We start from the raw sequence: 51,753 nt of genomic DNA, 5'->3' as shown, positions 1-51,753 counted from the left end.
TCCTCTGTTTGAAGGCCTCTGTTTGTTTGTTTATTTATTTATTTATTTATTATATTTATATACTGAAACTCTCTGGGCGGTTTACAAAAGTTAAAAACAATGAACATTAAAAAAAAGTATACAAAAAACATTGAACATTAAAAAGTTTACAAAATTTAAAACCAAAAACATAAAAACAACAGTATAAAAACAACGGCATCCATTTAAAAACAACAGTTCTGGGGTCCGTTAAAAAACTAACAAACTTAGCGTTGTTAAATGCTGTTAAATGCCTGGGAGAAGAGAAAAGTCTTGACCTGGCGCCGAAAAGATAACAGAGCCTCATTGGGGAGATCATTCCATAATTGGGGGGCCACCACTGAAAAGGCCCTCTACCTTGTTGCCATCCTGAGAGCAATCGTGTTCTGATGGTGGGCTATGCAAATAAATAAATAGAGATGGTGAAGAATTTCCTTCTTGGAGATAAAGTAATGGCTCTGCCTCTGTTTGCAGCCAGCGTGGCGGGGCACACCAAGCAGGGTATGTCTCTTTATTAGCATTTTGGTGCTTTTGAAACATTTTAATTCACCGTTAAAAGGACTCTTCTTAAACGGTATTAATACATGTGTGGATTGAGGAGGGTCTTGTTGGCAGCAAGGCTCCGGACAACTCGGGCTGATGGAGCGCCTCTCCCGGCATGACCCTACCCAAATATACTACATTCATCATCTAAGGCCCTCCTCAGAGTGCCTCCTCCTAGCAGAGGTTAAGTTAAGATACTGCTGTGATTGACCTGCTTTTTAAGCACATGCATTCTCTTGTAGCAGCATTTTGGCCCCGCCGGGCGCTCCTTGGCGTGGGGCTTGCCGCCGCTGTTAACCCCTCCCCCCTCCCTCCTCGACCCCTTTGGACTCCCAGGGGGCACTGGGCATGAGTTTGTGGAACCAAGGGAGCGGTTACCTGCAAAAGTTTGGGAACCACTGATTTAAATGTAACAAACAGGTAAACAGAGAAGATGGTCAGAGGAGGGAGAACAGCAGTTCTGATACCACAATGTGGAAAAGATTATAACTCCAAAAGAGCAAAGGAAATTTAAACACACACACACAAAACGTGACTCTAAAGTGCATTTTGCAGCAGTGCTCTGGCAAAATGGCCACTGAAAATCTCCCTGCCTCGCGTCTGCCTGCCTTCCCCACCCTGATCGTCATGCAACGCGGGATCTATGTGGCAAATTACAGAATGGAAAGGCCTCCGATGTAAAAGGAAGACATGATTAGCTTCCTGCAGGCTGGTGCAATTTCAAGCCAAGGGTGGTACGAATAGAAAGTTGAGCGGGGCGAAAATTCATCAGCTGCTTTTGCAGTGAGGTTTTTGATGGAAATTTCTTGGGCTTAGCTCAGTGAATTGTTCCTTTTTAACTGCCAACTGAGGATGTGTTGCTGAACGCCCCGAATGAACAGTTAATTCGGTGATAGGAACATTCAAAGACTAATCATCAATAGCCTACGAAACACCCCACGAGTCAAAAAGTGTGAATTAGGGCTGGTTTCCATTACTGATGCAAGGTTTAGTTGACAGATTAATCAACTAAGGTTTGAGTTGACTAACTGGTAGGGTCAGGTTAAATTGGCAATGGCAAATTTTAAAATTATAAAGTGAGCGTAATGTAGGATATTCTGGTTCTGGCGTGTTACTCTAAAAATGAATGGAATAGACAGTGGTAGAGGATCTTATCTTCAAACTTTAACAGCAGCCTAGGCCACAGAAATTGAGATGGTGAAGATTTTCCTGCCTGGAGATAAAGTAATGGAAAATACATGGCCGGCTTGATTTCTCCAAACCAGGCTACTGTAAAAAAAATCACAGGAACAACACCAGTCATTAAAAAAATGTGGTAACTCTAGGCCTATGGCAGGAATTATACCCAATCTGATATAACCAATAAATCAGGCCAGAAAAATCCAGTCAGTGACCTGCGTGCCTTAAAATCAGATGTGGGCATCTAGGAATTTGTAAATATATTTTTTTCCAGATGCTTGAAATGTAAAGTTGGCTCCTCAAAAATGTGAGCAAGTGAGCAGGAATTTTAAACGTTTCCCCAGCCCAGAAGGAAGCTCTCAGACGACACGGACAAAAACAAATAAAATCACGTGTGGTTATTTGCTTGCGTTCCAAGGCACAGAGGCCTCCATAGGCTATCTAATGAAGATTTTATTATAGCAATAATGTCTTTGTAGTAATTAGCTAATTACACAGAGCTCTGGAAATGGATGCTTTAAGCACCCACCGCTTCTCCGGGATTTGCCAAAGTGACTTCACTTGCTAGAAGAAATAACTCTACAGCAACCAAAGATCTTGCAAACGTATCCCTGAAGAAATCCAGACAGTCTCAGAAGGGCGAATATCCCAAAATAAGTGAAACAAAGCATTTGGTGAAGACAGGTCCCAGGTCTCCTCTGCTTTCACGTGTCTCAAATGACCAACTTTGGCTATTCGGCGGTATAGAAATGTAATTAATAAATAAAATAAAAATAAATAAAACCTTTACTCCTAAAAAGCTTCAGAATGTAGAGAGGCCAAGGGACCAAGATGACATTTTGATTAGGGGATGGGGGTCGTGTTTTGAGCAGTCAGGGTTGCTGCACCTCAGCTAGGCAGAAATTCAGCAGGTGAAGCCAGCGCTGTAATAAGTGGAGCTTAACTTGTTGGATTTCTGCGCAGTTGTGCTCCAAACGTCCTTACATGGGCATTTGGGCCACATCTGGGTTTTATCCTGGTTGTGTTTTTATATTGATTTTACACTGTGGTTCATTTCATACCTGGAATTGTACTTGAAGGTTTTAATTTTTTGTGAACCGCCCAGAGAGCTTCGGCTATTGGGCGGTATAGAAATGCAACAAGTCAGTTAAATAAAATAAAATTACCATCTTCTTAAAAAGGTGGCAATTCCACTTTTTATACATGGAGGACACGCATTGACCTTTACTTGCAGTCCTCTCTGTGATCTATTCGTCTGCTTGGTGGAGGCTCGCTTCAGAGAGGCTGCAAAAAAGCATCTACCCAGTGGAATTTTAAGATGTTTTTAAAATGTTTTTAGGATGTTTTTTTAGGATGTTTTTAACAATGTATATTATGTTTTAATTGAGTAGTATGTATTTTATCGTTTATTGTTGTTCCTTGCCTCGATCAAAATGGAGAGGCGGGCAAGAAATGTTTTTTTTATTATTATTATTATCTCAGGAGGCCAATTCCAGCCCACGGCGGACCAGTTGGCCATCGCTGGGGGCGTGATTTAGATCCCACGCGCGGCAGAAAAAGGCTCTCATTAGCCACCCCGGTCTACTTGGGAGCAGGCCTGCCTACCACAGCTAGGCCCGGTTTGGTCACCCATGGCAACCAGACAAGCCGCAACACAGCCGGTCGCTCTTTTTTCCCCCCTCTGGCCGCACTTTCCGAGGGCATGAAAAATAAATACTGCAGCTTGGCTACAGCTCCGATGTCGCTTCTTGCAGGGTGGCGGTGCTTCTGCGGGAGAAAGAAATGCACTCCGCGTTGCTGTTTTTTCCTCTCATGCCCACAGGGGAATTTTCTCTCTGGGTTTTGTCTTGTGCTCTGTTTTTCTCCACTGTGTGCGCACTGATGCTCCCCTACCTAGAAGCTACAACTGTTCATTTGTGCGTCTGCGTGTTGTCTGCTTTCTTTAGTTGGCCTCTACACCGTTTGTTCTGCCAGGATTTCAGCGTCTCAACACCGGCCCGGCTCATCGTCTTCACGTCAGATCTCTTGGTCTGTCGAAAAGCCATGGCACGCTTTTCCTGTCGGCCTGTCTGGGTCTCTACCTGCCTCAACGCGCGTCTCAAAGTCAATCGGTTTCAGTGTCACCGTTCTTGTATACTCCGATACCCATCAGCCAGCATTCTGGGCCCGTTTGTCTCATTTGGGATCGCTCTCACACACAGGTCCTTGGGACATATGTGTTCAGGTGATTCTGTTAGCCCTTCTGATGCTTTCATGTGCTTTTCATTTTCGTATGCGCGTGGAAGTAGTGTATGGTTTTAGACAAACATTTTCTTCAACACCCTGGGCCTGTTCAGACAACACGGTAAGCCATGGCTAGGCCACTTTGGCAGTAAGTGGTTAGTGAGGGTGTTTAGACCATAGTTAAGTAGCCACCATGGTTAAGAATGGTTCACACGACACACTAAGTCATGGTTCATGTGACGCACTAAGCCATAATGTTTAGCTCAAAATGCTTGAACATCATAGTTTAGCATGTTGTCTATGTTTCCTACCTATCCATGGCAACATGTTTGAGCAACTATAGAACCCATAGGGAATGGGAACATGAAAAGCTGCTTTGTACAAAGTCAGAATATTTGGACATTAGGTACTATTGTCGAGTGAAGCCTTCTCCAACCTGGTGCCCTCAGGATATGTTCCACATTTCTGAAGGGCGCCAATTTGGGGACAGCTGGTTTACTGACTGGCAGTGGGCTGGTTTGCACAAGCGAACCTTGGTGAGTCTGTGACATCCTGAGGGCCGGCCGCCATTTTGCATATTCAACCCCTGACGGGATTGTCGGGTCATGCAAACCCAGCCACTGTGGGCGGTGCAAGGGTTAAACAAGCCTTGCATAATCCACGATCTTTTGTAGGGTTCTGCGAGGGCTCTTTAAGCCTCATGTAACCCTCAGTGTTAGATTCGCACGACGCATTAACACTCGGTCAAGGGTTGAATATGCAAAATGGTGGCCAGCACACCATATGTTGAACAGCCTACAGTGGGTTGTTTAATCGCGTGAACCAAGTTGGTGACTCTTTAAGCTCTCAGATAGAGGGGTTTTTCCCCATCAGGTGCTACCAAATCCTTCTAACTGGAGAGACCTGAAGTGAACCTAGGCCCTTCCGCCCGCAAGCAAAACACGTGCTCTACCACTACAGCCACTCCCCAAAGGCAAGCAATGTGTCGCTCTACGCATGAGCACCACTCCTCTCTGGGCCTGGGAGGCCTTGACGTGAGAGTAACCACATCCCAGGGTCATCCCATGCGATTTCCTCAATGCAAATATTAGCAGGGTGACAATGGACAAAGCCACCGTGAAGCGGTAACCACCTCACCCCAGTAAAATAAGTAAGGGGCTTTAATCGCCACACAACGGGGTTCACGTGGAAGGAACTGGAAGTTCCCAACACTCACAGCCCCTTTTGGACAATACAGTTCCGCACAGATCACCTTGAGAAGCGAGTGAAAAGCTAAAAGCAAATACCAGCCATTTGAGCACCACGGCCCAAGCGGTGTGTACCTCCATCCGTGCTGAACACAAGCAACATACAGACCATCAACTAAACATGACTGAGCTCCAGGAAAAACAACGTCCCCCACATACAGCATGAGTCCGCTTGAAAGTCTGGATGCAACCTTAGGGGAGGTTTCATCACGTCGAATCACCGACATGCAACCCCAGCCGTGGCATCCGTACCCATCTCTGGCCTCTCTCCATCGGAGTGGCCCTCAGAGGTGCGTCGACCACGTCCAGGCGTATGGCTCCGTCCCACGTCGGCTACGCTGACCACCTGCCCAGCTGAGCGTCTCACTCCGGTTGTCTTTAGCCACTTAATTAATCCAGAATAACAACCACCCGTTTCCAATTCCACACTCCAGACTCACAGGTAACAAAACCGTCAATTTATTGAAAGTATAACTGTGTGTGTGGGGATCTATTCTTTTGCTGCCAGACCTTACGCACAAAAGTGTCTTACGGAGGCGCTAATCTGTTATTAATTGGTGTTAAGCGACCTCAAGCGAGGAGTGGAAGTCCTTATCTGTCCCAGTTTCTCACCGGCACCTCAGGATCTGTTGGGTGCTGTCCCTATTTTAGCCTCCGCTGGTTTTTAAGTACCACCTTCGCTTGCTGAATCTTGGTGCAATCTCTGCGCGTCTGTATTTGTTTGCAGGTGCCGCCTCCGTCTCCCTGTCAACCCGTCCCAGTTTTAGGCCAGTCCGTGCGCTGGATGGCAGATTTCCCCCGCATACCCGGGTGTCCTAAATGTCTTTGCATCCGTTTCTCCTACCGATCGGAGAGGGGATGGCCAGCCCCAGCGCTGCCTTTCGCCCCTTCTCCCTCTCTCCAAATCACATCCAGACCCACAAACCAACCAACCAACCCAACCTCTACTTTGAAGGGGGTGGGAGAGGGGGGTGGCTGGCGCCACTCCGGTTCCTCCCGCGGCCACCTGCCAATCCGGATCGCTTTGCAAAGTCTAACAACAAGTTCGCCACTCACCTTCCCCGGGGTCTTTCCGGCGGCACCTGGGGCATCGTCAGCGTTTTGCGCCCTTGCAGCTCCTCTCCTCCAGGACTCTCCAGGCGAGCCGAGGTCGGAGCCAAACCGAGTCTCTCTTCCCTCCTCCGGCACGTCCCGGCAGCTGGGGCGGAGGAGACGTTCCCGGAGCGGAGGCGGGAGCGCCAGGGGCGCCACCTCGTGGCCGCGGAGCGCCACCACCCGCGCAAGGAACGCCAGTATTCTTGGGGGGGGGGCGCTTTCAGACGTTACGCAGCGGAGAATGCGTGTTTGCTAGCACGTGTGCACGCAGGCTTGCCCTTAACGAAGGTCCCCCCAAGCCTGCTTCGCGCAGGCCTATGCATCACTTGATGAGCTGCACTTGATTATTACCTGTAAGGTAGGATGACCCTATGAAAAGGAGAACAGGGCTCCTGTATCTTTAACAGTTGCATAGAAAAGGGAATTTCAGCAGGTGTCATTTGTATATATGGAGAACCTGGTGGAATCCCCTCTTCATCACAACAGTTAAAGATGCAAGAGGTATACTAGAGTGACCAGATTCAAAAGAGGGCAGGGCACCTGCAGCTTTAACTGTTGTGAAGAAGAGGAAATTTCCCCAGGTTCCCCATATATACAAATGACACCTGCTGAAATTCCCTCTTCATCACCACAGTTAAAGCTGCAGGAGCTATACTAGAGTGACCAGATACAAAAGAGGGCAGGGCACCTGCAGCTTTAACTGTGGTGAGGAAGAGGGAATTTCACCAGGTTCTCCATTTATACAAATGACACCTGCTGAAATTCCCTTTTCAATACAACTGTTAAAGATACAGGAGCCATCCTCCTTTTCATATGGTCACCCTATGTAAGGCCTGCAAAATCTGTGAGCAGCCCTGTAGCTGGGAGCTAGGGGGGGGTCCCTCCCCCAGAATTTTCTCTGCCTCACCCCGATTATTATTTTTTTACAAATAATAAAAAAAAAACAAAAAACAACAAGAGTTTACAATGTTGTCTTGAAAAGGCTGGCAAATCAGATGACACCCCCCACCCCCATACACACACACATTGATTTGGCTGCACCTCCAAAACATTTAGGCTAAAAGTTTTTAGGGCATAAAATTGGTTTTAGATATATGTTGTTTCTGTGTGTGTTCCCTGCTTATATGCTTTTATGTAAATGGTTTTACAGTTTGTATAATGTATTTTTAATGGTTTTTAATTTTTGTGAACAGCTCAGAGAGCTTCCCGTATGGGGCAGTATGGAAATATAATAAAGGAATGAAAATGAATGAAAAAAGCAAAGGCAGCTGTGTTGGCCTGAGGGGGGGAAATCCAAAATCAACGTGCCTTTTTTTTTTTAAGGCCAACTGCACCCCCAAAATATGCAAGCTTTTGAGATCTCCATATTTCTTCATCAGGCAGGACGTTACCAAAATGGTAGATATGAAAGTCCTGTCTGGTGTTACATCCCATTCATACATTTGAGTCATTGCTTGATGTTGCAGCGAGTGATGAATGTGCATGTGCTCCCAGTTGAGGGTACAGCTAAAAGAGGACATCTTTCGTCTTCTTCTTTGCTGAGTTGTAAGTGACCACTCTAAAACAACCCTGTGAGGTAGGTTAGGCTGAGAGAGAGAGAGAGAGAGAGAGAGAGAGAAAACTGGCTCAGGTTCACCCAGTAAACTTCATGGCTATGTAAGGATTTGAACCCAGGTCTTCCTAGTGCTAGTCTGACAGCCGCCGCCGCCACCCCGCACCAGATGAGTTGGACTACAACTCCCACCATTTCTAGCAGAAGAAGTGGCAGCATGCAATTGTTTTTTGAGATGGGGCAATCATTTAAAAATACCATCCCCACCTGCAATTTGAAGTGGCATAGTCCAGCTTGCCTCACCAGGACTCTACCACCTTGTTGTGCTGCGTGTATAGCATCATTAAGCTGTCTTTCATTTGTTGCAGACCCTTCCCATGGCCAGAAAGTGCTAAGAAAACCCAATTCCCCACCCTTCAGGCTCAGGCAAACCTATTCCCCACTCACCCCATACGTCATGACGAAGACACAAACACAAAGAAGGCAACTTTTATTATTATTATTTAAATCTTATTCCACAAGAAACAATGTCCACATGATTTTGTATTACAATTCGTATTAAATAATACTGTGTTAAATATAAAATAGTTATTATTTTTTAACAAGAGACACGTGGTTTAAAATACAAGACGTTTTGTTTTTCTGTGTAGTTTTTTTTTAATCACTCAGAAAGTTTTATTCACAGACATTCTTCTAAAGTGTACAAATTCAAGAAAAGTTAGTAGAAAACAATAGGACAATCATAATGACCCCTCCTCGCCCCCTGATTACATGATAGAAAGGATCTTACAAGGCATAAAAATATCCAGAAATAGATAAAAATCAAGATTTCAGGAACTCTAAGGTTGCCAGGATGCCATATAGTATAAGGGGGGATTTTCAGGGGGTGGAAAATGTGTAAATTTTGCACCGGGATTTCAACTGGCTCATATTATTATTAACATGCAGAAATGCTATCCTCCTTCTATTTCTGATGTTCAGGCCTGCATGCCGATCCTTATGTTGCTAAAATGACACCAAGCACACCCAAGAAGCCGGGCCTGTGGAATGGCTGTTTGCAGAAGTAGAAAAATACCATTTAGGAAAAACCGTCCTAATGGGGGGAATCCCAAAAACAGCCCAATAAGGACAGAGCCTGCTAAATGGCCAGGGAGGGGAAGGAAAACTGGTAGGGAGGAAGAATAGGATGAAGTAACTGGGATTCTCAACAGCAGCATTCCACGCTGCAAGATTTTGTTGCAGGTCCCACTAGTCATTTTTACCAGTCCCATTGAACTTAGCAGGACTCAACGTTGAAGGAATGGATCAAAATGGCTTCAATGCAATTGCTGCAATTTATTTGCTTCATAGATACACGAGCTGGCCAACACAAGCAGCAGTTTGAGGTAGTAGAATTGCGACACAGGAGAGCGGGCATGACCATTTTAGACCACAGCTGATGGGAATATCACTTTCCAAAAGCACCCCAATAGTAAAAAATAAATAAAAACAAATCCCTGCAAGTAGAAAGTGTGCACATCAGAAGGGGAAAGGCCCTGTCTCTGCTGTGCTAGTTTTCTAATTGCAAGGAATCATTGAAAAATGTGGGGGGGGGGGAGACCCTGCAATCTGAAGTAATACAAAATATTCGACTACATCAGGACTCTGCTGGTGTAGAGCCAACGTCACTTAAAGCCGGTTCACACAATAAGATTCCCCCCCCCCTTCTCTGAGTGAGAAGGCTCAAGGACCCTCAGGTTTACGCAGATCATGTCAGCCAGCGCTTTCCCATCAAGGCAAGCATTGGAAAAGCAATGGAGAAATCCACACTGGACACAGTGGCAGTGATGAATGTGGGGGAAATAATAACTCCACCCGACCGTTCCACCAAGACAGGCACAGAGCACAAAGATTTGGAAATTCCCCAAACGTTGAAGCCCTAAGCCCTATTCAGGTGTTTTTGTTATCAGAATAAATAAACGCGCAAAGACGAGCCCGCTAGCTCTTCGTATTGAGAATGACCTTCTGCAGCACGTAGTCTTTTCTGTCTGTGTGATGGAGAAATGTGGAAAAATCAGGGTTCTACATCCAAAATTTGCCTTCTAGATCATGGAGCGCAATAGAAGAACATCTGACTAGAAGAAGAACACCTGAGTAGGTCTACAAAAAAAGCATTTTGCAGGAAACGGCACATATTTGTGGCTTGCGACTATAGTGTGTGTGTGTGTGTTACGTATTCAATATACCTGTTCTAACGTAGAAGGCTTGCCTACATTCCAAATGGCATTCGTTTTAAAAAGAGATTTGCATGATTAGACAAGACTTAAAAAAAAGAAGAGTTGCAAAGTAATAAAGGGCAGAGTATAGAAGGTCTATAGTCCGACGCAGCCCGACTGAGTGACAGGAAAGTGGATTCAGTTAGTCCTGGACAGTCGTGTCTTGAGCTGATGGTCAAATGCCTCAGCGCTACAGAGAATGTGCAAACCTAAAAGCATGTACTCATTCCCTAAGGACTCGTCCTCTTTCCTTTCACACTCAGTACATCAGCCTCTGAATGTCGCAGGAGAGGAGTTTTAGGCCTAGTCTACGTATGCAGCTAGAACGTGGTGGTAAGAACCCCGAAATGGCATTCTGCACTGTACCATTTCAGACTATGGATAGAGGCACCATTTTAATCCTTTCCCCCTATGTAAAAACAATTAAAATACGTATCAGAGAGAGAGGTTGACCGTCATCACATACGGGAAAATCGCGTTTGCTTACCGTCGCTTCTCCGCTCGCGCTTTTGTCCCTCATTACTTCCTCTTTTGAAAGAAGAAGTAAACAACGTGCACATGGCCCATTCAGGGAGCCGTTTTGATCTCGCTGCTTCTCCTGCACACAGCAGGAGATAGTGGCAACTCCTGTCTTCAAAAATAAGTCGGACTTATGGGGGAGGGGGTTGTTGTGCGAAGAAGGCTGGAAGAAGCAGGAGGCGCGTGGGAGGCAGACGATGTCGTGAGAGGGACCCGCGAAAAACCGTGAGTGCCCAGCAACGAGCATACAATAAAATGCTCGTCTGATGGCGCTTGAAGTTTCTAACTCCAGCTTGTGCTAGTTTTCTATTTACGGGGAATTTTTCACAGAGGGGAGAGTTTAAAACTGTGTTCCCTCATCCGTGGTCTGAAGTTCCACCTCCTCAAAATCAAAATGGCGGCTGCATGATGGTAAAAATATGAACTGGCTCAGTGTTTACCCATTTGCAGCGCTTTTATGGTACTCCCAAATCTCCTGCCCAGGAGATTTATATTTAATATTGGTATTAAGCAAGCCCCTGTTATGGAAAGTTGATCTCTCAGGGAAGGGACCTCTTATATTAAGAGTCTAAAGCCAGAGACTTGCTTTAGACTCATGCAGGCCACTCGTCAGCACAACCCAGCTCTGGGTTGGGATTTTCAGGTTTTGACTGGAAGGAGTCTCTTGGGGGTCTTTCCCAGACCTACCACCTTCAAATTGGAGAGAAGAGAGATGGGACTTGGGGTTTTCTGCATGGAAATCGTGGATGCTACCACAGAGCTTCAAGCCTCTTCCTGTGACACTTAAAGGCAGCCCCGTGGAAGACTTTCATAATTGCGCAATGGAGCTCTTTAGAGCAGACAAACATCTTTGGCCGGTCCAGCGATGCCTTGACCACATGGAAACGGCATTAACTGGTAGCCCTCAACCTCAATAACATCAGAACTGGACCTTATTCAAGGTTGGCCAGGTGTCCTTCTCGACAAGGAGACTCTTCAATTCGAAGAGTTGTCGGGGGTTAGTCCTCTGCTTGACGGCATCCCCTATTTGAAGGGCTGGTCCAGTCCAAATCCAGGCTTAAAGATAAAAGCCCCCCAAGAAGGGAGAGCAGCAGAGGCCACGGAGTTGCCCATCAGCAGCGCCTGGCTAGCAAACTCAACAGGCACACAAGTTGCCGTACCTTGTCAGTCTCCCGCACGACAGTTACACGTCTTGTTTTTATTTCTATTTAAACGATTGAGATGGTTTCTAAACGCTCATTCCTGCAGGTACATTAGCGTATGTGAACGTTATGCAAATTGGTGTCCTCTTTTGAGGTGATGCATTTCCTTTTGGGGGTGGGAGCAGGGTGATGTGGAAGCGGTCACCCTACCTAATTCCCATAGGTAAGAGGAGTCACATTTTCTCTCTCTGCTGGGCAAAGACAGCCAAGAGGAAAATGCCTAGGACAGAGCAGGGGGATGAGTTTGGGGAGGGGGGGAGGGAGAAACACCTTTTGGAATTCCGGCTGGGACAATGGAGCACATAAAAGAAGATTCAAATGCACCATTAGCCAGGGGGAGAAATGTGAAGAGGCCTCTGAGAGACCCTCTACAACAGCCTTCCTCAACCTGGGGCGCTCCAGATGTGTTGGACTGCATCTCCCAGAATGCCCCAGCCAGCCGGCTGGGGCATTCTGGGAGTTGTACTCCAACACATCTGGAGCACCCCAGGTTGAGGAAGGCTGCTCTACAAGGAATGTACAGACTTGTCTACTGAACACTGGCACAGAGAGAGAGAGAGAGAGAGAGAGAGAGAAGGTTTTCCCAGCAAACTCAAACTCTGAAAAGTCCTGGGAAAGATTCAAGTTTCCGAAAAGCGTAAGGCATGGTGACACCCGAGTCCCCAATCCATTCATGCGTGCGTGGACCCTACCCTAGTAAATTTCAGCGCGTCTTCCCTAATCTGCATGCCATTTCTTGAGGCTCTGGAATTCTTTTTAATGACATCCTTCGACGTCATGTTTTGAAAAGGGAAAGTGAAAAGGGCTGACATTCAACAACATTGAAAATCGGCACCTTTGGCTGGAATTTGGTGCTGTCCAACTAAGATCAGGAGTCGGGCATTAATAATTAGCTGGGAGAAACATGGGACAATCCCTCTGCTTTTTGCAGTTAGTAAAGGGCACAGAGGCCCCTTCTGGAATCCGTAGCTTTTAACACGTTACCTAAAAAGTAGACATGGCTTGATTCAAAGTGCATTACAGTTCAGTGAACAACACTAAAGTGCATTGGAGTGCATCCTATCCTTCTTTCTTTAGCTGTCAGCGGTTTTCTTATCTCTTCCACAAGGAATACTCTAACGAACGGAATGGCAATGGCCTAATGAAAAGATGGTGCTTTGGTGCCTCTCTGTCAGCACAGAGAAATGCTGCCAGTGCGAAGGGAGGGTTCTACAGCAAAGAGCACATGCTGTGCCCAGGCGGGCAAAATGCTGCTGCCACCAGTTCTCCCACCAACACAAGTAAGCATAAAGACCCGGCAGGGGAGATTCTGTGGGCGGAGCTCTACTGGCTCCTGAGCCGCTCCGTTCCACCAAACAGCTCCATTACACAGTGGTGTAGTGGAACCAAGCCTGCCGGGATGCAGCACTGACATTTTTTTATTAGCAGGGATGCTGCCGTCACCTGCCACCTCCTTCCGAATTCTGCTCCCGCCGAGCACAGCTGCTCTTCTCACAGGGGCCACAGGGTGGGAATGAACTTCCCCAACAAGAATATATCATTCCTGGTTATAATGCAAAGTGTTTTGCGGCAGCATGGGCCTGGATTGCTTCCCACCAGCTCCTAAGAACTAATGACGCCCAACGGATGGGTTTGACAGCTATTAAACCAAGCCCTGCGTTCCTCGGTTTTATTACGTACATGATGCGCCCCACGTAGTTTCGTTTCTCGGCCTCTTTTGTAGAACCTGTCGAGAAGAAGCCGTCAGATTATTTTTTCCGAGGTAGGCCAGTCTGGTCTCTTTTGATTGGCAGTGGCTCTACAGGGTATTGGCTAGAATTTTTCCCTACCATCTACTCATGCGGTCCTTTTTTCTAACTGGGAAGGCCGGGTATTGAACCTGGGGCCTTCTGCATGCACAGAGGTGGCTGTGCCTCTGAGCGATGGCCGTGCCTCAGGTTTTGCATTGTAAACATAAAGAATATAGATGGAAGGGCGTTGGGTGTTGCTGTTTTTAAATGAAACTAAGACCCAGTTCTCACTGAGGTGGTAAACTCGCATCTCGGCTGTACCACTTCAGACAACAGGTGGGGCCCCCAAATGACTGAATGTCTCTCCATGTCCCTGCATGTAGAAAACAAGCATATAAATTAGGAGGCTAAGCTAGACAATTTTCCTTCTAGCAAAAATAAGGAGAACCCTCCTGGATCAAGTCAAAGCCTGTCTAGTCCAGCGTTCTGTTCCCGCAGGGGCCATCCAGATCCACCCCCCTCACAAAAATGGGAAGCCCACCACAAGCAGGATATGAGGACGATAGCACCTTCCTGCTCATGTTGTTCACAACTGGCAAACAGAGGCATAGAGTTTCTGATCCTGGGGGTAATACATAGCCATCAAGGCAAGCAGCCATCAAGGCTGGTAGCCATTGACAGCTGTATCCTCCATGGATCTGTCTAACCCCTTTAAAGTGGTCTAAATAGTTGGTAGTGAATTCCATAGTCTTGACTACATCCTGTATGAAGAAGGAAAGGAAAGGAACCTCTCGTGCAAGCACTGAGTCATTACTGACTCTTGGAGGGATGCCAGCTTTCGCTGATGTTTTCTTGGCAGGCCTTATGGCGGGGTGGTTTGCCGTTGCCTTCCCCGGCCGTGATTACCTTTCCCCTAACCCTTCCTTTTATCAGGCCTGAATTCCCCCCACCATTCAGCTTCACTGGATGACACCAGGTGAGAGAAGGAGGAAAAATTAACCCCATTCACTTTCTCCACATTACGCACGCATTTATAAACCTCTGTCATAAATCCCCCTTTTTTCTAAGCCAAAAAGCCCCAAACTTTGTAACCTTTCCTCATAGGGGAGTCATCTCAGACCCAGGATCATTTTCCTTGTCATTTTCGGCAACTTTTCCAATCTACAGTATCTTTTTTTGAGTTGGGATAACCAGAACAGTATCCAGTATTCCAAGTATGGTTGTACCATAGATTTGTATAAAGGCATTACGATATTGGCAATTTTGTTTTTTGTATACCTTTCCTAATTTGCCTTTTTCACAGCAGTTGAGCACTGGGTTGACGTTTTCACGGAGCTGTCCGCCACGACCCCAAGATTCCTGTCCTAGTCAATCACTGCCAGCTCAGCTCCTATCTGTGCAGTTAGGATTATTATTATTTTGCCCCAGTGTGCATCGCTTTACACTTGCATCCATCGAACTGAATTTGCCATTTAATGCCCATTCGCCCAGTGCCTACTTTCAGAGGATTTTTTTAAAAAAAATTGTAGAACCATTCTATCATCTCAGTCCTCACCTGCCATCCAAAGTGGCACAGTTGAGAAATCGATGTACCATCTCATCTCCTAAGGCTTATGATTTTAGGGCTCTCTGGAATGCAGTAGACTATTTTGTAACCGTATCCCACATTTTATGGACTACAGATGCTTAGACCTTCACATCTTATCCTGTTCTTGTTTTGTCACATTCATAAACCCCAAAGTTACGAAGGCAGTTCCCCAAGGGAAAACTGCCTTCTTTTATCAAAAGACTTGGAAACAACTCAAATATACCACCAAGGTATCAATGAAAGACCACGCTGTCCAGACAAAGATGGAGGATTCCTATTCTGCAGCCTCCCAAGACCCATCCTAAGCACTCATCTGTCTGTTCCTTGATTGTCCAGACTGTGACATCACAGGAGCTAAGCCAATAACAGCCAGAGGAGCCATGGAGGCATCCCATGGCATCCCAAGCTTCTCTGTGATGCCTTAGAGTAGATCAGCCAACTAAGAGAAGATTTGAATGGGGTGATTGTAGAGAGAATGATAAGACAACAGTACTGATGAGCCCTAAATCGACTAATCAGTTCAAGTCAATGAATCCTCAGAACTGGATGCTTCCAAGTTTCATGGGAAAGAGGTCATCACTGATTCCCTCTGTCAATCACACCTAGGAATTGTTCGTTGCGTTACAAAACCTTTGCGTAAAAATAACCACTGCTAAGGTTCTTTTGTATGTAAAATAAAAATGAAATAAAAGCGAACCTTGAGGCCTATGGAGGATTGGCTGAGGAACCAATACTAAAGACCACCCTCTCCCATTGGAGGACCCGAAAAAGGATGAGGCAAAACAGGACAACCTCCCAGTAAGGATGAAAGGGAGAGAGTTCATGAGAAGAGCTTCCCAGATCTCCGTGTCTCTGAATCCTTAAGGCAACTGTCTACCTGGAGGTTTTAGCCTCAACAGTGTCCGGCCGATAGAGGTACCTCCAAATGGCATAATAATGGGTAGCGGCTCCAAGCGCCACAAAGAGGTGCCAGATGGCGTGAGCGAAGGGGATGCGTCCATCACTCTTGAAGAAGACGGTGCCCAGGCAGTAGAAAAAACCACCGGCAACCAGCTCTGAGAGGCCATCTGTGTTGGGCTGCAAGAAGCAGACATAAACATGGTTAGCAGGTGCAGGAACTAGATGTTACAGCAGGGGTGACAAACCTCTTTCAGCTGAATCCCATTGGGGGGCACAACCAAGTGGAAGACCAAAGGCAAAAGAGACATGGCCGAAATGCCAAAAACTGCAGCCTATTTCAGCTCAAAGCACTTACATTTTAGGAGAGGCATTCCAACCTTTAAGAACAGGACGGGAAAACATGCAAAAGCCAGGGATCCACCAAATGAGCGTTGGCTAGGGAAAGGTGGCATTGGCCATCTGCAGAATCCCGGAAGATCAGATCGGGGCCCTAGGTAGGCTAGATCTGGCCCGTGGGCCTGAGGTTCAACACCACTGTGTTACAGGGTCAACATGAGATTCCCAACCTCTGTTGACCACTTCATGTGAATGCAGGGCTGGCAATGAAGAAAAGGAGAGAAGCCCTGAGTGGAGAAAAGCAGCCTGGCACAGGATCTGATCTCATTCAGCAGCCTTGGGCTGCAACGACATGGAAGTGGCTACAGTGTGGTAGTAGCTTCATGACTAAAGTCCTCATAATCTGAGGACAGCAATTCAGACTCCGCCAGACACAGGGGAGCTGGTCCCTGAGGCCTTCCTGGAGAACAAGGAAGAAATTTCATGACCTCCCTCTGTAACTGATCCCTCTCTCTGAGGGTTCGGGCTCTTGGACCATGTCACAAGCCAGTAGTTGTAACCAAACAACAAGTTAAGGTGAAGGGCAAACCAGGGGGCAGGAGTGACAAGGAGACCAGAATTGAGGGAGGAAGAATAATTAAGGACACAGGAGCATGCCACAGCTCCAGAAGACAATCTTCCTCAAGCAAGGCTCAGTTGGAACAGGAGGTGTGGTCCATACACCTGCTTAGTTTCAGCAAAGCTGCAGCATAAAGTGGCTCCCAGATCATTTGTGGGACCACAACTGAACCCCTCCTCTTCTCCCTCCTCCTCCTTGTCCTCCTCCTCCTCCTTCTTTAAGATGCAAGAACAATATCGCTAAGGACCGAAGCGCTTCTCAAGGCCTTTGGGCTGGATGACTTACCATGGAAAGAATGACCACGGCAGGAAAGAAGCCCATGATCACGTAGCACACCAGTTCCACCAGCTTGTACCTGGAGGAAAGAAAGGCAATGTGATTTGAGAAGCAGCATAACCCTAACGTACCACCGAGGCCTAATCTACAACAAGCAGGACATTGCACTCTGAAAGCGGTATATAAAAGGCAGGACCCACACCAAGCAGGATATAGCACTATGAATGCGGTATGAAAGCAGTATATATGTGTCAATGGGCCCCAACAGTTGTCAGTGCACTTCAATGCCGCTACAAAGCAGTGGTGTGTGGCTCCTCTCACTTATATACTGCTTTCTTACTGCTTTCATAGTGCAATGCCCTGCTTGGTGTAGATTAGGCCTGTGACTTCCGTCCAGCCACTAAAACGCAGTATGCAAGCCGTCCCGGCAACCCACTCAGTCTGACTGGCCCTGCTAGGCTCAGGACAGAGCTTACACACACTCTCCACTTGTACAAAGAAAGCCCTGTGTGTGAACATACACACAACTGTATAGGGTGACCATATGAAAAGGAGGACAGGGCTCCAGTATCTTTAACAGTTGTATTGAAAAGGAAATTTCAGCAGGTGTCATTTGTATATATGGGGAACCTGGTGAAATTTCCTCTTCATCACAACAGTTAAAGCTGCAGATACCCTGCCCTCTTTTAAATCTGGTCATTCTAGTATAGTTCCTGCAGCTTTAACTGTTGTGATGAAGAGGGAATTTCACCAGGTTCTCCATATATACAAATGACACCTGCTGAAATTCACTTTTCTATGCAACTGCTAAAGATACAGGAGCCCTGTCCTCCTTTTCATAGGGTCAACTGTACCCATATAGGCCCTGTTGAAGGTGAGGAGTGGGGAACTCAGCAAAGGATTTTGCTCCATCCGGTCCATGCACTGAAAGGGACCAATGAATAAAGCAAAAGATCAGAGAGATAACACCGATAAACATAGATAGGCGTTCCCAGATGGAGATATGTCACATTCAACATAGCGACGGATGTTTTGCTAATAAGGAAATGAAACTGGAAGGCTGGCCGTTAAAAAAACACAAAATTTCTAATTTTAGATTAGAAAACTCAACCAATTAAAGACATTTTTGTTGATGAATCATTTGTCCTTTAACAGAAATCAGATGAATTTAAATAAAGCTGCATGTATTCCTAAGGAAGTGCCTTTATGATCCCTCAAAGGAAGTGAAAGATAATGTAGAATTTCATCAAACAGAACCTCATTTCTTTGTTAGATTACACAGTTCCACCACTCTCGGGGTTCTTTTACTGGGAAATAGGACAGATGAACTGGTTTGAAACTAATTTTAGTTTGTGGTATGGACAGGAAGACAAAAGACCGCCACAAACAGGAAGAACATCCTTTACTCCTTTTGCAGAGTATTTGATCAACGAAAAAAGAGCAGGGTTGGAATCTGCAGATTTATTTGTGATTCCATAAGGCACAAACTCCCTGCGAAAGTCACATTTTCAGTCTTTTCAAAGCAAGCGGCAGAGAGGATTAAAAAAAAATGTCTCTGTGAAATGTTTCGTTCCACAAGGGGGAGTTCTATGCCATCTTTGTGCCAGCTAGAAATAATTGTGAACAGCTAAATGGGTTTAGAGTTAGAGGATGCTTCAAGGCAGAGGGCTATTAACGCTTCCAGTCAAAAGACACGGTGAGCTTCTGCCATCTTCTCTCTCCTGGATTTTTTCAGCAGTAAGAAAAAAAAAGGCAGAAGAAGCAGTGGAAAAACACAGGAGAGTTACAAGGGAAGATAACTTCTGGACCCGTTGTCAAATTCCATGAACGAGATAGCGCCATCGTACATTACGAGCTTTGTCTGGAAGCACGCAGGACAGGCAAGACCTGCAATAAAATGTTGCAGCACGGAGAGCTCTTTCTCTCTCGCCAGCCGTTCCATTCCCTCCCGCTCCCTAATAGTCAGGCAGCATTCCACGGCCTCCGAGCCTGCTTTAGTTCTCGTTGATCTTGGGGGCCGATTGCCCCTTTAGGATATTTTCTAAAGATGTTTCATACAACCCGCGGCATGGGGTTCCCCCAAGCCTGCTGACACCTTCCCACTCATGCGCGAGCATTGCCATTTTGGCTACATCAGCAACGGCGCATTGGGAAGAGAGGGGATAAATGATGCTCCAATTAGGGATTTTAATGCTGTTGTCTGGAGCTGCCCCTTTCCAGCATGTAACTCCGCTGCTGAGGGAACTGCACTGGCTGCCTATTCACAACCGGGCCAGGTTTAAGGTTCTTGTACTTGTGTACAAAGCCCTAAACAACTTGGGACCAGGATACCTGAGAGAGAGCCTTCTCCCCTACCGACCTGCCCAGTCACTGAGGTCATCTGAGGGCATACTCCTGGTGGTTCCACCTAGACCCATCCTCCGATTGGAGTCCACCAGGGAAGAGCCTTCAGCGTGGTGGCCCCCCTCCAGGGGAATTCCCCACCTCTGGAGGTCAGGCAGGCGCCAACTTTGCATTCCTTTCAGCGCCTCCTGAAAACGTCATTATTCCAGCAAATGTTCACTGTACATTTTGCTTCTTTTAAAATCTATTTTAAAGTGTTTTATTCTGTTTTTATTTTATCTTGTACACCGCTCTGAAATTTTCAGTGGGGAGTGGTATCTAAATATTGTAAATAATAATAATAATAATAATAATAATAATAATAATAATAATAATAATAATTCTTCCCTGCCTCTCCGATAGGATCGAGGCGGGGAACAACAGCAAGCACATAGTACACACTGTTAAAAACATCCTAAAAACATCCTAAAAGCATCCTAAATAATAAATAAATAAATAAATAAATAAATAAATAAATGCACTATGCCAGTTCCAGGTTTTTGAGGGCCCTTGGGGAGCAGGAAGGTAGTGGCATCTCCTGCTTCTCCTTCTCACCATCACTGATGTCTGGGCCAGGTTGCGATGGTGAAGAGAAGGAGCAACTCCAGGGGGCCATTGACGGTGGGGCCCTGCTAGGGTGTGGGGCCTCAGGAGATGCCCAACCAGGCCGACCTTTGACGCCATCCCTCTGCAGGAGGCCTACTTGTTCAAGAATGCCTGGCACAGAATTTCAGTCAATGGCCGTATAACGTGCGAAACGTCCCTGCAACACACGTGCTCTCGCACCCCAACGATGCTCCCTCCCCAAACTCACCGTTCGTGGAAAAAGAAAACATAGACGGTCCCGACGGAGGCCATGATCCAAACGATCCAGCGCATGTGGGAAGCCCATGGGCCCAATTCCCGCAGGTTCAGCCTGGGAGAACAACAGAGACCAGCATTGAGTCCATTGAGAGAAACAGCAGCTGGGAAAGGAGGCCTGGACATCGAGCGAGAAACAAAACAAAATAAAACAAAAACAGAACAATTTCCAAAACTGCAATGGGTGGTTAGGTTTAAACGACAGAAATATGCCTATTTGGGGTGTGTGTAACGGTTCATGCTGATCAAATGGCCCTGATGGATCACGCGGGGGCCGTGGGCTTCATGCAAAGCTGGAGAAGAAAGCTGGCTGAAAAATGCTTCGGTGCAAAAAATGATGCAAGAGATTAAGAGAAATGTAAGAAGATCTCTGCTGAGGATGGGGAAGAGGGGTCCGTCTCATTCAACGTCCTGTTTCCTGCAGTGGCCAGCCAAATGCCTCCAGGAAGCCCACCCAAGCAGAGCTTGATAGCAGGACCCTCTCCCCACCAGCGCCTGGTTTTCGGAGATAGATTGCAGGACTGGCGCGAAGGGTAGGCCTTGTGGGGCACCCGTCGGGGGCCCACAGCCCAGGAGGGGGCCGACTGACAAGACCCACTTAGAGTTGCTCCTGCCTTTCACCGTCACAACCTGCTTGTTCTCCAGCCTCTTGCTCTGGCCCAGATGGTGGTGGTGGTGAGAAGTAGGAGGAGCAGGCCTACCTGTTCACTGGCTCTCTGCCTGTCAAGCAAGCAAGTGGCAGCCATGATGAGAAGGAGGAGGAGGAGCAAGAGCAGCTGGGGACAAGGGCAGTGAGGCTCCAAAAGCCCATCCTCCGCACTAGGTAGAATGGGCCTGATCCGGATCCTCAACTGTAGACCATCTTAGACAAGATAGCACTGCTTTGATGACACTCCCTACCATCACTTCATGACGCTAACATGAGCAGGGTTTGGGCCCTGAGGTGGCAAGATTTGGGTTTAAAAAAATGAATGGGGAAGGAATTGGATGCTTCTCTATCAAGCCCAGGCATGGAACCACTTTCCCTCTTCCCATATCCTTGAAAAGGCGTTCTGAAATTGACTAGCATTGAAAAGGCGTTCTGAAATTGACTAGCATTGAAAAGGCGTTCTGAAATTGACTAGCATTGAAAAGGCATTCTGAAATTGACTAGCATTGAAATTGACATCAGGCACCTTTCGGATGAATCAATTTCACTCCGAAGGAAATCTCCACGCTTTTCTCCTTTTGCAAGGACTGCTTCTGCAAATGTGTGGATCCGCAATTTTACTTTCGAAAACCCAAACAACAACAACAACATTGCTAAAAAGTTACAAATCTTTCCAGAAAGGTGGAGAATGATGGTGTGGGACATGGGGAATGCTCAACAAGCATTTGCAGCAGCCACACACAAAAAACAAGTCCATCGCAGCTGTGTTGGTAGAGCTTTCCCTGACGCTACTTGATGAAATGCTCCAAAATGCTGAATAGCCAGTTTCACCAGGGACACAAAAAGTGAGTAAGTGAGCGATGGCGCTTTTGCAACATCGTCTTTGAGTCTCTGAAAAGCGATGGGCTGCAGGACGCTGGTGTGAACTCACCAAGGGGCATAGGATGCTGCTATGAAGAAGTAGATTACCATCCTGTCAAACATGTGTAGGCAATGTTCTACAGTCCTGCAGAGAAAAAGAAAGAGAGTTCTGAGTCATACATGCAAATATATACATTATCAGCAGCCAAGTGTACAAACTGGTAGGGATGTGCTCCGCTTCTCCTTAGACCGGAGAAGCAGGAGCAGATCGGGGAGCTTCGCCTCTGCTTAAGGCGGAGGCGAAGAGGATCGGGGGAGCCGCGGAGCATTGCGGAGCGGATCGAGGTGAAGGCGGATCCTTCGCCTCGATCCGGAGCTCCTCAAAAAAGGTAAGGGGGGTTTACTTTGCCCTGTCGCTGCTGCCCATGCGGCGACAGCAGCAGAGCCAGGTAAGGGGGCAAGGGGGAGGGGGGTCTTACCTGCATCCGTCCGCGGTCCTGTGGCTGCTTCAACGGAGCCCGAGGACTCAAACAGTCCTCGGGCTCCATTGAAGCAGCTGCGGGTCCGCGGACGGACACAGGTAAGGGGGAGGAGGGAGGGGGGCCTTACCTTGCACCACTCCCCGCCACTGCAGAGCTCTGATTCGAAGCCGGAGCTCCACAGCGGAGTGGAGCGGCCCCTAGGCAGATCAAGGCAGGGCAGAGTGGGCCCGATCCGCAATTTGCGGATCGGGCGCGAAGAGGATCAGGGGTCCGTGCACATACCTACAAACTGGCTCCATATATAACAGAGGTAGGTAACTTGCACCTTTAATGCTTTATGTGGCCATCATCCTAATTACAAAAGTGCTCTTTAACACTAGCTGGGGAATGCTGGGAACTGTAGTTTTTTCCCCTATCTAAACATGCATAGGATTGCACCCTTCAACACTTTAAACTGATGGGTTATTGCATTTATGATGATGGACTTTAATTCTTGATTTTGTAAACCACTTCGATTTGGTAACCAGTATAACAATTGATGAACTAAAATAAGCAATAATTCAATATTGCCATAGGCCATAGAAGCTAGTCAGAGCAGATAACAATGGTCTAGATGAACCAATCATTAGCCTTGAGAAGAGAAGGCTGAGGGGAGACATGAAAGCACTCTTCAAATACTTGAAAGGTTGTCACACAGAGAAGGGCCAGGATCTCTTCTCAGTCATCCCAGAGTGCAGGACAGAGAATCATGGGCTCAAGCTACAGGAAGCCAGATTCCGTCTGGACAGCAAGGAAAACTTCCTGACTGTTAGAGCAGTACGACAATGGAACCAATGACCTAGGGAGGCTGTGGGCTCTCCCACACTAGAGGCATTCAAGAGGCAGCTGGACAGCCACCTTTCAGGTATGCTTTGAGGTGGATTCCTGCACTGAGCAGGGGGTTGGACTTGATGGCCTTAGAGGTCTCTTCCAACGCAACTGTTCTGTGATTCTATGAAGAGAGTTTCCTGTTTCCCTGTGCAAAATGCTGGCTCTTATACTCATGACGAATGGTGGAGCTCTGCCATCTTTGCCCACACTCGTAGCTGATGGCACAGTCACCTTAAATGCCTCTTCTTCCAAGAAATGGTGTGGAATATGGTGGAGACAATAAACAGTCCAGACAGCCCAAAGCCGTAGATCCATGCAGAGATGGTCTCCCATTGGTTGTCAGAGAGGATATGAAGGATGGAACTGCCCAGGATGCTTGGAATAATCCAGAACTAGAAGGGAGATGGGAAACATACATTTTTTGATCTACCTGATTTGGCAAAAAATGGCAGGTATCCTCTATCACCTTTCCCCGCTAGCATGCTTTTAAATGGTTTCTCATTGCTGACTGAATTCAGTAGGTGTGGCCACAGCTAAGAACACAAGAACAGCCTTTGCTGGATCAGACCGAGGGTCCATGTAGTCCCGCGTTCTGTTCCCCCATTGGTCAACCAGCTGCCTGTGGGAAGCCCACAGGTAGAACATGCGTCTGATAGCACCCTCTTCCTCACGTTCCTCAGCAACTGGCATACATCTCAGTTAACAACCTGAAAACGACACCCTTGCAAGTCCACTTACATGGTAAGAAAGAATCTTGTGGCACCTTAAAGACTCATCCATTCATTTGAGCCTAAGTTTTTGTGGTGCCTGTCCACTTCATCAGAGGCAGGAGGATGGACTTCAAGGTCCACAAAAGGGTAACATGTGAGAAGGACTCAATATTCCCTGGGACGCTTGCCCAGGGACCATCGGATGGCTCTCATTAGTGCCTTGCAACGCACCAAATTGGGGAAGGCAGATCTAATGCAACTTCCTACGCTAGAGCGAAGAGACAGACCACCTTCCTGTTCCTTCCCCCCGAACACCCGGCCCTCCTTCCACTCTCCAGAGAAATGCTGATCAGACTCACAGCGTGGGTGGCACAGTTAGCAGCGTGTTCGTACTCTGTCGGCTGGTACCTCCGGTTGGGCGGAACTCTGTGGTTCATAAACCTTGAACGAGAGATGGCAGAAGAGATAGAGAGAGAGAGAGAGAACGGGAACAGGTCAGCATGCGGATGTCCATGGCAAGGGACAAGATGTCTGGCAGGTCTGTTCGGTTTTGTCTGTTCTAACGAGAACAATAACGGAGCACGGGCTGGACACCTGATACCAATAAATACGAGAACTGCTTTCAGAGACAAAGAAAAGGAAGGTAGAACTCATTCGGCTACGATATCCGGCTACAGGTGCGCGTGGCGAGCGGTCAGAGAGCGTGGGAATGTGTAGCGCTCTCCTACGGATATGAACATGGACATAAACCTTCAACAGAGGTCCTGCTTGGTATTGGACCACCAGCTGAGATACAACAGGTGATGGTGCAGGACAAGGCCCTCTCACTGGTGGCCCCCTCACTGTGCAACGCCTGCCTCTTGAGTATCGATCAGGCCACCTTTGTTTTACTGATGGGTGAATTTAAATATTTTTAGGCCGCCTTTCAGAGCAAAGCCCTCGCAAGGCAGCTCAGGGAAACCGTCAAAAAATGCAACCGTTCAATGCAATGATCACAACCATCATCAAACAACCATTTTAAAACCGCAGCATAATTGAGTTAACCCAGCAGCATTAGACCGTGAAATTGGCACGGAAGTGTCAGACTTTCCGCTACCCCCTGAGGGATTCACACCTGCCAAATCTCAAGACAGGGAAAAAAAGACGGAGACCCTTTCCCCTAAAAAGACACCATTGCTGCTCCTGCCCGCTTTCCGATCTCAGGACAAGGCGTTACGATTTTGACGTGCCTTTGACTTGGATGGAAACGGATCCGTCAGTTTTGAATGTCTCTGGTGGTCTTGTTTCCTCCTGAATTTGGCAGGCTGGCATTTCATTCATAATTATGATGAAAGTATTTTATTAGCTTCTCGTGTGTGTGTGTGTGTGTTTCTGATTGATTGAGCATTATCCACCTTTTAGGGCCTACGTAATAAATTGATAAATACACTTCCCAGTGAATTACGCCCTGAAGCTATGGCGATACAGCAGAAAGAGTCAACGAATTTACATGGATGAAACTCAACCCTATTTATTAATCCCAGTAACGCCCCCCCTTCCTCTCCTCAAATCCACGTCCAAGCTAACAAAGAGACCTTTGGCTTGCTCCCACCCCCACTCCCCACCCCACCCCTGAGGTTGGATTTGCACATTTCTCAACGCAGCGCAACAAATATCTCACAAACAACAGCACATTATTCTGCCGTAATGGTTGCTCAGCAACCATTCCAGTCTCTCACTAGAAACCCCCCCTCCCCAATTTGGGTGCTTTTCATCTGTTGTTGGTGAAAGGGGGGGGGATCCTTTCTAAACTTCCCGGGCGTTCAGAGCTCCCAAAAATGATGTCACGGTTTCCACAGAAACACACGGGAGTCATTTAAAATACAATAAGTTAAAAGGTCGTCTAGCCCTCTTTCCAGTCGAACTCTGGAGAGACTTAAAATGAGACCGAGAAGAGTCACAGGACCGCAGTGACAAAAAAGACTGCATTTCTAACATTCCCCCCCCCTCTCCACCCCCCAAAAAAGTCCCTCACGTGGAAGAAACCCATAGCCTATGACATCGGTGAGCAGATTCCAGCCTTGCGGCATCACGTTTGATTTTTATTATTATATTATTATTATTTATTAAACTTATATACCGCTCCCATAGCCAGGGCTCTCTGGGCGGTTTACAGAAATTCTAAAATTGAGGTAAAAACAAGTGTACAAAATTTAAAACTCTAAAACACGGAACATACACACATAAAACATTAAAAACCGATTTAAAAACTAAACATGTGGGCAATTAGGATGTGCCGCCATATGCCTGGGCAAAGAGGAAAGTCTTAACCTGGCGCCGGAAAGATAGCAGCGTTGGCGCCAGGCGAGCCTCGTCAGGGAGATCGTTTCCATAGTCTGGGGGCCACCACCGAAAAGGCCCTGTCCCTCGTTGCCACACTCCGAGCCTCTCTCGGAGTAGGCACCCGGAGGAGGACCTTGGATGTTGAACGTAGTGACCGGGTATATTCACATCGGGAGAGGCGTTCCGTCAGGTATTGTGGTCCCAAGCCGTGTAAGGCTTTATAGGTCAAAACCAGCACCTTGAATTGGGCTTGGAAACATACAGGCAGCCAGTGCAAGCAGACCAGAGCAGGTGTTATATGGTCAAACCTTCTGGTTCCCGAAATCAATCTGGCCGCTGCATTTTTCACGAGCTGCAGCTTCCGAACCGTCTTCAAAGGCAGCCCTACGTAGAGCGCATTGCAGTAGTCTAACTCAGAGGTTACCAGAGCATGGACAACTGAAGCCAGGTTATCCCTGTCTAGATAGGGGTGTAGCTGGGCCACCAACCGGAGTTTGTAGAAAGCACTCCGTGCCACTGAGGTCACCTGAGCCTCAAGTGACAATGATGGGTCTAAAAGAACCCCCAAGCTACGAAGCTTTACTAGTACTCTGTGATCCACCTACTGGTGGTGGAGAGGTTAGAGTGTTGGGCTGGGACTCGGGAGATCCGGGTTCTAGTCCCTGCTCGGGCATGAAACTCACTGGGTGACTTTGGGCCAGGCACCGACTCTCAGCCCGACCTACCTCACAGAGTTGTTGTTGTGAGGATCAAACAGAGACAGCAAAATGTCTTGGAGGTAGGGTAGGCCATGAATGCCATTCTTATGGTTGGTTCCCCTCCCACGCACCCCGCACCTGGCGAATCAGTTGGCAATCTAATTGACTGACAGGATATTTTTTTTTTTTTTTGCTGTCTGATGCAAAGGGCAAGATGGAGCCCTGTTTCGCCCTGACCCCACCTTCTAGGTGCAGAAGCTGACCAGAACAGGGACTGAATTTTCTCACGACACTGCTGAAGGCACACTTGGGAGCAGGGCGTGGGGCAGGTTGTCTGGCTCACTACACCACTTTGCCCTCCAACACTTCACAGGGATGTGGCACTACCCCATCACCTGCCACCTGAGGCAGCTGCCTCACGCTGCTTAATGGTAGGGCCGGCCCCAATCTCAGCAACATTTACATGACTCCTTCATCCCCACACCCCTTTTATCCTCAAAACAATCCTGCAAGGGAGGTTAGGATGAGAGAAAGAGTGACAGGTTCAAGAGCACACCGTGAGCTCCGTGGCCGTGTGTGGGTCTTCCCAACCCTGGTGTTGACTCAGGCTTTCCTAACATGGCACCCTCCAGATGGGTGGGGCTACAACTCCCATCATCCACAATCAGCCTGGATTTGGGGTGGGGATTGTAATCCAACTTTGGCCACGCCAACACTGGCCATTGGCCATGTTAGTTGGATATGATGGGAACTGTGATCCATCTTTGGCCATGCCAACATTGGCCATTGGCCATGCCCATTGCCTAGATGGGAAGTGTAGAGCACCACATCTGGAAGACACCAGGAAGGCTGATCTATCTAACCACTACACTACACTGTCTCTTGCCTTTTTAAGCAGTAGCTTGATGCACGCACACACCGAGACAACAGACAGGTGAAGCTGCTCACAAGACAGAGAGGAACACGGCCAGCTGTCTAATTTAGCCTGAGCATCTGACCCACGGTTGAGAGGCTCACTACAGCTGGCCGGCTGAAAAGTTGGCAACCGTATCCATGTCAAAGATCTCGAGAGGACAGGCTTTTTCGTTCCTTTTCTTCTCTGCTGGGATTAATATGCACAGGTTGTTCTTCGTGGCCGCCGAAGGGCTTCTCCCAACCCTGCTCGGGGCTTGCCTTTTCCCAGCGTCTCCCAGGGAGAGCGGGAGAGCGAGGGATTTAGAAAGAATTACCTTGCGCTAACAGTTCTCTGGGCTCAGACACAAAGAGAGGTTTGTCCCACCGAATCAAAGAGAAATCCAAAGCCGGACTCCCGCGTTCCCTTTCGTTGTGCTTGCGTGTGCGCGTGCATTTTTGCTGACTTTGATTCGTGAAGGAAGCTGGGGCGCTGAATCCCAGGCGGGCCAGTGGGGTGGGGGTTTCTTTTTCAACTGTTACATGTACGTCCTCTTGGCAGGACAACACAGTGCAATGGTGAGAGCCCTCGCTTTGCATGTTCAAGGACGCAGGTTCAGTCTTGGCCATCTCAAAGTAAAAAAAAAAGATCTGGAAGCAGGAGCCAGGAAAGGCCTTAGCCTGAGACCGTGGTCCCAGGGCGTCCAATGTGGTGGAGGCCCCAACGTGCCCCACAGATGCCTCTCTCGGGGGCCCTGATGATATTAATTCTTCTTCTTTATTTCATTTCTATACTGCCCAATAGCCAAAGCGCTCTGGGTGGTTTAGAACAATTCATAAGGCAATGAAATACGGCATTGAAAGTGCAGCATAAAATGCATCATAAAGAGATCCAAAATGTGTGTGTGTGTGTGGAGGGAATTAGACAGCTAAAAAGAGTTTCAATAATAATAATAATAATAATAATAATAATAATAATAATAATAATAATTTATTTGTTACCTGCCTCTCCCTCCGGATCAAGGTGGGGTACAACACAAATGCAAATGCCACAAAATACATATAATTAAAACATTCAAAACTAATACATCATTAAAAGCAGCACATTATTAAAAGGCATCCTAAAATTCAACTGGGGAGGCCTGCCGGAAGAGATCAGTCTTTAGAGCTTGCTTAAAATCCGGAAGACTGTTAAGCTGACGAATCTCTCCCGGCAGGTCACTAGACCTGTTTAGATGACGGTTATAAATGCCCCTGTTCTACACCATTAAACCCCTGGAAGGAGAAGGAAGTCTTAACCTGGCACCGAAAGGATGACAATGTTGGCACCAAGTGGGCCTCTGTGCGGAGTTTATTCCACCGGGGGGGGGGGGGGGACACCACTGAGAAGGCCCTGTCCCTTGTTGCCACCTTCTGAGCCGGTGGCACTTGGAGGGAGGCCCCAGAAGTTGATTGAAGCGTCCAGGTAGGTTCAGGTCAGGACATTGCATTTCTTACGATTTCTTTAAATTACTGTTTTAAACTGGAAGGCTGGCATGGTGGAAAGGGAAGTGATGTTCTCTGTTATTTGGGTTCAAAAGAAGAGTTTTTGTGTTTTGGAGCTTCACCCCACCCACCGACGCCTTGTACTTCGTTTCTTGGGCAAGTGATTTTTCTCTTAGTCTCACCGGTTTGCCTTCTGGGCAATGAGTATTTTGTGACCAGCCAGAAGAACATCAGAAAAGCCATGTTGGATCAGACCAAGGGTCCATCTAGTCCAGCATTCTGTTCACACCGTGGCCAACCAGCTCTCAGTGGGACACTCACAAGAGGACACGAGGACAACCACCACAGTCATTGTACGCATCGGCAAGCGGGTGGGCTTGCGGCAACCATTTTGTGAGAGCGCTCACAACACACTCTCAAAATTCTAAAAGCGCTCACTGTCCCCGAAAGGTTAGGGAGCCCTGCCTTGAACAAGGCAGCAAGCCCATATACACCAGTTGCTGGGAAACGTGGGTGGGAGGGTGCTGTTGCACCCGTGTCCTGCTTGGGGGAACCTCTGTGAACAGAGTGCAGGACTAGATGGACCCTTGGTCTGATCCAGCAGGGCTCTTCTTATGATTGGAGCAAGAAATACTGAGCTGGGAAGCAGTCTGACCTTGTGTAAGGCAGCTTTCTAGGTACCTAACTTCATGTCCCACCACCAAAAGAGGCTCGACCAGCAGGTACACAAGACAGGTCCTTTTCTGCGGTGGCCCCCTAACATTGCAATCCCCTTCCCAAAGGAGGTGAAACTGGCCCCATCCCTGCTGCTAATTTAGGCAGTGGGGCGGCGGGGAGAACACCTTATTCCACTTGGCTTTGGTTTTTAACTGTATGACGGAAGCAATCCCTCTTACCAGGTATTTAATTTTAAATGCAGTAAAACTCATTCCTTAAAAGAAGAAGAAGAGATAAACAAGTGCCTTCAAGGAGCTTCGAAAGCCCTCCGAATCACCCCGAATCACTTTGGATTCGGATCCGAAGCAGTGCACAGCCCTGCTTTAAAGTCACCGTAGTTTGTTAAAGTGCATTCAGGTTGGTGGAAGCACATCTCACTTGACATCGGAAGCAGGCGGCTAGGTTTGCACCTCTTGTTAACCAACTCCTCTCGACAAGCTGCTCCGGCTAATGGAACATTCACTGCAAAGAACGGCCCTTTGTTCTTCTGTTTATCTGCATACAGCTAGCAGGTTGTCCTTCCCCTGGCGTTCTTTATCCTTTTGACCTGTAATCTTATAATGCTCTCACTGCAAGCTCTAGTAATAGGATTTCTGTCCTCTTTCCCCCACACACACACTGAGACACAGGCCACTTCTTGATAGGAAATTACGTAAGCCGACGGAAAACACATGTCATGAAACTACACCGCAGGCCCATGAAGTAGGCCTCAGAAAACGATGTCCCATTCACACCATCCTTTTTCTCCCGTTCAAAGAGGGTATTGCAGAGCGGAGGAAGATGCAGAGAAGGGTAACCAAAAGGATCAAGGATCTGGAGCATCTCTCCTGTGCGGAAAGTTTGCAACTTTTGGGCTTAGAAAGAAAGGCAAGTATGGAGGACAATAAAATCATGCATGGTGTGGGGAAAATGGATGGGACTTCTCCCTCTCCCATATTACTAGAATCCATGAAGTTGAATGGTGGGAGATTCAAGACCGAGAAAAGGAAGGACTTCTTTACCCAGCGCATAACTAAACTGTGGAATTTGAGACCACAAGATTCAGTGATGGCCACCAACCTGGACGGCTTTTAAAAAGGGATTAGAAAAATTCATGGCGTATAAGGCTATCAAGGGTTACTAGTCACAATGGCTATATATAATTCCACCAGTATCAGAGTCAATGACCTGGTTCACACATAATGACAATGCAGAGTATGGGTTGCTGTTGAAGCGTGAGTTATCATTATGTGCAAACTAGGGCTGTGCTCCACTCCGATTCAGATCGCGAATCCAGAGAGGAGCAACCCGATTTGCCTCTGCCAAAGGCAGATCCGAATCGGGTTGGGAGGGGTTTGCGGATTGAGACGAAGCGGTTTGCCTCCATCTGGAGCTCTGAACGCAGGTAAGGGGGAGGGGGGCTTACCTGCCTCCGTTGTGGTCCGGCACTGGCTTCAACTGAGGGCCAGGCCTCAAACCGGAAGAGCAGGCCGCAGCGACGGCGGCAGAGACAGGTAAGGGGGCAGGGGGAAGAGGGTCTTATTTGGCCCCCATTTTGCCCCCCCTTCCCCACTTACCTGCCTCCGCCATCCGCCACGGAGGAAAATAAGTAGGGAAGGGGGGGCCAAATCTTGATCCGCCCCTCCGGATCTCGCTCCCCTAAAGTGGATCGGCCCAATCTGAAAGTTCCGGATCAGGCCACAAAGCGGTTCGGGGGGTCCGTGCACAGCCCTAGTGCAAACCCTGCACTAAGGTTTAACTATGAATTGTTAACTGTGAACAATCCAGAGTTCACAACCCAACAACAAATCATGGGTTCTCCCCCTCTCAAAATGCACATTCTCATGCTTTAGCCTTTTGGGGGGAAATGTGCGTTTTTGGCTAGTTGCTTTTTTTTAAAAAAAATGATGTATTTTTCTATGACTAAATTTGCACAAAATTCCGGAGGTAAAAATTAAAAATCTGCCTGCAAGTCCACGGAATCCACGTGACGTGGGAAAAGCTGGTCTGCCACGGAATCCATGGATTGGATTCACAGAAATCCGAACTCATTTGATTCTGTGGTGGATTTCTCCAACATAACTGGAGATACTAAGGATTGGATCTGGGCTTGCCTACGTACAAAGCCATGCCTCCCAGAGCCAGCTGGAGGAGTACTGGAGGGCCCTGGTATAGAAGGGGGGCATCAGTGGGCACGATGCCAAAGGTCCCCTCAAGCCCAGTGCTGGTCTAGGTCATAGTGCAACGGTAGCGCACCTGCTTTGCCAGTAAAAGATTTGAGGTTCACCTTTGGCATCCCCAATTAAAAGGACCAGGTAGGAGATCACGAGGAAGTGGTCTGCAAGAGGGAGTGAGAGAAGCAGGCCGTATTGGACGAGATGCACAAAACAACCTGATATAAGGCAGCTTCCATTTATCCTAAGCAACAGAAACCGATGCTCTGTGGCATTCAAACCCAGGAGCTATGGGTTAATTGTGGGTTATACAACCCACAGTTAACCCACAATTTGTAGTTATCTAGGCTTGCTTCAGGATCTGTGGAGTTGTGAGTTTCTGTTTTGTTTTTAAAAATCAAACCAGAGAGAATTTCCAGCAAAAGTGACTAATGGAATAGTCTGCCGGCTTATGGGGGTCCTGCCAAGACACCTACACACGCACACTCAAAGGCACGCGCTGTGCCCTGTTTTGGAACGACCAACTGCCTCACAGAGGCTGCATTTGCATCCCGGCTCCTACGTGCCCAGATGGACCTCCAGGTTTTCAGAGATCGGCTCTACGCAGTCTCCGGCTTTCATGCGGCTCCCCTCCTCCCTCACCCCTGCCGAAGAAACACAGTCCCAAACCCATGGGAGTCTTGCTCGCACGACCAACGATCCGTTTGTCTCCCATGGAGTGGGGTTGTCAAACCCAAGGGGGAACGGCTGGTGGCTCCAATGTCAGTGGGGCAGAGAATCCACTCTGAATTTCAGTCAGAACCAGCCAAAACTCTAAATGAGATAGCAAGGTGCTGAACCTACTTTGGGGCTACATTTCAGCACCTTGGATAGCTTCTTTAGAATGCATTGTGCTGCCCGAACCCAGAAACTATGGGTTAATCATGGGTTAAACAACACACACAGTTAACCTACAATTAATAGTTATCTATGTTTGCCAAAAGGCCAGGATTATACTGACAAATCAGAATTATGCTCCAGGCCAGTTACCAGAACAGGAGAATGCAAAGTCAGAAATAAGCTGTGTGTTGAGTACTGTACTCACGCTTCTGTCTTTGATCCCCATGGAAACATTCTGCAGATGGTTAGAAGCACTCAGGTGAGAATACCGGTGAACAAAAACATGGATGTTTAAAATAAAAGTTGGCAACAGATGAGAAGGGAACCATATTCCCAAAACTCTGCCTTCCAAGTTCTGTTATAGAAGAGTAAAACTCACATTTTGTTTTGTGTAGCTCTTTTTTTAAAAAAAAATAGAATAAAATAAAATAGCAACTTCAATATAAAACGATAAAGTTACTAGTCCCTTGGTCATTCTAAGATCCCCAAAACGAGAGGATATTTTTTTTAAAAAAATAAAAAATTAGAAGCCCCTAAGACCGCTGCGTCAGTGATGCGAACAATAGGGTTGATTACACACCTTCATGACCCACTTACACCCAACAAGTGTGTAAGTGACAAAGAAGTGTAACTGACACCCGGTTGGGTGTTCGCAGGTCGTGCAAAACAACTGTAATCTATACCTCCAAGGTGGCAAGACCAGGAGGGGAGGAAGCAGCTGGAAAAACGGCCAACCAGAGGTGGTAAGATAAAGCCCCAGAAACCAGATCCATTTGTGCCTGGCGTGTAATTGACACGGCTGCTCTTCCATTTACGTCATGGCTGAATTTGGGCCCATGGCGCAGGAGGTAATCCATAATCCCTGGTAAGGAATGCTGCAACATCACCCAGTTATGAATGGAGCGGAAGCCTGCACAGCAACTGAGCCATGTTCAGGGACAGAGCGGAGCTGAAACTACTCGCCTCGTTCTGTGTCTGTGTGTGGCTGATGCCATTTTGGATCTTTGTGTGCGAGAGAGAGAGAGAGAGAGAGATTTGCACCATATCATTTCTGTGCTCCCCTTTTTTAGTCCCGTTCCACCACCACATCCATCTCCTTCCACCTCACAGTTCTTGGCTTCATTTGCCCGCTGGGATCTGAAGCTCTAGTCCTTTACTTGGCCATAAAGCTCACTGGGCGACTTTGGGACCGTCACTGACTCTCGACCTAACCTACCTCGCAGGGTTGTTGCATGGATAAGATGGCAAGGAGGAGGACCATGTACTCTTGGGTTCCTTCCAAGTTGGGGGAAAATGGTGAGATCTAATGGAATGATAAAATAAACAAAGCTGCTTGTTCGCCTGGTAACGGTTTTGGTGAGAAGGAGATGCCACAGCCCGTTGACTCGCCATCTCAAGCAAGCAAGCGGCAGAAATGGTGAGAGAGTGGTTGAGGGGCTATGACGGCGGGTGACAATGGTGGGGAGAAGAGACCCAGGGATGGTGTCTTGCTGGCACGGTCCCATCTCCAGCCCTGTCAAGATGCCTTTGCCACAAATAAGCAAGAAAAACTTATCTAGACCCCTTGTGGTTGAGACAATGAGACAGAAGAAAGGGGTGGATATCTTGGTGACCGTATCACAATCAATAATCACATATAATCTAAAGGTAAATGAAATACTTAAAATACCTTTAATGTAACGCGTTTGGTCTTGAACTGTTTTTATTGATGTTCTAATGCAATACTGTACAGTTTGAATATACTTGAACTATTTAGATTAGCAATTTTATTTAGTACATTAAAGGTATTTTAAGTATTTCATTTAACTTTATATTACATGTGATTATTGATTGTGATACGGTCACCAAGATATCCAACCCTTTCTTCTATCTCATTGAGATATCTTTGCCACCACGCTCACAACTTGGAAACTAGAAGTGTTCTTGATCATGGGACCTAGGGCATTTCCAGATGAGACCTAGGGGGATCTACACTACTGCTTTAAAGCGCTTTATAACAGTTTTGACAACTGTTGGTGCCCAGGACACACTGCATATACAGTTTTCAAAACGTTTTCAAAGTGCTTTAAAGCGCTTTAAAAGCAGTAGTGTAGATCCCCCCTTTCATTCTGCAATCAGTAGGCCTCATTCACAGAATTTTAAAGGGAGGGGAGGTGTCCAGATGACATTTTTGTAGTCCCAACATATCTGCAAGGCACTAGGTTGGGGAAAGCGGTATTATATATTTACAGTTGGTGCGGACGGAGAGAATCAGCTACGCACAGCATCCATATCTGCAAAGTGATAGAACAGCCTTGCTCAAGTCGGTGCCTTCCAGATGGGTTACACTATAACTCCCATCATGAGAATGATGGAGTCTGCAGTCCCAACACGTTGGGAAGGCAACAAGTTGAGGAAGGAAATTCTGGAGGCAAACCTCTCTGATTATACCCCAAGAACATAAGAAGAGCCCTGCTGTATCAGATCAAGGGCCCATGTAATGTAGCCCGTGTGGTGTAGTGGCTAGAGTGTCAGACTGGGAGTTGGGAGATCCAGGTTCTAGTCCCCACTCGGCCATGGAGACCCACTGGGTGACTTTGGGCCAGTCAGACCCTCAGCCCAACCCACCTCACAGGGTTGTTGTTGTGAGGATAAAGTGGAGAGGAGGAGAGGATTATGTATGCCTCCTTGGGTTCCTTGCAGGAAAAAAGGTGAGATATAAATGCAATAATAAATAAATAAATCTAATCCAGCATCTTTTTCAAACAGTGGTCACTCAGATGCCCATGGGAAGCCCACAAGCAGGACATTATTATTATTATTATTATTATTATTATTATTATTATTATTATTATTATTATCATCATTTATATACCACCCAATAACCGAAGCTCTCTGGGCAGTTTACATGAGTGCAACAGCACCCTCCTGCCCATGTTCCCCAGCAACTGGTGTACTAAAGAGGACAGCCTTTGACAATTAGGTAGAGGGAAGTGGCTGACCAGGCACACAGGAGCCAGGAGAACAGACAGTAGAGAGATCTACAATGGATTCAAATCCATTTGGACTTCGATGAATCCGGCCTCTGGATTGTGCAACAGACCAGCTTTTCCAAGTCTCACACATTCCATGGACTTGCAGAAAACTTTTCCATTATTAAGGGGGATGTGTGCTACTACTACATATTAAATAATGCTCATCAACCCAAGTGTGCATTCGCGCTAATGCGAATTAGCGCCAGCGGAACGAAATTCTGGTTAGAAAATAATAATCTGATTTTGTCAATGAGCAGATGATGGAATGAAGGATACCCAACAATCCATGAAAAACAGACAGAACTGGTTTAACTGAATCCGTGCATCCCTGCTCCGTGTGCCTTCTCCCTCTGGGCGTGATGTGGGACCTTGCCTAGGAGAAGGCAAACAAGCGGGTCGCAGTGACAGCAGCAAGGACGGTAGAGCACTACAGGTGCCATTTCGCCTCCCACCCTTCGGACTCTGGAGTCAACACCGGATTGACTCTGGATTCCCAGTGATGGCTAGTGAAGGAGCAATAAAGGATGAGGCCCACAAGACATTCCCACATAGTGTTGAAAGAAGACAAGGCTTTGGAAGATGGAGAGCAGGGAACATAGGTCCATTGGGAAGAGCCATTGCTCAGTGGTAGAATAGCTACTTTCAGCTTCGGGAGAGGGTTGGGATATTTGCATTGGAGGCTGTTCTGAAGCTTAGCTGCCATGTGGGTGGATTTCCAGGGGGATCACAGTTGGCGAGGGGAAGGTTAACCCCTGCTTCCCTGGGTACTGTGCAGTCCTTGTCTCTGCTCAGTCATCGCCACCCTCATTTGCAGTATACCACAACAACCGACCTTACAAGATTGTTGGAAGGCTAACAACCGCCACCAATAAGGTAACGTGAAGGCCTCTGAAGGCTGCAATCCTAAACACAGTTATTCAGCAGTCCCATCGGATTCAGGGGGACTCGTTTCTGAGAAAACATTTCTCTGGCTTCCCCACGTTCCTTCCTCATCACTTTCTTCCTTTTACGCTGTATCTTTTTAAATTGTAAGCCTGTAGGCAGAGACCATCTCGTTTTTACTTATTGCTTGTGAGCCGTTCTGGGAGCCTTTCCGGGCCATGGAGTGGGATTAAACATGCTTTAGAGAAATCATGAAATGCTTAGCATTACATTGTGACACTTTCCTGGTTACTTCCATCACCACCACCACGCTCTTAACAGTGCAAAAGGGGACTTACGCCCAACTTAAGAGCGAGACAGGACTTTGCTCCCAGAAATAAAATGGAGAGATGGATATCATCATCACATCATCATCATTATCATCATATATTTCTTACCTGCCTCTCCGATTGGATCAAGGCAGGGAACAACAGCAAAAATACGTAAAATACTGATTAAAAACAAAGTATACACTGTCAAAAAAAAAAAACATCGTAAGAGAATAAGAAGAGCCCTGCTGGATCAGACCAAGGGTCCATCTAGTCCAGCACTCTGTTCACACAATGGCCAATCAGCTGTCAACCAGGAACCCATAAGCAGGACATCAGTGCAACAGCACCCTCCCGCCCATGTTCCCCAGTAACTGCCTCTGATACTGGAGGTAGCACACAGCCATCAGGGCTAGTGGCTATTGACAGCTTTCTCCTACAGGAATTTATCCAACCCCTTTTTAAAGCATTCCACATTGGCGGCTGTCTTTGCATCTTGTGGCAGCGAATTCCACAGGAGTAGACGGAGAGGCAGTGTGGTGTAGTGGGTCGAGTGTTGCACCGGGACCTGGGAGATCCGGGTTGTAGTCCCCGCTGGGCTACAGAAAAAGTTCCCGGGACGCCTCTCAGCCTGGCCTACCTCTCAGGGCGGTTGTGAGGATGAAATGGAGCCGAGGAGGAGCACGCGAGCCGCAAGGGGACCCAAAAAGGTGGGATAGAAATGTAACGAGAATTAAAGAGACGTGTCTACTCAGAAGCAAGCCTCGACCAATTCAAGCAGGGGTGGGGGTGGGGGGTACGGCTAGAGACGACTGTAGCCCAAAACGCACACGCATGCACAGAGCCCTAAAACCCAAACCAAACCCACGAGCCTTTACCTTGCATATCTGGTCTTCTGAAAGTCCAGGAAACTGGATACGAACATCTTGGTAGTTCCATTGGAATCCAGCTTCGGTGGGGTCGGAGGGAAAGGGTGGCAAAGTCGGAGTAGCGACAGCGGGGGAGCGAGAGGGGAGTTGGGAAGCAGCAGCAGCCGCGCTCTCAGCTCCTGGGAGTCAGCCCAGGGGGTCGCTCCGGAGGGCGGACGTCGTCCTCGCCCTCGCCCGCTGGCGGATCCCGGAGGGGGCCCCCACCCACCAGGCTGCGCCCCGCCAGCGTCGGGGTGAACTTCATCCGCTCCCCCCGCCCCGATCCGGGCATGTGCCGGGGTAGCAGCAGCCGCGGCAGCTGGGTCAGGTGGTGGCGCCGCCGTCTTTCCTGGCTCGCTTCTCCAGGAGCTGCGATCGAGATGGGGATTTTTAAAAGAAAGCCAAATTCCTCCCCCCCTCCCACCAAAAAAAAGAAAGAAAAAATGGTGGAGGTGGGGAATTGGGAGAGTAAAAAGCGAGGATGAAGAGAAAGAGTATTTTTTTGTTGTTGTTTTTTAAAAGGATCAAGACAAATAAAGGCCAGTCTGGATTTCCCTCTGCTCAACGCCCTGTTGCACAGGGGCGCGATGGATATGGGGAGGGGGGGGGGAGAGAATAATAATAAAATAAAAAGGGAATCTCGCTTGCACACGGTGTAAGAAAGGCGGGGAGGGTGGGGGGACACCTGTGCTTGTGTCGTGATCGTGAAATTAACAAGATGATTAACCATCCGGAGAAGGAAAGGGGGGGAAGGGAGGGGGGAGGACAAAAATGAAAGAGAGAGAGAGAGAGAGAGAGAGAGAGAGAGAGAGAGGTGGCAAGAGAAAATTCCCACCGTGCACCAAGGGTCCAAAAACAACCTGTCCAATCGCTTGGTGGATCAGGCAGCTCGGGCTATAAATATAACACGCACGCAAGCGGATCAGATAGCAGCGGATTTGAATTTGGAACTGTAATTGGGAGTCGATTCGGCGCGAGGGAGGCGAGGAGGTGCGGATCGAGATTCTCAGAGAGCGCCCCCCCCCCCTTGGATCCGAGTTTGGGAGTACTGTGAGGAGACCTGCCTGCGACAACGCCCCGTCCCTCCCCCCCTCCCCGGGACCTCCACCCACCCACCCCCATGTACACCTATGCATGTTCATTCAGAAGTCCTGCTTGCTAAAAGTGCCAGCTTGTTATATGTGCTTTCTTAGGAGTAAGTCGACATTGGACTCCATGGGGGTCACTTCTGAGCAGATGTCCTTAGGACCGTCCTGTCAACGCGGGTAGCAATACTGCCTTGGGGCAGGAGCCGCCATGGGTCTGCTTAGAAGTAAGGCCCATGGAATTCAATGAGGAATCATTACTCCTAGGGAAGTGTAGGAGATGGCATCCTTTGCCTTCTAAATAAAGGCTGCAATCCTGTGCAAGATTAGATTAGACAGGAAAGAAAAAAAGAAGTCCTACAACTCTCAGCATCCCCCAGCATGACCCCAAGGACAGACTAAAGTCGCAGGCCGCTGGGTCAATCCACCTGTGTGTGTTTTCTCTATGTGTTTTGTAGGTTTCATACGCCTGTGCCCACGCATTAAGGACAGCGTCAGTCGCCCTGTTTTCTGACTCAACAACAAGAGCCATAGGTTGGTGAGTGCTAGGGGCAGGGTTTTCTCAGTGGTGGCCCCAGCCTTTTGGAACTCCATCACCAGCAAGGTATGTATGGCTTTATCATGATCCACCCTGTGAAGGCAGCAGGCTCAGAAAGTCGGGTTACAGATCTCTTAAATAAGTAAATAAATACATCTGTAACGTTAACGGGTATTAATTACCCATTCAAAGACAACAACACACACACACCCAAAATACTCTACAACTCTACAACTTTATTAGATTGTAAGCCTATGCGGCAGGGTCTTGCTATTTACTGTGTATAATCTGTACAGCACCATGTACATTGATGGTGCTATATAAATAATAATAATAATAATAATAATAATAATAATAATAATAATAATAATACTCTGCATTATTACAGAGACAGCTCACAACAATATATTGTAGCAAGGGATACATTGCAGCTTTTCCCCCTTAAAGGTTTTGTGTGTGTGTGTGTGTGTGTGTGTGTGTGTGTCTGTTTGATGATAAGAAAAATGATGGAAGAAGCAATGGGAAGTCCTGGGAGAGGGACAAACGGCAGAGGACAACATCTGGACTGCTTGCAAAAATTTGTGAATGAGGCAGGATGTTTGCACAATTAAAAGCTCCGTCTGGAAGCACCCACTGACTTTTGTACATAACTTTATGTAGTGCAGTCAGGTTGAATACAGAGAACCATAAGAACATGGTGAGAGCCAGTGTGGTGTAGTGGTTAGAGCAGGGTTGTGCAACTTATTCCCCTCGTGCCCTTATGGAATGAGGGCACGAGGTACCTGCCCGGACCCTAAGGTCATCCTCAGGGGTCCTTCTCCGCGAGCCCCTGCCAAAGGAAGTGAGGCAGATGGCTACCAAGAGGAGGGCCTTCTCTGCTGTGGCATCCCGGCTGTGGAATGAGCTCCCTAAGGAGGTTCGCTTGGCACCTACATTATATGCTTTTAGACACCAGGTGAAGAAGACCTTTTTATTCTCCCAGCATTTTAACAGTCTATAAATAAATTTTAACTTGATGTTTTAAATTTGTAATTTTGCATTGCTGCTGTTTTGATCTGGTTGAGCTTTTATATTGTATTTTATATTATGGTTTTATACTGTTGTTTTATACTTGGAATGGTTTTAATTTTTGTGAACCGCCCAGAGAGCTCCGGCTATTGGGTGGTATAGAAATGCAATAAATAAATAAATAAATAAATAAAATCTCCCCCACAAGGCCGGCCTAGCATCAACACTGTTATTGTGTTGGCCTCAGGCTTTTGGCAGTATATGATAGGGTTTTCATCAGGTCCTGAGTTTATTTATTGTTGACTGTTTAAAACTGCTGTGCGTGTGTGGTCTATGTATGTATGTAAACAGTTTTTATACCATGCTATAATATTGTGTGTTTAAGGCTTTTAATCTTTGTAAACCACCAAAAGAGCTTCAGCTATTGGATGGTATGGAAATGTCAAACAATGAATGAAATGAAATGTGCAGATCTACTTCGGACAGTGAAATGTCTTGGGTCGGCCCTGCGAACAGGCAGCCATGACAGTGGCAAGGAAGAGGCGGACCTTTTCAGGAAGGATGGTATGGTCCAGGGATGGCCTTTTGCCCGGCCTCCTCTCCCGACAAAAACCTGGAGCAAGCTCTGGCTGCAGAACGCTGAGAGTTTTATGCAACGTCTCCTCTACTCTGCCAACCAGCATAGATTCCATCCTTATATAAGCGCACACCAGTGGATGCGTTCAGACTGAATCCACCGGGGGATTTGTATTCCGGCTCTCTCCTTTCCACTTCAGTACCCTTCGCACGGAGAAGCGGGAAGGGAAGCGTTCACAGGACGAGTCTTAGAAAGTGCCCTCTTTCTCTTTCTCTTGGATCCATCTCTTCTGGGAAAAAACGTTGCTCTTTGGGGCCCACTCTCTTGCTCCCCGCCCTCTCCCCCCCCCTTCTCCTTCAGCCTTCCAGCCTTGCTCAGAAATGTGCAATCCAGCCTGGAAAACAGAACAGAACAGAATGGGCCGAGGCATGAGAACAGGAGGCTGGGAGGCCGTTCTCATTCATTCAGCAAAAAAGCAGGTCAGCTTTCTCTTGGCACATGAGACAACGGAGACTTTCCCAGGCCAGCGAAAGCTGGCCTGGTTGATCTCTCTGAGGGTGAAGAATTGACAACCGCGCCCACCCCCTCGAAAACCAAAAACTCATGCTCGTACTGTTTTACTGGAGCAGTCCCTATTTTATTTTATTTTATTTTATTTTATAGCACAGTCCATATTTTGTTGTTTGTTCTTGTCCCTGATTCATCCTGTCGGAGATGCCTTATTCAAATCTATTGCATTGTTCCAGGTCATGCCTCTGCCTCCTGTCTCAGGCTTCGGAGAGCCACTTCTGAATCGTGCCCCCCCGCCCGCCCCCCCAAAAAAGGAGGGAAAAGGGCACAAACTGGCATAAAATTTTCATCTGCTAATTTGTCGGTATAGATGCAGATTGAGAAATCATTATTATGCTTAAAACAGAAAGAGAGTAAATCTTGATGGGTTTATTTGGTAATTGTGCCTCCTGTTAGAAAGGCAATTAGCAGAGAAAAACAAAAAAAGGGAGAACAGAAAGTCTTACAGCTCCTAGCAAATGCTGGGAATTGTAGGACTTTTTCTGTCTAAACATGCATAGGATTGGGCCCTTAATTGGTTGACAGACCAGACCTAAAAAGAATGTATTAAAAGTTTTCTTTGGCTTTTTGTTCTATTATGAGCGAGCAGAACACACTTACCGTATTTGATCAATCGTAAGGACCAATATGACATTTTCTCCCAGGAGCAGTATCACATCGATGGCCCCAAGAAATGAGACCATTCAACTGGTGTATACATTTCCCCTTTTCATTGTAAACGGGATGCACGATGTCTTTATCAGGCAGCATTGCAACTAGGAATATGCCATAGTTTCAGGAGGATTTCCATTTGCCAAATTCTTTTCCAGTCCTGAGCAGCAGAATTTAAAAAACACAAAAATTCATCTGCCATTTTTTTGGCCATTCTTTCCAAAAGCATAATTTGCTAACTCTCGATAAGGACCATGGATGACCGACGTACTTGGAAGAAGTCCTGTTAGATTCAGTCAGGCTTACTTCTGTGTAAATAGACATAGATGTGCAAACAACCTGGGCCAAACAGAAACCCTAGACGAGGACTGCGTAAAGAATTGCACATGCTATCCCCTGGTGAACCTATCTCCTCAGCTTGGGGGACCACGGAGTTCGTCGGGGATGAGAGAAAGAGTGAAAGAGACCTGAAATAAACCACCGAGACAAAAATAGAATCAGTCCTAAGGGCAGAAGATGAGCTGAATGAAAAATAAGTTACTATTTTTAAAGCCTGGATGCGGTTGTTATGGCAACGAGTGTCTCGTGGAGCAGACAGCAGAAGAAGCGGAGGCCATGGGGACCTAGGATGTACTCCGCAGAATAGTGCTTTTGAATGGTGGGCTCTGTCTCGGGAGATAGATTCCAGCAGTCAATTGATGGAGAAGATTAGTGGTCATCCCTGGTGGACATTTGGACATTTTTCATGGTCTTTGTGCCAACTTGGCTCCAATGGTTTGACTTCTTCCATCCATTCCCTAAGGTAGCATACCCATTTTACATACGAAAATATGGATGCCCTTGTGAACTTTCAACCTTCTTCTCACACTAAGGATTGTGCCTTAGCCTCCCCATACAGACGTCCTTCTCCATGAGTCCCTGCCAAAGGAAGTGAGGCAGGTGGCTACTAGGAGGAGGGCTTTCTCTGCTGTGGCACCTCGGCTGTGGAACGAGCTCCATCGCCAGCTGAAGACCTTTTTATTTTCTCAGTATTGTAACACCTAATTTAACTTAAATTTTGCTGTTTTAATTCTGTATTTTTAACCTATATCAATTTCTGCCGTGTGGCTTTATCCTGGTTGTGCTTTTTATATTGTATTTTGTATTTGTGGTTTTAGACTGGTGGTTGTTTTATTATGCTTTTTATGGTTTTAATTTTTGTGAACCGCCTAGAGAGCTTCGGTTATTGGGTGGTATAAAAATGTAATAAATAAATAAATAAATAAATAAATTACACACATAGGGCTCTATCACACCTGTTGTTTTTCCTCTGGATTGTCTCTGCGTTTTTTACCTCTGTTTCATAAGCGCATCAAGGGCTCCATCACACACGGTCCCTTTCATGTGGGTTTTCACTTGTTTGCTCTTCCACTCCACCCCGCCCCTTCTCCTTCCTCCTCCAGTTCATTGGTTGTGGTACTCTGATGGGCGTGGCCTCTTTCTCCCCCTCGCTCTGGCTTCGTTTTCTCGCGATTACTTTTAAGGTTTCATCTGGGGCCCCGTTTCTATGGGCAATGGGGGGTTGAAGCACTAAAAAGTCTGTTCAATCAACTAATGAGTCGCTATGACGACCATGCTGGAGGAGGAGAACCGCTCTGTCCTCTCTTTCGTCATCAAGACTCCATTAGCACATGCCTCCAACAAAGGAAAAAACGAGAGGGGAAAATAATCCAGACTTTCCCCGTGCCAAAATAAAATACAACAAGGGGGGAAGGGGAAAGATGAGTATAGGACAGGGATGACATCACGAGAGTACCGCACTACAAAACCACATAACAGGAATGGCGAGTGTGCGATTAATTGCTGGTGCAATGGAGTTCATACACACTTGGTCCTTTCACACAGAAATCCACCCCTGGTATCCCTCAAACCTCACCAAGCCGTCTTCATTTCAGGACTCAGATTTAGAGGTTCTTTTTGTCGTTGCTATATTTTAATGTTTTAAACAATTGGGAGCCAGAAACCCAAGCAGATCCACTAAAAAACCACCCAGAGATCTAGCAGTGGATCCTAATCTACCTTCTTCACTAATCCTCCTGCAACAGATGATTAGAATGTATCATGAACTCCCGTTATAATCAGAAGAGGGGTATTTGCTCAGAGACATTTGGTAGCCTGCTGTTCTTAACTACACACAGTGGGGTCATTTTTGTACAGCTCTGTAACACACAAATCAGAGGAAATTGGTTGCTAGATGTGTGCAAGATAAAAGCAGGCCATCGGTACCAGGAGACGCATGTCACAGAAGACATTCCCCCCTAAACAGCAGTGCTTTAGTTACTGTTTAAAAACATGGACTGGACAAGGAGCAGTTTCTAGCATGCTGTTAAGGAAATGGGCCCGTACTTGAATGAAGATGGGATTGAGAAGAAGGAAAGAAGAACAGCAGAGAACATTTTTGGAAAGCCACATTCCTAAGTAAGTCCTTGATGGAGGTTGCGATGTCATCGGAGAAAGGTACGCCATTATTACACATGGGAGCGATTATACCTACAGCAAGCTTCCTATGGTAGCTTGGCATGTGCTGATTTAAAAGAAAAAGGGACTGTATGCTTTGGGTTAAATATCAATTAGAAAAAAGGTAACTGTCCTCCAAAACATTACTGACTGCTCAAAATGAACCACAGCGGTTGCGCCATGCAAAAACGGCAACTTGTAAATTCTAGTAACAGCCTTGCAGTCCAATCCTCTTTGTGTTTATGTGCTTAGTCAGAAGTTGCAGTCCAGTGGGGATGGCCGTAAGCCTCTGAACCCGGAAGTTTATGGTGATGCAATGCAGAGCGGGAGGAGCAGCGGAGGTGATCTTCCTGTCTGGGCTCCTCCTGCTCTGCATTTTAGCTAGACAGACTTTTTGCCCATCTAGCTGAAGTCTCGGGAAGGGAGGTTGAGGAGGACAGAGGATTCCTCATAAGTCATCTTCCCCAGTCGCCTGCCCTCCCTGCCCATGGGAACGCCCCTTTACCTTCTCTCTGCACCTGCTGCAAGGGGGGGGGCACTTGGACTCCTGCATCCAAGGTTGGAGCACTGTCTCTGACCTCGGATCCAGGAACCCAAACTATCCTAGGGCCTCCCAGACACTGTCTAGGGTCCATAGGCTTGCTCTCCCTGTTGTCATTTTCCTGTAGATGACTTTCAAAGACAGGCTCCAGTGTGAAAAGCTGAATCAGTACAGGTATTAATTGACTTAAGGCACAGAAAAAAGTCCTATAACTCCCAGCATTCTGCAGCCAGGCTGGCTGAAGGACGCTGGGAATTGTAGGACTTTTTCCTGTCTAAACATGCATAGGATTGCTCTCATAGATCCCAAAAGAGCAAGCTTGCCTGAAGATGCTGGGGAAAAAATACCATTATTTTTTAAGACGCTCAATGCATTTTGGTCCATTTTATTATTTACAGCCTTCCTCGAGGGTTCTAAAGAGAGAACCTGCCTTAATTGAATGTGTCAAAATAAATGTGTGAAATAAAACTTCACAAATATAATAAAATAATACACAATGCAGAAATTGCCTGTGTTTATTTACAAGTTCTTTTAAAAACCAACCAACCCAGAACTGTCTCGTATATGTGAAGACAGGCGGGTGAAATCATGAGAGTCGGGACAAAATTCTTGGAAGGCTTTTCGTGGAAGATGAGGCTCTCTCCATGACTAATAGTCAAGATGGCTAGGTACTACCTCCAGAATCAGAGGCACCACACCTAGAATACCAGTTGCTGTGAAACAAGGGAGCTCTCATGCCATGCTTTGGGGCTTCCCTTGGACATCTGGTTGTCCATTGTAGCAAACAGGATGATGGACTAGTTAAGGCTTTGCTCTTATCCAGCAGGTCTTTACTTATGTTCTTAAAGTACTCCCAAGTAAGCTTGCATGGGATTACTGGCTAAGGCTGCAAACCTGTATATTCACTTAGCTAAGAGTTAGCTTCCTTGAAATCCATGGGACTTACTTCTGCTTAGAAATATGTAGAACTGCACTACATAAAACACCTCAATTCATATTAGTGGGTTTGCAGACTTAATCCAGGGCAGGATCTACACTACAGCTTTATAATGGTTTATAACGGTTTTGACAACTGTTCGGGCTCTGGACACATTCCATATACCGTTTTCAAAACGTTTTTGAAGTGTGGTATCCTGCTTGGTATAGATTTGGCCCAGGCTACAAGGGTGTGTAGTAATGCATGTGGAGCCACAAGACAGAAGGGATGGCCTACTACTCAATGGACATGTTCAGAAGACACCTTAAACCATGGCTTTAACCATGGTGGTTATGCCAGAAAGCCAGGCTGTGTTCAGAAGATACCTTAAACCATGGCTTTAACCACGGTGGTTAAGCCAGAAAGCCAGGCTGTTTTCAGAAGACACCTTAAACCATGGCTTTAACCGCGGTGGTTAATGGCAATCCCGGCAGAAGGTAGTAAGGAAGCCTCCCCAAACTGGGTGCTCTCTAGACCCATTGGACTACAACTCTAATCATCCACAACCAGCTGGTTGGGGGTGGGTGGGAATGCAGTCCAGCACACATGGACAGCATCAAGTTGATGGGAGGCTATTCTGAAGCATAGAATCATAGAATAGTAGAGTTGGAAGTGGCCTATAAGGCCATCGAGTCCAACCCCCTGCTCAGTGCAGGAATCCACATTAAAGCATACCTGACAGATGGTTGCCCAGATGCCTCTTGAAGGCCTCTAGTGTGGGAGAGCCCACGACCTCCCTAGGTAACTGGTTCTATTGTCATACTGCTCTAACAGTCAGGAAGTTTTTCCTGATGTCTAGCCGGAATCTGGCTTCCTGTAACTTGAGCCCGTTATTCTGTGTCCTGCACTCTGGGATGATAGAGAAGAGATCTTGGCTCTCTCGATGGTAACAGAACTAGCCCCAAAACATAGAGAACAGATTTTGTGTGTGGGCTGTGCCACTAGTTGTAAATCTTTCATTTGCTATTAGCACCCTCTGATGGTATCAATCAGAACTGCGAAAAGAAAAGAAATACTAACGGTGTAGGAGATATGTGCTTGGGTGATAGGAGCAGGTGTAAGCAACACCAACATTCGGTGTCTTTTGGCAGTTGCTCATAGTCCTGGCAGGGCCCACAGCTGAAGTCTGTAGTGTCCCCCTTTAAAATAAAAACAGGCTCAAAGCTTCAGTCTGGATTGGCCACCTTACAGGAGCAAGAACTAAAAGTGTTGAAAGTGTAGTGCTACGCTGGTGATCCCTGATACAAAGAGAAATAGGTTCGTGGGTCCCAGGCTGTGCATATCTTTCGGTGTCAAAGCTAGGACCTTAAATTGGACCAGGAATCACAGAGATTGGCGTAGCAACTCAACCTGCATATGACACAGCTGCATGTGGGCAGCTGCATTTTTGAATGGACTGAAGCTTCTGAGTCGACTTCAAGGGCAGCCCCATGTGAAGCGCATTGCCGTAGTCAAGCCTGGAAATTAGGAATGCATGGATCGGTGTGGCACAGTCAACCCTGTCCACGAAGGGAACAGAACATCTCAAACATGGAGCTGGTGAAATACTTTTTTTAAATTAAAAAAAATGAATAAAAAATCAATGGCTTCTATCTGCTTCTTTTGATACACCGATTTATGTTTAAATACAGATATGCAGTACCATGTTATACATGTTTACTTGGAAGCAAGTGCCACTGTCTTCAATGGGGCTTACTCATGTATATGTTAAGGATGGCAGTTTTAGGCACAGCATCGCTGAATAGTGAATCAAGTCCATCTGATGATGTCCAACTAGGAGCTTGGGAAATTAACAAGCCCTTTCTCCGGCAAGGCTCTTGATTCAATTTTGCGGCTCTTTAATATCCATTCTCTTCCACCGCCATCTGTTATTCCTCATGCAAACCAATCCTGACATCCTCAGAAGAGGCTCTTGGGTAAGCAGATCTCTTCTTCTTATTAGCTAATGAAGAAGCCCACAGAGGCATCCCTTCTGTGGACCAAGAGGAGGGGCTGTTTTTAATCAGCTCGCAGTCCCCCGGCCTCATCTTCTGTCTGTCCGTCTCATTGATAATCCAATTCAGCTCAAGAGTTGATGAAGTTAGAAAGGAACAAAATAGCTTCCCGCTCCGCACTCAGTTTTTCTGTACATGAACATTAAACGTGTCTGGGAACCTGTTCACTGCAGAGGGATTCCTGGAGCTGTAATACAGTGAAAGCTTCTCTTAACCAATGCCCAATAGTTGCTTCTTTTTGGAAGGAGGTTATTATATGGATAAACTTTGTATTGGAACACTCTTTAATTTACTGGTGTACATGTCCTTTTAAATGATCTGTCTGCTTCCTGGAAGTTAATCCACAGTCAGTGCAAATGAATTCTCTGTGTCTTCTTTAGCTAAGAGCCCAATTCTATGGGGGTGGCTGTAAGCCTCTGAACTGGGAGGCTTATGGCCATCCAATCTAGAGCGGAAGAGTGGAAGAAGTGATATTCACCTCTGTGCTCCCACCACTCTACATTTTAGCTGGATGGGTGTTTTCACCTATCTAGTGTGGCATCAAGGAGGGGGAGGAAAGGACACTGGAGAGAGCTGGGACGAATATGGTGCAAACTGCCCCCTCTCCTCCCCCACCCACTGGTACACCCCTTTCCCCTCCTCTCTCCCCCAGCTGAGGGGGTGCGGAGCTTAGACCCCCAGATCCGAGGTCGGAGTGCTTCTTACTCTTGGATCCAGCCATCTGAAAAATGCTATGGCCACCCAAATGGTGTTTGGGGACCATAGAATTGCTCTCTAAAAAACTGATATTATAATATTGGAAGGATAAATGCTTACCTCCTATAATGCAATGAAGTGAAGATTACAACGCTTACATTTGAACGTGTGGTGTATAGACGCCATCTGCGAATGGATACGTATTTGGATATTTGGTCTGCTTCTATCGAAGTTTATGTATAATTCTTAGAAAGCTGCATTTTCACATACACACATTTCATATGCATGCATTGAAATGTATATATTCAAATTTATGTAGTTAATTTTTTTCTTCTTTGTTTTCTTTTGTAGAAAATTTACAATAAAAAGTTAATAATTCTTCTAAAGACCATGACCTAGGCTGTTTGGAAAGGCTGAAGCCTGACATATTTTCAAAGGGGAGTGACACCACACAATTGTGGGAATTGTAAAGTTAGCCCCAGTAAATCTCCAGGGAATACACAGCAGTCCGTACTGGCCACTGACCAAGACCCTTTGTCGAAACACGTTTGGCCTCTTTTTCCATGGTTTTAGCTACACATTGGTCTGTGCAATATGTTATTGCACTTTTAATGAAATATCATTGTTAATCCTTTTATATTTTTATATATTAAACATTATGGTTTCATTGTATATATATCCTTAACTTTTTTGTTGAGCATTGTAAACTTAGGGTGCACGACCTTTTCCAGCCCCAAAGGGCCACATTGCACATTAGCAGTGGGCCTGGTGGACACATGCTCATGTATGCACACAGGTGCACACCGAGCTGCTGGTGAGGCTGCTTTGGGGTTCACTGAGGGAGGGGAGCTAAAGCCCCCTCTTCCTTCCACCCACCCTCTGCACCCTAAGAGGCACTGCTCTTTTGCTCTGCCATTAGCAGCACGGAAACAACTATACGAGCTGCTTCCAGGTCAACAGGTGGCGAAAATGCCTTTAGCTTCCTCCCACTCCCAGCAAAACCGACTGGCATTGTTGCTTAGCAGCACGGAGGAAGTAATACCGGCTGCTTCTGGGTTGCTGGAAGAGGCTTTAGCCTCCTCCTCTTCCTGGCAACTGTAACCAGCATTGCTGCTTCTGTGTGATTAGCAGCATGAAAGCAGCAATACCCATAGTTGGGGGAGCAAACAGGTGACACAGTCTGCATCCAGGGGGCTGCACGAGACCCAGGACCGCAGATTGTGCTTCCTGCTAAATATTTCATCCACCAGTACTGTACTTTTCTTGAATAAGTAGCTTTAATGTCTTTTTTTTTTGTTTGGTGTGGTTTATTTTATTTATTTATTTATTTATTTATTAGCAATGTTTCTATACCGCTCCTCATTTGAAACAAATCCCAAAGCAGTTTACCAAAGAATAACACACACACACACACACACACACACACACAGAGTATTATCATGACATTGGTTCAAAGATAGCTCACGCCTGGGGGGGGGGATGTCCAAGTAAATGGATACGTTTTCAATAAATGCCTAAAACTTGCCAGTATTGAGGCCTGATGTACATCTATAATTCCACAGGATGGGGGCCACCACAGAAAAGGTCCATCTCCATGTTGTCACCAAACGGAAATTCATAGGCTGCAGCATGGACAACAGGGCATCCGTTGAGGATCATAGTGGCGTTGGAAGTTGGTATAGAGGGGAGACATTCCTTCTGGTAACTTGATCCTGAGTTGAATAGGACTTTGGCTCAGTAGCAATTAGTGTAGATCCCTTAGCACATGTGTATATGTGCATGGTCAGGCATCCCAGTCAATAACCTCTCCGCTGCATTCCAAACCGTCCCTAAGGGCAGCCCCACACAGAGTGCATTGCAGTCATCCAGTCCCAAGGTTACCAATGCATGGATCACAATGGCCAGTCTACCCTTGACCAGGATTGGGTGCAGCTGGCATCCCAGCCTAAGATCCTCAATGGCTACTAGTCCTGATGACTGTATGCTACCTCCAGCATAAGAGGCAATCTATGTACACCAGTTGCTGGGGAACATGGGCGGGAGGGTGCTGTTGCACTCATGTCCTGCTTGTGGGATTCACATGGGCCACTGTGTGAACAGAATGCTGGACCAGACAGACCCTTGGTCTGATCCAGCATGGCTCTCCTTAGGCCGGTACTAGCCACAGTACTAGCCTATACTTAGGCCTGTACTGGCCACTTGGGCCTCCAATGAAAGCACATGGAGCCAGGAACACCCCGAAATTGCAAAGCTGTTCCTTCAAAGGC

General features: G+C 46.9%; 1 protein-coding gene across 1 annotated transcript; it reads right to left on the bottom strand.

Moving 5' to 3' along the window:
- Positions 1–15,992: 15,992 nt before the first annotated feature.
- On the bottom strand, positions 15,993–31,779 carry MMD2 (monocyte to macrophage differentiation associated 2). Its single transcript, XM_063143404.1, is given in 9 exon segments — positions 15,993–16,228; positions 17,292–17,422; positions 18,100–18,106; positions 20,475–20,580; positions 22,106–22,180; positions 23,619–23,779; positions 24,457–24,538; positions 30,863–31,037; positions 31,767–31,779. Coding segments are annotated over 9 exon segments (954 nt in total). The 3' UTR covers positions 15,993–16,024.
- Positions 31,780–51,753: the final 19,974 nt, after the last annotated feature.

Source organism: Elgaria multicarinata, chromosome 17 (assembly GCF_023053635.1).
Source record: "Elgaria multicarinata webbii isolate HBS135686 ecotype San Diego chromosome 17, rElgMul1.1.pri, whole genome shotgun sequence".
Lineage (NCBI taxonomy): Eukaryota > Metazoa > Chordata > Lepidosauria > Squamata > Anguidae > Elgaria > Elgaria multicarinata.
Note: the sequence above shows the minus strand (reverse complement) of the source record. Positions and strands in the feature narration are given on the sequence as shown.